The sequence below is a fragment of the Castanea sativa genome, chromosome 8 (genome assembly GCF_040712315.1).
Source record: "Castanea sativa cultivar Marrone di Chiusa Pesio chromosome 8, ASM4071231v1".
Taxonomy (NCBI): Eukaryota; Viridiplantae; Streptophyta; class Magnoliopsida; order Fagales; family Fagaceae; genus Castanea; species Castanea sativa.
This window is the reverse complement of record NC_134020.1, coordinates 23,869,885-23,937,059: the sequence shown is the minus strand read 5'-3', so window position 1 is coordinate 23,937,059 and position 67,175 is coordinate 23,869,885. Positions and strand designations below refer to the sequence as shown.

The 67,175-nt window shown below is 36.3% G+C and overlaps 2 protein-coding genes and 1 pseudogene across 2 annotated transcripts; 2 read left to right on the top strand and 1 right to left on the bottom strand.

Annotated features, from left to right (window-relative positions):
* Nucleotides 1-26,918: 26,918 nt before the first annotated feature.
* On the top strand, nt 26,919-39,120 carry LOC142606049 (uncharacterized; annotated as a pseudogene).
* Nucleotides 27,368-27,830, top strand: LOC142606050 (protein GAMETOPHYTE DEFECTIVE 1-like). The gene is made up of 2 exons (XM_075777458.1): nt 27,368-27,631; nt 27,690-27,830. The coding sequence occupies exons 1-2, from the start codon at nt 27,368-27,370 to the stop codon at nt 27,828-27,830; spliced, it is 405 nt and encodes a 134-aa protein (XP_075633573.1).
* Nucleotides 39,121-53,492: 14,372 nt separating the features above from the next.
* LOC142608188 (uncharacterized) lies at nt 53,493-56,421 on the bottom strand. Its single transcript, XM_075779904.1, has 3 exons — nt 55,895-56,421; nt 55,215-55,388; nt 53,493-53,890 (listed from the first exon to the last, which is right to left on the bottom strand). Exons 1-3 carry the CDS (start codon nt 56,321-56,323, stop codon nt 53,699-53,701), a joined length of 795 nt encoding a protein of 264 aa, XP_075636019.1. The 5' UTR covers nt 56,324-56,421; the 3' UTR covers nt 53,493-53,698.
* Nucleotides 56,422-67,175: the final 10,754 nt, after the last annotated feature.

Genomic DNA, 67,175 nt, shown 5'->3' with positions numbered 1-67,175 from the left:
GGCCTAAATGTGAGGGAGGAATGGGATTTAGAGAACTAGGGAAGTTTGATGATTCGCTTTTGGCTAAGCAAATTTGGAGCCTAGCTAATAATGAAGAAAGTCTATTCCATAAAGTTTTCAAGGCAAAGTTTTTCCCAAATTGTTCTATCATGGAGTGTGAGAACTTGAATAAAGGGTCTTATGCATGGAGGAGTATCATAAAAGCTAAACATGTTATCGAATAAGGAAGGTTTTGGAGAGTTGGAAATGGCGAATCTATCCAGATTCGAGGTGACAGGTGGCTGCCCCAAGTTTCAAGTGCTAGAGTCCTATCTCTAGTCATTGGTCTGGCCTTGGATACAAGGGTTTGTGATATTATGGATCAGGAATCACATACATGGAGAATTGGTTTGATTGACCAAAATTTTCTGCCTCATGAAGCTAAGTTGATAAAAAGCATTCCCTTGAGTTGGCAGAGTTTGTTGGACAAGCAAGTGTGGTTGCCTTCAAGTCATGGGGAATTTACAACACGATCAGCTTACCATTTACTTGTAGGGTAGGAGAGGAATTTGTTGTCAAGTAGTTCATCAGGTGGAGGTAATAAACAAATCTGGAAGGGCATATGGAACCTACAGGTACCACATAAGGTTAAGCACTTGATGTGGAGGGTGGCAAATGAAGCCTTACCTACCCTGCATAACCTGTGGCATAGAAAAGTGGTGACATCAACCTACTGTCCATATTGTAAGTCTAATGGTGGAGACACGATCCATGCTTTGTGGAGTTGTAGACGGTTGTTTGTGATTTGGGAAGCTGATGTGGAGCTGATGAAGTGCATTGAGTAGAAGTTTCTTCTCTTTGCTGATCTTTTGGCAATTTTGTCCATGAGAAAGGATAGGTTGGATATTGATTTATTGGCTGTGATCATGTGGTTAATTTGGGGCAGAAGAAATGCAGCACATATGGGTGAATCTGTTGTTGAGTACCACCAAATTTGAGCCAAAGCTGAATTGTATTTGCTGGATTTTAAAACCGCACAGAAGGGCGATAGACAACTTACAACAGCTGTTATTAGAGCTCCCCGATGGATTCCTCCCATTCCCAATCATTTCAAAATCAATTTTGATGGCGCTTTCTTTGAGATGGATGCAACGGGTTTAGGTGTGGTAATTCGTGATTCCTATGGAAGGGTGGTTCGTGCTTTAGTTGAGCAGATTCCAATTCCAACTTCAGCAGCAATAGTTGAAGCTCTAGCATGCAAAAGGGCTTTGATCTTTGCAAAGGAGCTGAATTTACTAGATACTATGTTCGAAGGAGATGCAGAGCAAATTATCAAAGCTCTGCTGGCTAGAGAGGTGCATCAACCCGAGTATGGACATGTTTTACAAGGCTCTCTTGTTTTAGCTTATGAATTTCGGGCCTGTATGTTTACCCATGTTAAGCGTGTAAGCAACTCAGTTGCTCATTTTCTTGCTAGACGTTCTAAGTCAGGCAAAGAGCTACAAGTTTGGCTAGGTTCTATCCCTGACAATCTAGACCCACTTGTTATGAGGGATGTGTTAGGACATATGTGATTTGATGTTAGGAACATATGTCAACATTTTTTGTATTGGCTAATCCTTTGACAAAATGCACTTTACTTGTAATTAAGTAGATCTAGGATATGTTTAATACTTCAAGAAATAAGGTTTCAAGTTTAAATGTTAAAGCCATGCAAGTATGTCCAAGAATCAAGTGAAGAAGTGATGTTCATTAAAGCTTGACAGCTAGTATCAATCGAGGTTTAAAAGAGCTGTTCAACCTGAGGCTCGACAACTGCTCAACAGCTAGGGTATCTGTCAAGGTTTATGAAACTTAGTTTTTCAGAGCTGTTTTTCATCCAATCCGTGAGTATGTGTTTGGGCTTTCTTTTCTCACAACCCTAAACATATATAAGGATTATTTTAAGGGTCATCATAAGTTGCACAGCCAAGAGCATAATTCCACAAGTGTGGCCGGAAACCTAATTGCCCTAGTTCATCTTGAAGCAGCTGCTGTGTTTGTACACCATAGGGTTTTGTGACCAAGCAACTTCGTGATCTTCATCGTGTGATGAACTGAAGACCTTGCAGCCAATATCCTTCTCAAGTTGATGATCAAGTCACGTATTGGGATCCACTCATCTATTGGTTAGTCACGTATTGGGATCCACTCATTTATTGGTTAGTCACGTATTGGGAGTTGTGCAATACAATGAGAGATTGCCACTACAGAACAAATCTAATTGGGTATTGGGGTAAGGGTTCAACTGTAGGTTGGTATAAGGTATTGAGATTAATTTACGTGTAACCCCTTGTTTTGATAATAATGGATTCTCGGGAGTGGTGACCTTAAAATCACCCGGTGGGGTTTTTGCCGTATAGGTTTTCCCCATTTGTAAACAAATCACCGTGTTATTTAATTTTCGCTACATATTTAGTTATTTTGTGATTTTTTTGTGCTACCATGCTCATTGCATGTAATTGAACCTAATTAATTCACTTGGCTAATTAATTGGTTAATTCATCACAAGGGGTCAAAACATTTTTGGTCTATCACGATGCTTTGTAATTTCTTCTTTTTGAAATTGTCTGGGGCAAAAGGATCCTGGTGGGAATGTGGGCCTTTTGGGCCTTGTTAAAGAAGGCCGACCTGACCCTGGGGTTAGAGATTGTTGGTGCTATGGGTCGGCCTATACGCCGAGGATCCTAGGATCCAGCCGAGGATGGTTTTCCCCTCGGACTGACATCAAAGAACCTGAGACTTCATGGTAAAGATTAGGGAATGATACGGTCAAGACCAACGGTTAAAGGGAGAGAACCCTTGAATGTCCTAGAAGCGCCGATGTTGGAAGAATATCAAAGGTAAAGGCTGCTACCTCCACATTAAAGACCCTGCACCTACCACCCTGGCCGCATTAATGAGGAAGTGACACTTAAACAGTGGAAGGGAAACTTCTAGTTACTGTTCAAAGGCACTAAGAAAAGAAATATCTAGGCTAAGGGAGGAATTGGGGGGCAACACGTGGATAAAGTACTAAAAAGAGGAGTATTTAAGGAGGGACCGGGAACAGAAACAAGACGGAACTTTTTGTAACCTAAAAAGAAGAAGGAAAAAGAGAGAGATATAATATAAGAACAGCTTTCGGCTTACGTCCGAGGAGGTCTATTTACATTACTCCTTTTTGTCTCTAAGTACTTGGAATCTTTAGTTTGTCATTTCATCCTCATACACTTCTAACCTGGGTTTCAAGCCCACACTCTACAAATTCTTATTGTTTAAGGCTCATTGGGTCTGAGCCCATAACTATTCTTGGGTCCAGGTGCAATTGTGCACTTACAATTGGCGCCGTCTGTGGGGATCTAGTCTAGAAGTAGTAGGGATATTATGGCAGGCTTAGGCTCTCATCATGCAGAGTCACAAGGGTCACAACCTGAAGATCATTTCGAACGTCTTGAACAACGTAGGGATCGTGAGGGAAGCGTCCATACAGAATATCCAGGGGCTAGCCATACTCATGGAGGGGGTAGCACTACCCACGATGAGGGCTCTAAATCCATGCAGAAGGAAATCAATCGTTTGAAGAGGAAGTTACGCCGTGCTAAACGTAAGGTTTCCCCGTCCTCATCTAGTTCTTCCTCAGAGAAGGATGGGGGACATGGCTACGGTTCAAGGTCATATTCCCCCACCAGTGCAACATCCTCTGGTGAGGAGAACGACCAGCCAATCCGCAGACGTAAGAAGCTTCGTCCTAGGGGTTTAGGCAACGATACCATGAGTAGGGCGTTGCACCAACTCTCTAAATCTCCGTTTTCACGAAGGATTGAGAGGGGGAGGCTCCCCAGGAGGTTCACCCAGCCCCACGTTTACCATCTATAATGGCCGGATCGATCCGTGGAGCACGTGAGTCACTTCAACCAAAGGATGGCGTGCACTCTCATAACGAGACTTTGATGTGTAAAGTCTTCCCCTCCACTTGGGACCTCGTGGCTATGAGATGGTTCAACGGTCTCAAGTCGGGGTCTGTAGGCTCGTTTGGGGAACTAACTAGGGCGTTTGCTTCTCGGTTCATTACTTGTAGCAGAGTCCCTCGGCCACTGGACTCATTGCTATCCATGGTCATGAAGGAAGGGGAGACACTGAAAGCATACTCCGACAGATATTGGGAGATGTTTAATGAAATAGACGGCGACTTTGATGAGGTGGCGCTAAATACCTTTAAGGTAGGCCTCCCTGCCGATCACGACCTAGAAAGTCTTTGACGAAAAAGCCCGTCCGCGCGTACGTCGTCTTATGGATCGTATTGATGAATATAAAAGGGTAGAGGAAGACCAACGAGGGGAAAAGGAAAGGAGAAGGTTATCCCGCCGGGAGAGAAGGGATTTCGGGTCGGACGAATATCACAACAACAAGCCGAGGAGGGATTACTTCGGACAATCCGGCTCGGCGGCACCAGCCGTAAATGCGTGTTCCGAGAACCAAAGTGCATCGCTTATTAGAAAAAGTTCGTAAAGAGCCCTTCTTCGGGTGGCCGGCAAATGGGGTGACCTGCGAGAAGAAATCAAAACCTTTTACGTCGGTACCATCGGGATGTGGGCCACACTGCGAGAACCGTCGAACCCCGTGGAACCATCTAGAGCGGCTCGTCGAGTGAGGGAAAGTTAAAGCGGCACTTGTGTCGGCCCGGGCAAGTCGGTCGCCAAGTTGGTTCAAACAACCGGCGGAATAGTTTATCTCGGCCGGCATTGGGGACGATTAATGTTATCTTCGCCGCACAGTGGGAAGGCTCGGGTCCTACTAGGGTTATGGCGGTTTCCCATTCGCGAGGCAGTCGAGGATGTGGGTAGCGGGCCGAAGAGATTAAAGAGCACTTTACTGTCTTGGGTTTCTCCGAGGAGGATAAAGTAGGGACTATCCGGCCCATGACGATGCTCTTGTGGTTACCCGAATAGGTAATTATGATGTGAAGAGGGTAATGATAGATCGGGCAGCGGTGCGGATATCATGTACCCACGATCTATTTAAGGGGTTAAGGTTGGAGTTGGAAGATTTAACTCCTTATGACTCACCTCTTATTAGCTTTGAAGGGAGAGCGCGTTGTGCCAAAAGGACAGATCCGTTTACCCGTTCAATCCGGCACGAAACGGTTGAAGTAGATTTCATTGTGGTTGACGCGTACTCTCCATATACAGCCATCCTCGCGGGCCATGGCCGCACGCCACAGGGAGCCGTTTCCTCTACCTTGCACGTTAAGGTTAAATTCCCCTCGGGAACATGTTGAGGAAATCCTCGGCGGTCGGGTAGTGGCCGGTGCAATGCATCTCCGTTGCAAGATTCGTCGGGCCGAAGTCGAGTTATCAACCTTGCCCATCCGGAGTCATAGCAATTAAACACGGAGGCACCCGGAGCGATGACAAGATGAGGGTTTGCGAGGAGTTAGAGAAGTTTGTAATAACCGACGATCCGAGAGAGGTTCTTTCAAGTTGGCATACGATTGCCACACCAAGAAAAGATGGAGTTGTTGAAATTTACGAAGGATAATCTAGATGTCTTTGCATGGGACCCCATGAGGCTCTGAGTGTGGATCCGAACTTTATTTGTCATCATCTAAACGTCAATCCGGCCATTGTTCGAGGAGGCGGCCACCTCGGCGATCTTCCCGAGAACATTCGAGGCCGTGAAGGAAGAGGTTCTTAAACTCAAAGGGCGGGGCTATCAAAGAAGTTTTCTACACGAATGGTTGGCTCATACTTGTTGTCGTTAAGAAGAAGAACGGCAAGTGGAGAGTATGTGTAGACTTTCTTGATTCGAACAAGGCTGTCCTAAAGATTCATTCCCAATGCCACGGATTGATCAACCTGGTAGATGCTACTCGTCGGACATCCTCGGATGAGTTTCTGGACGCCTTTGGTGTTACCACCAAATCCCTTGGCATTAGAGGATCGGTGAAAAGTTTGCTTTCATTACTCCAACGGGGGAACTATCATTATAAAGTCATGCCATTTGGGTTAAAAAATGCCGGGGCTACTTATCAAAGAATGATGACCCGAATGTTTGAACAGCAATGGGGGAAAACCATAGAAGTATACGTGGATGACATGGTGGTAAAGAGTAAGACGGTACCTTCGCACATCACGATTTGGCCGACACCTTCCAAATGCCGAGGAAGTATAAGTTGCGCCTTAACGCCTCCAAAGTGTTCTTTGGAGTGGGATCCGGAAAGTTCTTAGGATATATGATCACTCATAGGGGCATAGAGGTGAACCCGGTGCGGAGTTAGGGCTATTCAAAATTTGCGGCCGCCTCGGAACCCAAAGGAGATTCGAAATTGACCGGAATGATTCTTTGCGTTGAACAGATTTATTTCTCGGTCGCCGACCGGTGCCGTCCTTTCTTTCGGTTGTTGAACAAGTGGAAAGGGTTTCGCGGGACCGAGGATTGTGAGTCAGCTTTCCAACAGCTTAAGCAATATCTATCTCGGCCACCCATTTTATCTCGCCCTGAGGTGGACGAGGTTTTATTCGCTTATCTTGCCGTGGCTATTCATGCGGTGAGTCTAGTCCTTATAAGGAATGAAGATGGAGTGCAGAGGCCGATCTACTATGTTAGTAAGTCCTTGAATGAAGCCGAGTTGCCGCTCAAGGCTGTGTTGCGTAGTGCTGATTATTCTGGCAGAGTGGCAAAATGGGGAACCATTTTGGGAGCCTTTGATGTTAAGTACAAGCCTCGCACCTCGGTGAAAGGTCAGGTCCTCGCTGATTTGGTGGCAGAGTTTGCTGAGCCATTGTTAGAAGAAACTTCAAAGGTAGCGCACATGGGTGAAAAATCAGTTGGTGTGATCACAGCCGTATCGCCCTCGGCTTGGAAAGTTTATGTGGATGGGGCTGCTAATCATAAAGGAGTCCGGCGTTGGACTTGTTCTAATGTCCCCGAAGGAATTGTCTTTGAAAAATCTTTGAGATTGGCTTTCTCGGCTACTAATAATGAGGCCGAGTATGAAGCGATCTTGGTAGGCATGCGAATGGTACATAAGATGGGTGGCAAGGAAATCCATGTGTTCTCGGACTCTCAATTAGTGGTCGGCCAAGTCATGGGGACCATGGAGGCTGAGATTCGAATGCGGGAATATTTGGCCCGGGTCAAGCGTCGCCAGGCCGAATTCGACTCCTTTGCCTTAGTTCATGTCTCTAGGAGTGGAAATACTCATGCGGATTCTTTGGCTACGTTGGCAACATCCTCGGCTCAAGGTCTACCAAGGGTTATTCTCGTTGAGGATTTGGTAGAACCTTCTCTTATAGCCGCTAACGCACCTCGCGTCCATCTAATAAGGCTGGTCCTAGTTGGATGGATTCGATCATATCTTTTCTCAAAAATGACATCCTTCCCGAAGACAAAGTTGAAGCGAGAAAGGTACGTCGAAAGGCGCCGCGTTTACGGTTGTCCGAGGACCGTAAGCTATACATACGATCCTTTTCAGACCGTATTTGTTGTGTGTACACCCTGAATCAACAGAATCATTACTGGAGGAATTGCATGAAGGAATTTGTGGGAGTCACACTGGGGGAAGGTCCTTAGCTCATAGAGCCCTTACTCAGGGTTATTGGTGGCCCAATATGCAGAGGGAGGCTCAGGACTATGCCAGAAAGTGTGATCAATGTCAGAGGTTCGCTCCTAATATCCACCAACCTGGAGGGGTTCTTAACCCTCTGTCTAGCCCTTGGCCTTTCGCACAATGGGGCCTGGACATTGTCGGGCCATTTCCGAGAGCTGCTGGCAACAAAAGATGGTTGCTCGTGGGAACAGACTATTTCACTAAGTGGGTTGAAGCTGAGCCATTAGCCAATATCCGAGATGTTGATTCCAAGAAATTTATATGGAAAAACATTGTTACTAGATTTGGTATACCGCACACTCTTGTCTCAGACAACGGCGTTCAATTTGACAGCAACGCCTTTAGGCAATATTGTGGTGACATGGGTATCATAAATAGATATTCTACCCCAGCTTATCCTCGAGGGAATGGGCAGGCCGAGGCCGTTAACAAAGTCATAGTCAATGGGCTCAAGAAGAGGTTGGATGATGCGAAAGGCAGATGGGTAGAAGAGCTCCCTCATGTTCTGTGGACATATCGGACCACACCACGCAGGTCCACTGGAGAGACACCATTTTCTATGACTTATGGAGCCGAGGCGGTGATACCACTAGAATCTGGTTTTCCTACTCTAAAGACAAGTTCTTTTAGCCCCGAGAATAACCAGGGACTTTTGGAGAAAGATCTTGATTTACTTGAGGAACGGCGTGAGGCAGCTATGGTCCAATTGGCTTATTATCAGCAAAAGCTAAAACGAGGATATGATGCCCACGTGAAGCTAAGGCCACTTGCACCTGGTGATCTTGTATTAAGGAAAGTTGTAGGCACTTCTAAGAACCCAGCATGGGGTAAACTAGGACCTAACTGGGAAGGCCCCTATCGCATTGTTTCAATAGCAGGCATAGGGTCGTATAGGCTAGCTGACCTAGATGAACGAGTTGTACCACGTCCATGGAATGTAAATAACCTTAGAAGGTATTATTATTAATCAAATAAGCTTTTGTCAATTAATATTTTAAAGTTATGGCTAGCTCTTATATTTGGAGTTACAATTATTGAGAATCAAACAGAAACTTGGTTAAGTGTAGTCCTCGGACCACAAACCTTGTGGAAATTGATGTCTTGTCATTTGTTAAACAGAACCTTAGTTATGCCGGGTCTTCGGACCTCCTACTTTGGGAAAATTAACATTTGAAGTTACAATTTTTGAGAATCAAACAGAAACTTGGTTAAGTGTAGTCCTCGGACCACAAACCTTGTGGAAATTGATGTCTTGTCATTTGTTAAACAGAACCTTAGTTATGCCGGGTCTTCGGACCTCCTACTTTGGGAAAATTAACATTTGAAGTTACAATTTTTGAGAATCAAACAGAAACTTGGTTAAGTGTAGTCCTCGGACCACAAACCTTGTGGAAATTGATGTCTTGTCATTTGTTAAACAGAACCTTAGTTATGCCGGGTCTTCGGACCTCCTACTTTGGGAAAATTAACATTTGAAGTTACAATTTTTGAGAATCAAACAGAAACTTGGTTAAGTGTAGTCCTCGGACCACAAACCTTGTGGAAATTGATGTCTTGTCATTTGTTAAACAGAACCTTAGTTATGCCGGGTCTTCGGACCTCCTACTTTGGGAAAATTAACATTTGAAGTTACAATTTTTGAGAATCAAACCGAAAATTGGTTAAGTGTAGTCCTCGGACCACAAACCTTGTGGAAATTGATGTCTTGTCATTTGTTAAACAGAACCTTAGTTATGCCGGGTCTTCGGACCTCCTACTTTGGGAAAATTAACATTTGAAGTTACAATTTTTGAGAATCAATCTGAAACTTGGTTAAGTGTAGTCCTCGGACCACAAACCTTGTGGAAATTGATGTCTTGTCATTTGTTAAACAGAACCTTAGTTATGCCGGGTCTTCGGACCTCCTACTTTGGGAAAATTAACATTTGAAGTTACAATTTTTGAGAATCAAACAGAAACTTGGTTAAGTGTAGTCCTCGGACCACAAACCTTGTGGAAATTGATGTCTTGTCATTTGTTAAACAGAACCTTAGTTATGCCGGGTCTTCGGACCTCCTACTTTGGGAAAATTAACATTTGAAGTTACAATTTTTGAGAATCAAACAGAAACTTGGTTAAGTGTAGTCCTCGGACCACAAACCTTGAGGAAATTGATGTCTTACCATTTACAGTTACAATTTTGAAGAATTAAACGAAAGATTGCTTAAGATTTATCTTCGGACTATGACTTTGATTATACTTAACTTCGATTATGCCTGGATGTTAATACCTTACTGTTTATTAACTCGGATCTTACAACCTACTAAAAACAGTGTTATGCATTATAAGGGCTTAATTGTTATATGAAGTCCTCTTTCCTTTTTTAATCGAGGTATTATTCAAAGGAATTAACCATGTCACCTTGTATTAAATCTTTAATAATATACGCATGATTATGTGAAAGTTATGACTATGCAATCCTTGGAGTTAGATTTTTATGCTACGAGAAACTTCGATATGACTTAATGGGAAAACTTTTGTAATAAGTACATAAAGAATAAAGAAAAAGCAGACACAATCCAAGTGAAAAGCAAACGAAATTGTTCTTCATTAATCAAGGTGAATATACATTACAATATATAATTCAAAAACAAAAAAAAAATGGAAAAAAAGAAGCCCTAAGCTAAGTCCTAAGCTGTTGGAGGAGGATCTTGCTGAGAAGTACTAGTGCCCTCGGTCTTTCTCAACTCCAGCTCAAAAGGAGTCATAACCTGCTTTCCTTTATCCGCTGTCTTTGGTGGAAGGACGTTGGGTTCCACTATCTGGTTCAAGTCCCTCTGCATCCACCCCTCCTTCCTTTTCTTTATTGGAACCGAAGGTTCGTAGGATCAGAATTTCTTTGTGGGACCATCGGAGGTAGGACGGAAGAGTTGTCTCGGGGGTAGGAGTAGAGGAGCCTCTTCAATCTCGTATTTCTAGGGGAAGCCAAACGATCTCGGACTTCCTCAAATCCGAAGACTGGGGAACTCCTGCTACGTTTAAAGCTTCCCCCCATACTTTTTGACAGTATTCGCGGCATAAAGCCGCGAACTCCTCTGTCAGCTGCTCCTCGGTAGTGGCTACCCCTTCATCAAAACTTGCCTGCTTCGCAGCTTGAAGAGAGAGTTGGAAGGAACTGGCTTCTTCTTTCATCAGCGCCAACTGCTTCTTCAGATCCGAGCACTCCTTTTGAGCTTGGGAGAGCTCTTCATCTCTTGCATGAAGGAGCTTGCGCTGTCCTTCTATCTGGGTCTTCATTGTCTTCAAGTTTGACTCGACCCCATTCTTCTCTCTCCTCAGCTCTGCTACCTCCGAGGTCAGCTTTTCGTTCTCAGCAAGGGCTGTACCCAAGGACTTCTCGGTCTCCACCCTAATTTCGAGCTCAGCCCTGGCTACTTTCCGAGCGTCTTCAATAAACTTTTCAGCTACAAAGACCTCCTGAATAGCCTGTAAAAAAGCATGATGGAGTTAGGAATAACAAAAACTAATTTACTTATAAATATTGTTAAAAGGAGAAACACTTACCAGTGCTAAGTCTCTTTTTAGAGAGAGGAATAGTTGTGGTTGGCCCATCTTTTCCAAGGTCTCCATGTCCTTGGGCGGCGAAGAGGGCGTTCTAGGACCTCGGCCAGGTGGTGGGCGTGGCCTTGTTGAACCGCCCTTATACCGGACCGACGGGAGATAGGAGCGCCGTCCGGCCTTAGATCGGGGGACCAAGTGGCCGGTGCTCGGTGCACTACGGCCTCATCACGATTTCCCCAAGTTCGCGAACGGGCTCTACCCTTGCCTTTGTCCGGCTTCTCGCCGGGCCGGTGGGAGTTGTTGGCGTGGTTTCTTGGGGTCTTTAGTAATCGTCCCCTCATTATCTCCCTTCCTCTTCTTCTTGGGATCCTCGGTGGTAGTTTTGGCTCGGCTAGAGGAGGAGGAGGAGGTAAGGCTGGGGGAACTTGGGACGTCCCCGTTTTCTTCTTCTGCAACTTTGGCAGCCCTATTAGTGAGAAGACCCTCCATTCGTCCCATGCCTTCTACGGATTCGTCCTCGGGAAGGGCAACTACAAACCCCGCGATTCCGGAGGCCTCGGTGGCTTCTTCCTCCTCGTCGGAAAGTACCACGAACGGTTTCCGCGAGGTCTCTCGGTGTCTTCAAGATGGAATTGGTCTATCTCGTCGTCAAGAGTGTGTGAAGAAGACACCTCCTCTTCGGAACGACAGTTGTTTGTGAGTGTATGGCGAGGGGACCGCTGCTATCGGCCGGTTGTACAAAATAGTGTCGGGAGCGTCCGGGAGGTCACGGTCGTCCAAAAAATGGGGCCGAGCTACGTTTATCCTCTTCCGTCTTCGGTCGCCGGCAATAATGGCGTCCTCTATCTCCCGAAAGTCTTTGGAAAGGGGGTGTATCCTAGAATGAGATGAGCAGCCCGGAGTTGTAGGTCCGCACTAACGAATACCTCGGAGCGAAGTACTCGGTTTAGATCGGCAACGTTACGGTGACTTAGACGAGGACGCACGTGTTGCTTATCTGCAAAAAAGACATCAAACAAACAAACCTGGTCGATTCACACAAATATTTAACGAATTTAAGTAAATACAAATACGCATTTCGTGTGTGTGTTAGGAGAAGTTGTGTTGTGGGGAGATTAATCCTATGGTGTCGCACTGGATCCCCCCACCGAACCGGGGCGATGGAGGCCGTCGTGCCGGTTCCGGACACGATCAGGTAGTCGTCCTTCATGCCTTTGTTTGATTTGGGCGGACGGAGATTAGCCTAACGGTGCTAGACCGAGATTTCATATAATAGCCTACCTTAGAGAGTTTGTGGGACTCATATAGGAACACGACATCGTGCCATGTGAGGTTTAAACTCATCGCTCGTTTAGAGCATCTACACTACCTAAAACTCTAAAAACATTTGGAAGGCATTGGTCGGGGCACAACCGGTGGTTGCGAAGATACTCCCTCATTACGGGTTTCATTGGTAGGGTCATCCCACCCTCTATGAAGGCTATCATAGGAATGATAACCTCTCCCTCTTTCCTAGAACCAGCCACGGCATTGCGGCGGTATTCTAACCCTACGTCGCCGGGAATATGGTATTTGGCTCTAAAGCCTTCCATCCCGGCGGCGGTATCAACTAGACACTTGAATCTTCCCATTACGGAGAGACGATAGACTAAACTTTAAAAGGGAGAGTGATTGTATTGGTAGCCGAGGACCGTATCCGAGGAGAAAAGGTCAAGACTAGAGAGAGCAAGAACTTACAAGGTTGAAGGTACGGGTTCCCACGTTTTTCCGCCGGTGAAGAATGATTGTTGTTGTTTTGATGGGATTGATCCACGATGACTTAAATGAAGGCGCAGGTTCCCGAAGCGTCACGACGTGCGAAAAGGCGGCCTCGAAAATTATGTCCGTCCCGCCTAAAATTTCGTGGAGTGAGGAGAACCGTTGGATGCCCATCTCACCGTTGAGCGTGGGAGACAAAGAGTAACTTACGGTAATAAATGCGCGCGTTTTCGAAAATGAAACCGCCAAGTGTCATCTTCGGGACGCGAAACGATTTCCACACGTGTAGTCACTTATAAAGTGTGTAGATCAGGTTCTCGTCGGATCAAAACCCTATTTTTCTGCTCGGATGTCGTAAATTAGAGTGTTTCGTGGCTATTGTGTGGGGCAAATGGATCGTGTTGGGAATGTGGGCGTTTTGGGCCTTGTTAAAGAAGGCCGACCTGACCACAGGGGTTAGAGATTGTTGGTGCTATGGGTCGGCCTATACGCCGAGGATCCTAGGATCCGGCGAGGATGGTTTTCCCCTGGACCGACATCAAAGAACCTGAGACTTCATGGTAAAGATTAGGGAATGATACGGTCAAGACCAACGGTTAAAGGGAGAGAACCCTTGAATGTCCTAGAAGCGCCGATGTTGGAAGAATATCAAAGGTAAAGGCTGCTACCTCCACATTAAAGACCCTGCACCTACCACCCTGGCCGCATTAATGAGGAAGTGACACTTAAACAGTGGAAGGGAAACTTCTAGTTACTGTTCAAAGGCACTAAGAAAAGAAATATCTAGGCTAAGGGAGGAATTGGGGGGCAACACGTGGATAAAGTACTAAAAAGAGGAGTATTTAAGGAGGGACCGGGAACAGAAACAAGACGGAACTTTTTGTAACCTAAAAAGAAGAAGGAAAAAGAGAGAGATATAATATAAGAACAGCTTTCGGCTTACGTCCGAGGAGGTCTATTTACATTACTCCTTTTTGTCTCTAAGTACTTGGAATCTTTAGTTTGTCATTTCATCCTCATACACTTCTAACCTGGGTTTCAAGCCCACACTCTACAAATTCTTATTGTTTAAGGCTCATTGGGTCTGAGCCCATAACTATTCTTGGGTCCAGGTGCAATTGTGCACTTACAGAAATAATACTTGGCCCCTGGGTCTAGATTCTTAAAAAAAAAAAAAAAACTATTCTTTAAAATGAGGAATAACTATTCATCTTTAAAATGGTTGTAATAACTATTCCTTAATAAGTGTATTAATTTCTAAAATTAATATATTTTCAAATAAACAAACTTTCCATCTGCACATAACAATTATGAAAATAAAAATCATAAAAAAAATGACTAATCTCTCTTTCAAATTTAAAAAAAAAATTATTTTTTAGGAAATATAATTATATGAATAAGATATTTTCTAAAATATATCTTAAATTTGATTTAAAATTCTTTCATTCCATTGTCTTCAAGGTTATATAATTGTGTTGTCAGCAAATAGATGAAAATGTAACTTGGAGAAAAATAAATAATTCATATTTTGAAATGTCGATTAGGGTTCATTTGGTTGAAGGGGTGGAAAAGTGGAAACATAGAAAAAATGTAGTTTTCCCTCATGTGTGTTTGGTTGGATGAATGGAAAAGTGAAGAAATAGAAAACTATTTTGTTTGATTGAGTAGAAAAAATGGGAGGATAGAAAACAGAGTATGTGTAAATTAACTCTCATACCCCTATTAGACAAAAAAATTACACATTATATTTGTTTTAAAAAAAATGTATATAGATGGACACCTTTTAAAAAAGAAAAAAGATGAGCACAAGAACCCAAAACAAATGAGGAAAAAAATTATTAAAAAAAAAAACCGAATGTGAAAGGGGAAAAAAAAACCCTGAAAAAACTGAAGAAGTAATAGAGGAAAAAAAAAGTACTTTTAGTTGAAGAAAAAATTGAAGAATTGAAGAAGTGCATGTTTGGTAGACTGTAACGGTAATTACATAGGAGTAGGTATTATAGGGAATACAAGATACTGTAATGTAACACATTTTGCTATTCATTTATTTGGTGACAACACAATAATAAAACTTTGAAAAGAATAGAATGAAAGCATTTTAAATTTTAATCAAACTTACCACTGTGCACCATTGGTGCGATGGTCACTCTGTAAGTATAAGTGCTTTATGGGATGTAGGGGGTAAGGGAAATGGTTCAAGTCTCTAGGAGAGAGTTTCACACACATATACACTTGGATTAGGTTATAATAGAATTTATATCTTGTAAAAAAATAAAAACAAACTTAAGATATATTTTATGAAATATCTTATTCATATAATTATATTTCCTTTTTTTTTAATTTGAAAGAAAGATTGGTTGTTTTTTTATAATTTTTTATTTTCATAATTGTTATATGCATATTGAAAGTTTGTTCATTCGTTATTTCCGTGAAATAAACTTAGGGGGACCTATGAGAATTTAGAAATCCACCTCCTAGTATGAAGAATTGTACATCCCTCATTGTCTAGCTATGTTTGCAAGTTGCAGAGTCCAAAAGCAAGATCAGAGCCTGAGCCCCTATTTCAAAATATCTCTTTGTATAGCAAAAGATATCTCAAGTTAAAAAATACGGGAAAATAGCTTGTAGGACTAACTGGACCATAAGGTTCAGTTTCTCATTTCAAACCAGCAAATCCTAGTCCCTTAACGAAACCAACATGAATTGTAAGATTACACGTATAATTATCATGTTGCAGTTAGCTAGCTTGTCAGAAGCTTTCTGATGATGTTTTTGCAAAGATTAACTTCCCTTTGGGAAAATTATAGCAGTTGAGCTCCAGTAAGATGACATCTAATGATGGAATAGAATTCGATATTGTCGATACTCTATTTTGTTCGGCTTTAAATTTTGATAAAAACCTGAGCTTTAAATTAAGGGATATTGTCAATTTGATGGTTAAACTAAGGTTCATAAAATTCCCTTCAAATTGACTGTTTTTTAACATGAATCATGCTTGAATTGAGCGAGTGTTTTGGGAATATGGAAATTGTTTTATTGAATTTTTTAGGGAAATGTGCATTACTTCATTAAAACTTGCGTTATTTTTCCCTTAAATTGCACTTTATTTGATTTGGATACATGCTTGAAAGTCATATTTTAATTTTCAAAACCCAACAAAACTGGTGTTGGGTGTCCTCTTTGTGCTTGTATTTCTTACAGCTCGTGAAGAATGGGGCTGTAAAATTGGTATTTTTTTTGAAGTAGAGAATTAGGGATGATGGAACAGCCCACTTCAACGGCCCATAATATTCTGCACAAAGCTTCAAATGATGCAAGGCTAGAACCATTGGAAAAGTTGTGAGAGCTTTCTAAAAACATAAGAGCAACTGCATCAGTTTATGCAAAATCTTGCAAAATACAAAAAGTAATCCATTTTACACATTTTGAGCAAAAAAACACTCACATCAATGGGTGTAAAATTGTGCATAAATGCACGAGTGCTATAGTAACCGTGTATATATGCACGGTTATTGTAGCTCGTGCATTTAATATTTTAATATTTTTTGGTAGTGTTGGGTATGTGAGAGAGAGGGGTAGTGAGTGAGGAAATAATAAAAAATTGTAAAAGAATGAATATTTTATTGAATAGATGTGTAGAATAGATAGACTGATGTGAGTGTTTTGTAAAAATGAGTGTGTAAAATAGAAAAAGTCGTTTTTTGTGCAAAATAGACAGAAAGTTTGCATGAGCTAATGCGGTTGCTTTAAACAACACTAATAACATAGTTCGTTAAGGCCTCCAAAAGAGTGCACAAAGTTGGTACCCTGAGATTGAAAAAATTGGACCAAATTTTGGGTAGGAAAGTGCTAGAAGATGCTGAAAAGTGGAAATAACAAAATTTGCCCAAACTAAGATTGTGCCTAGGACCTTTTGCTTGGACTAAGGATGGGGTATAATATGCTGGAAAGAGTGGGCATATCATATTCACTCGAACTAAGTACGGGCGAAATAGCTGGACGCACCTCTTATATTCAGCCATTGCACATTGTGAGCGACCACGACCCTAGCCTGCCAATTTTTTCTTAAATTGAGCCTAACCCGCGCAAACAGGTAGGATCGTGATGCTCAAAATGTCGAATTCATTGTAAAATGTACTCCTCCCTAGATTGAGGGTTGTACATGGAGTCGCTACTTATTTAATTTAAATGGAAAAATAAGAAAACCTTCTTTATAAAAAAATTCTTTTGTTGTATTAATATATATATGACAATTTACATCAATTTTGTAACAAAATTTACAATGCTTTTTTGGTCCTAGATACAATCTAATAAAGTAAATTACATTGCTTTGTTTCCTAATTACATTCTAAAAAAATGCAAAATTGCATATACAAGAGCCTAGTCTAGAACCCTTAATCTTGATTCGGAGGCTAATTTTACAAGATGGGAAGGGATTAAACACCCATCTCGCCTAGTAAAACTGCCGGTCTCCTAGGTTAAGGTGGCCAATATCATGTCATGTCAAACAAATGCAAATAATATATCATATAAACATGTTAATTTGTAATAATTGTAAACAAACATTTGATGGGGAATTTAATGTAAAGAGAAACAAAAAAGTGAAACTTGTTAGGTAACAATGTAAATGTAAAGAAAGCATGAAAGTAATGACATGTTCATCCAAGAAGTTAATGTAAAACAAAGAATTCCTAGTTTAGACATGTTCATCCAAGCATGTTTAGTAGATCAGACAATTAGATATGTTCATCCAATTATGTTATAAAAAGTAAATAATAACTTAGAAGTGTTCATCCGCGCATGTGAAGGAAAACAAAAAATTGTCATGTTATTTGTTATCCACACATTGCAAAGAAAAAAAATACATTTAAGCATATTGATCATCCAAGCAATTATTAATAATATATAAAAAAAAAAAAAAGCAAAGAAAAATCACTTAGACATGTTCATCTAAGTATTATAGAGAAAATCATAATATTTAGACATGTTTTCCTAAGCATTTTAAAAAAAGAGTAAAACAACTATCTAGACATGTTCATCTAAGCATTTAAGTGAAAGTTGCGTTTTAGCCTAGAAGTGTTCACCTAAGCATGTAAAAGGAACATCAAGGAGATATTTAGACATGTTCATCCAAAAGTATATCACCGAAATTTTAGAAAATTTGAATGTCATGTGTCATAGGATTAGGGAATGTTATTACATTAATTTCATGTGAAAACGTATTGTATTACAAGAAACCAATTCATTGTGTACATTTGTTGAAAATAGCATATGTTATGAGAATAATTTCAACATATAGAGGAAAGATCAAGAATTGGCATACAAAAGGAATTCGAGTATTTAGCATGTGAAGAAGAACTAACATCTGAGCACGTTGGAGGAAAATAGGAAATCAAGCATGTGACAGAAAACAAAACTTTAAACATTTTAGAAGGAAATGAAAATCAAGCATGTGATAGCAAACAAAAGTTTAAGCATGTTGGCTGAAAATGAAACTCAGCCATAGGATAACAAACCAATAGTTTAAGCAAACTTAACATTTAAGAATGAATATCAAACTAAAAGCCGAATAAAAAAATAATGAGATCATAAACTCAAGCCAATGCAGTACATATAGTTTATCGTATATGATACATATAGTTTATTAATATGACAGTTCATATAGTTTATATACATGTGACAGTACATATAGTTTATTAATATGATACATTATATAAACAAGATTGAAAAGAAAGAAACCAATTAATAAAAAGAAAGCTTAATCAAAATCTACATATATTTTATGAGAATATAAAGGAAAGCAATTCAGCAATTTGAGATAAATTATAATGAATCTTAATATTTTCTAAAAGAGAGAGAGAGAGAGAGAGAGAGAGAGAGAGAGAGCAAGAAATATAAGGAATAATAAACTAGTGCAGAAATTTAACACATGAAAGATAAAGAAGACAGCATGAACAAGTGCAAAAATAGAACAAATAAGGAATAATAAACTAGTGCATAAATATAAACAACATAATTAATTACTTACCAACGTAGAGAATAAATTAAAGGGGGGGGGGGGGGGAGTGATCACTTAAAGGGCTAGGGAGAAAGTAAGGAAGTACTAAACTATAACCAAAGTAAGAACAATGGTTGCACAACAGTTTTTCTTTTCTGCATTCTCACTAGTTCTCCAGAGGGAATTGGGGTGTTGAAAATGGAAGACGTCTTCTCTATTTATAGGGGAAGGGATGACTTAGCTTTAAATCTAAGTTGTTAGCTTTCTTTTGAAACTAAGTTGTTAGCTTTCTTCTGAAACTAAGGGAGGAGATAAGCCTATTAGATAAGCTGGAACAAATTTGGTGTTGATCCCATTTGAAATTTGAAAGGAACTAGAAGATGATGCTGAACTTGTGTTATCTTCTGCACCTGCTTGCTGTTTTGACAATACTTTTTGCTCAAAATTCCAATTGATTCGGGATTGGTGTCTTTAGAGCTTCTTAATACCAACCATCATTCTCTTTTGTGTGTTGGGTAATAGAACTAATGTTCTTTCTGAAAGCTTTGGTGGCTGGTCCCTTACCCTTTTTATTCTTGTTTCATTTTTCTAGGTTTTGAAAATCTAAAGCTCCCTTGTTGACTTCCTCTTATGGGAGATCCATTTTGAGTAAGTCCAAATGCTTCTCCAATATCAAGATTTCTTATTCTTTCCCCAAGGCCTTAAAAAGGACATCTCAAAGCTCTGAGGCTTTGATGTTGACATATCAAGACTTGTTTCTTTTCTCAAAACAGGGCGGATCCCTTCTTGATGATAGTGTAGCCGGAAAGGTTCCTAACCACCTTTCTTCTTGGCTCGCCTTCTCTTATTTGCTTAAGGTCCTAGGTTTCTTCATCAGTTCTAGTCCCTAAATCACCAATTGTCCCCATCATTCTTTCCTTGGTTGTGGGCATCTAATTTTGAAGGGACACCCTTCGTTTTCTACGCCCACCTTTTATCATGAGCATGCCATTCTAAGTTGTCCACGTCTGGGATCCCTTATACTAGTCTTTCTTCGGGGATCCTTCTCTAGAGCTGGCAGATCTTGTGCCACTCTAGCCCAGCTCCTGTCAGCTTCCTTTATGGGCTTTCTTGGATGTCACCTCTTGCTCAAGTCTCTGACCCATGCTTCCTTTCTTTTTAAGGCCCGAAACTTATTCTTTTCTCTCTATGGGCTGGGCTCCTCCTTTTTTCATTTCTAAGGACCAAGCCTTTCTTCCTTTTTCCCTATCTTCATGAGCTGGGCCTCTCCCATTTTTTAAAGGCCTGACTTCTTATTACATTTTGAATCTCAACAATGTGCAAATCGGAATGTTTACCGTGTATATGCTTGAAGGATTGTTGGAGTCTTTGTTTAGCATTTTCTTGCTTTGTTTGGTTGTTTAAATCAATGATGAGATCCCATGATAAATTAATGAGTATATATGCTTTGCTTAGCTTTTTGTGAATACAAGTATACGCATGATTTTCCTTTTATGAATAATGATGTATGGTTTTGTCCATTGATTTACATGTTTTTTCCTTTGATATTATGAATCTTGTTTATATACTATTGTGAATATGGGTACATTACTTAATTACGTGGAAGGAACTCACATCAATTATATATTATGGGTTTTAGTGCCCTTGAGACATTTGTTAATAAATTATTTTATAAAAGTTTTGATATAATTTTCATATAAAATATAAAAATATGAGTTTTAATTAATTTAATTGGTGAAATCTCTTGTAGTTGAATAAGTTATATAATGTTTGATCTCTGCTTGCACAAAAAAACCAATTGGTGTTGCATAAATAGAAAGAAGAAGGTTGCCCGTTGGAGAAGTTTTTCTCTCTAGAAACCTTTTCCAAGCCGTGGTATTGAGGTCCCTTCCTAGGAAGGAGAGTCTATCCCTTGCAATAATAGTGTTATTGCAAGGCTAGTGGGGGTTTTTTTCCTGGGGCCGGGGAAACGCGGTGTTGGTGAACGAATTGGTCTTTTACCTAAGGCATGGAGGACCTAACAAAACACTGGAGTTCTCTGTCTCTGTCGAAGAGAGAGGGACTCGGTCTATGCCTGAAAAGCGAGCAAGTTGTTAATGAATTTACTATCGTGGCTAGATTCCTTACAAAACGCCCATTAAACCTAGAAACCATTGCCACCACCTTCATTCCTCTGTGGAGATCCAAGGCGGGTTTCAAAGTCAAGAATATAGGGGATCATGTTTCCCTTTTTTCTTTTGACAACAATACAGACGTGGACCGCATCCTCTAATCGGAGCCATGGAGCTTTGACAAACATATCATGGTCCTATCCCGCTATGACAAGGAAAACTCAATTAGTGCATCAGACCTTACTCAGGTAGCCTTCTGGGTCCAGGTATATGACATCCCGATTCGGTTTAGGAGAAAAGAGATTGCAGAGCAAATCTGTGAGTCGATAGGTACGATCCTTCAACCTTGCGAAGCTACTGATTGTGATGGTGGTAGCTTCTTAAGGGTCAGAGTGCAGGTCGACATATCTAAGCCGCTATGTTGAGGTAGACGCATAACTCTGGAGGATGGGAAGGCACATTGGGTCTCCTTCAAGTACGAACGCCTCCCCAACCTCTGTTACTGGTGCATATCATGGTCCTATCCCGCTATGACAAGGAAAACTCAATTAGTGCATCAGACCTTACTCAGGTAGCCTTCTGGGTTCAGGTATATGACATCCCGATTCGGTTTAGGAGAAAAGAGATTGCAGAGCAAATCTGTGAGTCGATAGGTACGATCCTTCAACCTTGCGAAGCTACTGATTGTGATGGTGGTAGCTTCTTAAGGGTCAGAGTGCAGGTCGACATATCTAAGCCGCTATGTTGAGGTAGACGCATAACTCTGGAGGATGGGAAGGCACATTGGGTCTCCTTCAAGTACGAACGCCTCCCCAACCTCTGTTATTGGTGCGGGTGTCTCATGCACGATGATAGAGATTGCGAAATTTGGATTGATAGTGAAGGAAGCCTCAAGCCGGAAGACCAACAATTTGGGTCTTGGCTCCGAGCACCCCCTTTATCTCCTCAAGGAAAAAAACTATCTCGGTGCCAGGTTTCATTGCAAAGAAGAAGCAGGGCTTTTCCCCCCATTTTAACAAACCATAACATCCCACCCCACTTGCGAGGGAGCACTAGCCCTCCCCTGAAACGACGACCCATCCCCTGAGGACAGCCAAAGAGAGTACTGGAAAGCAGGGGACTGAAGTCGCCAAGGAAGTGGTTTCTGCTCCCCAAGAAAATTTTGTGAGGTCCAAGGAGGATTCCCCACTGAAATATCCGAACCTATGTGACTTTGAAAGAGTTATCCAAGACATTGACAGCCAAATTCACTGTTTCGATAGGATGGAGTCAGCTCCCTTGGGCCCCAAAATCTCCCTGCCCGTGACAGAGCAGACCAACTTACCACTCCCAGCTCACCCACTCGGCCCAACTTGTGAACTTCCCACTTCTCAGCCCACAAAGCCCACTCCTCTTCGCAATCTCACGAATTTGGACCTGGACCTCAGTAATACCAAAACTCCACTTGAAGGCAAATGGGTGAGACTACAGAGGCCCGCCTATCTTATGGATAACCTTAACTCAGAAACATCCCTAGGCAAACGCTCCCCCCTTGATCAATTAGATTCCTCCATTCCTCCAAAGCGCAGCGCTCGTGTTGGCGCTCCTCAAAATGAGAACTCCCTACTAGCAGCGGAGGCTAATCTTCAGCCCCGCCGAAAGAGATGAGTTGGCTTGTCTAGAATGTGCGCGGGCTTGGGAACCTGCGCACAACCCGAGAGCTCAAGGTAGTCACTCGAGCAAAAGATCCCTTTGCCCTATTTTTGGCCGAGACTTGGGCAGGAAAAGCTAGGCTGTGACGGTTGTGTGATGAGCTGAAATTCGACCATTGTTGGATTTGTCCTAGTGCTAGTAAAACAAGTTCTTTGACTCTGTTTTGGAAGAAGTCAATTAAGGTAAAAGTGGTGTCCTCATCTCCCAACTATATTGATGCCACCGTGGGTGAAGTTCCAAACTCACAATGAAGGTTCACGGGTATCTATGGTTTTGCTGACAAGTCCAGAAAACATGAGACTTGGTCTCTTCTACGCAATCTCCTTCGTCGCTCCCCTCTACCGTGGATGTGCGCCGGGGATTTTAATTAAAATCTCTGGTCCCATGAGAAGCTTGGTCTCGGTCCTAGACTTAAGGGGATGATGAAGGAGTTCAGAGATGCTCTAGACGAATGCGGGCTTATGGACCTCGGTTATGTGGGAGAAAAATTCACCTGGAAAGGCAAACAAGCTGGCGGTTTGGTCCTCAAGAGGTTAGACAGGGTGGTGGCTGATAATGCATGGTTCTCCCTTTACCCCGGCACCAAGGTACAACATCTCCGCACTCACTCCTCGGACCACAAAGCCATATTGATTAAACTAGAAGGTATTATTCCTCGTCCTGACCGCCCCTTTAAATTTGAGCAAATGTGGCTGCGTGAGGAAGGTTGTAGGATCACTGTCAGTAACGTTTGGGGTCCAACATTAAGGTCTGCTACTATGGTCCAGATTGCCACCAAAATTAGAGTCTGTGGAGAAAAATCTTGGATTGGAGCCACCAATCCTTTGGTAGTATTAAAAAACAACTTGAATCTAAAGGCAAACTGCTCTCCAAGGCTGAGGTAAATGCCGCTAAAGGAAAAGTTGATTACGAGGTGGTTAAAGTCTTAAGGGCGGAGCTTAATGATCTCCTTGATAAAGAGAGCCTGATGTGGCAACAATGGTCCAGGGCTCTTTTCCTTAAGTATGGCTATTGAAACACAAGCTTCTTCCATAGTAAGGCATCCCATAGATCTTGAAGAAATAGAATCTCGGGTCTTAGAGACTCTGCCAACTCTTGGTGTACGGAGGACAGCTTGATCAAAGACATAGCTAGGGATTATTATTGCTCTTTGTTCACTTCTTCCCAACCCTCACAATTTTCTGAAATCATGGAGGTAGTGCAGCCTTCTGTCACAGAGGAGATAAACGCCCAACTCCTCAGGCCTTTTCTCAAGGAAGAAGTGGAAGCTGCTGTTAAAGAGACGAAACCCATCATAGCCCTGTGCCCCGACGGTATGCCTCCTTTATTTTATTAGTCTTTTTGGTCTTTGATTGGTGAAGATATCTGCTCTGCAATTCTTGAGTGTCTGAATAATTGTAAAATTCCTAGCGAAATTAATTGTACCAATATCACCTTGATCCCTAAGGCTAAATCGCCAGAACTTATTTCTGATTTTAGGCCGATCAGCCTATGTAATGTTGTATACAAAATTGTCTCAAAAGTCCTAGCTAATAGACTGAAACCTATTCTTCCTTTTGTGATATCTGAGAATCAGAGTGCTTTCCAAGCTGGTAGGGTTATAATAGACAACATACTCATGGCCTTTGAAACTCTGCATTACATGAAACACCACCAAAAGGGTAAGTCAGGATTCATGGCACTGAAATTGGACATGAGCAAGGCCTACGACTAGGTAAAGTGGGTATACCTTGAGAATATCATGAAGAAAATGGGTTTTAATACCAAGTGGGTCAATCTAATCATGGAATGCATTTCATCTGTCACTTATTCAGTCCTTATTAATGGCGAGCCCACTCAAACGATCCATCCCTCTAGAGGCTTACGTCAAGGGGACCCTTTGTCGCCTTACTTATTTCTCCTATGCCCTGAGGGTCTCCACTTTCTGTTACAGAGGGCAGCAGAGTCTAGGCAAATCCGGGGAGTCTCAATATGCAAAAGTGGCCCTAGGTTGACTCACCTCTTCTTCACGGATGATAGTCTGGTCTTCTGCAGAGCCTCCCTTCGTGAATGCCAGAAAATTCAGGAACTTCTGGACTGCTATGAGAAGGCCTCCGGTCAGCAGCTGAATCGAAGTAAGACTGACCTTTTCTTCAACAAATCTACACCTCCCAACATCTTGGATCAAATTAAAACATCTCTAGGAGTGCAAGAGATTAAGCAATACGAAAGATACCTTGGCCTCCCATCCCTAGTAGGGAGAAAGAAGAAGGGAAGCTTGCTATATATCAAGGAAAGAGTAGCGGCAAAGCTTCAAGGTTGGAAAGAACAACTTCTCTCTCAAGCAGGGCGGGAAGTTCTTCTCAAAGTAGTGATCCAGGCGATACCTACCTTTGCCATGAGTTGCTTCAAGCTCCCACTCATTCTTTGCTATGAAATTGAGGCCTTGATAAGGAATATTTGGTGGGGTCAAAGGGGTAATCAGAGAAAAATCCACTGGACTAAGTGGAAATCCTTATGCCAGCCAAAAAGCTTAGGTGGAATGGGGTTCAAAGAGCTTTGGAAATTCAACGACGCCATGCTTGCAAAACAGGTCTTGCGGCTTGTAGACAATCAGTCCTCTCTTTTTCACAGATTCTTCAAGGAAAAATTCTTCCCACATGGCTCCAATTTTGATGCTAAGGAGGGTAATGGCTCTTTTGCCTGGAAGAGCATATTAAAAGGGAGAGACGTGATCAGCAAAGGGGTGCAATGGAGGGTGGGTAATGACGCCTTGATTCGGATCTATCATGACTCTTGGCTCCCGGATCCATTCAACAAGAAAGTGGTGTCGCCAAGAGATTTTCTAGGCGACGATGCTCAAGTTTCTGTCCTTATCGATAAAGATCATTGCTGTTGGCTACAGGAAGCAATTGACAATACCTTCCTTCCCCACGAGGCTACTGCTATTAAGTCCATCCCTCTTAGCCTTAGAGAGTGTGAGGATAAGATGTTCTGGCCCCTCTCCCACGATGGCAATTACTTTGTCAGATCGGCTTACAGACTTCTTATGGAGGCAGAGCTGAAAGAATCTCCTTCTCCTTCTGACTTATCACCCAACAAGAGAATTTGGGAGGGCATTTGGGGCCTTTGGGTTCCCAATAGAGTCAAAACCCTGTTATGGAGAGCTGGGACAGGTTCTCTCCCTTCAAAAGCCAACCTGTTGAAGCAAAGAGTGCTTAATGATGACCTCTATCTTGGGTGTAAATGCATGAGCGAAACCTCCTTTCATGCCTTATGGTCTTGCAGTGTCTTAGAACTAGTTTGAGACTCTAAATTTGCTTGGTTGATTAAACTCTCCAAAAATTGCAATACACTTGTGGAAGTCATCCAGATATGCCAGTCGCACAGCAACCTCGTCGAGTTGTTTGCCATGACTGTATTGCTCATTTGGGCTTGCAAAAATCATCTTAGAGTGGGGGATAGCTCAGCCCCACTGTGGAAGATAAATTCCATGGTAGTAGACAACCTGTTGGAATTCTAGAGAGCATCGTCATCGCTTCCGCCTATCCCAAAAGCTCCTTCCTTCGTCAGATGGTCTCCTCCACCAGCAAGCTGGGTGAAAGTCAACTTCGATGGGGCAACATTTAAGGAAAGAAACTTAGCGGGTTTGGGTTGCATCATTCGAAACGACAAAGGTCTTGTAATGGCTGCCTTACACAATTTATTCCACTACCTACATCAGTAGAGACGGTGGAAGTGTTGGCAGCGCACAGTGCCATTGGTTTTGCACAAGAACTAAGTCTAGATTAGTTAATTTTGGAAGGAGACTCAAAATCCATCTTCAGAGCACTCGCCAGTGGCAGTAGGGAGTCTTCAAGCTTCGGGCACATCATCATAGATATCAAAGCCATCTCTTCCGCTTTCAAGTGTATTTCCTTTTCTCATACACGTAGAATGTGTTTGGATTCAACTGAAAAGGGGGCTGCGTTTTGCGTTTTGCGTTTTGCGTTTCAAGCCTTTTTTTTTTTTCCAGCCGCAGATGTTGACCAAGTCTTCCGTGAACAGTGCATTCGTGCACTGTTCACGGACCCACAAATTTCACTTTTCAGCCACTTTTTCATTAAAAATGGGTCCCGCGGTACTATTCACACATTTTAAAATTATTTTGCTACAGTATTTTCAGTTTTCAATTTTTAATTTTTAACGATAAGTTCTATCCAAACAGAACCGTAGACATGGGAATAAAGTAGCTCATAGGCTAGCTAGATTAGCACGTAAGTTCTCCCATTTTCATGTATGGATGAAGGAAGTCCCTCTGATGTTGAGTCTCTGTACTTTTCTGATTTACAGTAATGAAAATTTCCCTCCCCCCTCTTCTTGGGGTGGCTTCTCAAAAAAAAATTCTTTGCTGCAATTGCTTCGATCCACCCCAGTGAAAAACCGTAATACACCCCGGAATTCCTACCTGTAGACTCAAAGTGAATTGTGCATTTTTTCACTGTTTATTTCATAATTCAAAAATAAATGATAATAAAATTCTGTCATAACAAATACCTCATAAACCCCTAGACCCCTTTCCATCTCTGTGGCCTTTCCGTAGCCATGGTTTCTTCGACCTGAACATATCATACCTTGAATCCTCACCTTCCGATAAGACGCCAGTGAAAACAACTCGCATCAAGGACGTGATAAAAAGCCATGGAGCTAGGCTACATCGGCATCGCCTACAACGGTCCGATCAAAGGCGTGATGTCCGATAACGACCGTTGCTCCATCTCCCTCCTCCTCTGTCAATCTCCACCGCGACCTCCTCAATGTTCCACGCGTCTCACTGTCTGCGTCGAAAACCACTCTCAAGCTCTCGCACTCAACTCTGGCAACCCTATCTTGAAAACCTACGACTTGGTCGCCGTCAAGCCTTTGGACCAGAACGCGTTAGACGATGCCTGTGACAAATCCGAGGTTCGTGGTTTTTTTTTTTTTGAGGTTTTAACATTGATATTGTTGATGAACGACGTAGATAGATATAATTGCGATTGATTTCTCAGAGAGGTTGCCTTTTCGATTGAAGCAGACTAAGGTTAAAGCTGCTATTGAGGTTTGTTTCTTCAATGGTTTTCATTTTATTGGCTTTGTTGATAAGAAATTTTTGGAATGTTGATGGATATATGTGGCTTTTCGATTTGCAGCGTGGAGTTTATTTTGAGATTATGTATTCAGATCTTATCGCCGATGTCCAAACATGGAGGCAAATGATATCCAATGCTAAGGTCAGAATTGCAAAATTTTAAATTTCTCTATAGATAATTTGATGGTATATTTTGCATATCTCATCTGCGCGTGTGTTTTTTTTTTTTTTTGATACGTAAAAAGATTTCAATCAAATACTGTTACTTGCTCCATTCCATATGCTTTCTTCACTTCGAGTGTGGCGCAAATTAATCGATCAGGAGTTCCAATCTTAGAAATAGGTAAACTAAGAACTAATCAGAAAAAAAATAAAGAAATGGTTAAACTAAGAAATAAGAATTTAAGTAGCCCCCTGATCTGAGGTGCATAGTCTCCTCACCAAAGTTGAATTTCACTTGGCCACATTTTGGTCTATCAGATCATTTTTCTTTTTTGGATGAATAAGATGGTTTCATTATCAAAGAAAAATTAAAGATATATATACAGTATAGCACATATAGCCCAGAACAAGCAGCTAAAGATGGAACCAGGGAAACAAGAAAAACTCAAACTTGCTCTTGAAATATTGGTAGGGCCATATTTAGAAACTTGAGGCTTAAGGTTTGGTCAATAATCATGGTTACTTGGAAGTTGGAATGGAGTTCCCACATCAAATTTGCCATGTAGCATTTTGTGCCAAGCTTATAGTAAGCAGAGGGGTAGGATTTTGAACCACGGGCCATATGTAGTAGCTTGAGGCTTTATCTTGCCTGTTATATGTGGTTGAGACATGTCTGGATTTTGATAGACTTTTAATTTTTGTAGCAAATATTGCAAGTCTCAAAAGACAATGCTCTGTAAATTAATCATGTTAGGGAATTCTTCATAATTTATAGGTGCTAAGTCTTGTGGGTGAATTTTTATGATCTAAATGTATTAATAAACATTGTGTTGAGTTATTGTTGTATCTAAGTTATTGATGAATCTGCAAATTATTTTAAAAAATCTCATTTTCTAAAGTGCTGCCCCTTCGGCGAAGGAAGCATGGGTGTGGCTCCAGGGCCGCTGCACCTACACACATGGACGCGCTGTGCGGCGGTTGACGCCGCTGCATGCGCATCCGTGGCATGTCTTTTTGTGTGTGTGTGTGTGTGTGTGTGTGTGTGTGTGTGGATTCGCACCAAACCAGGTTGATTCGCGCCGATTTGGGCCAAATCAGACTGTATTGGCTGAAACGGGCTGAATAAGGCTGAAACTGGCTTTGAATCCGGCCGAAATTCTAGTAAAAAAAAAAAATTATGCAAAACTCACCGTTTTGAAGAAACTTTAAACAAAAAAACCCTAATCCCTCTCAAACGATAGAGCTCTCTGCCTCTCTCGTTCTCTCATTCTCCATTTCCCCTCTCTCACTCTCTAACCCACAACCACTCACTCAAATCTCTCATTTGCCTCATTGCCCAAGCTCACTCTTCATCTCTTGGTCTCAATCTCTCTATCTTTCAATCTCAATCTCAATCTCAGTCTCAAGCTCACTGACCCAAGTCCCAAGCTTACTCAAGTATTTTGCTTTCATTCTCACCCTTTATTATACTCTCACTTGCTCTATTGCTCATTCTATATTTGTCCCTCAATCTATATCTATTATCTGATTTTTATAATTTTTTAATAATTTTTTATATAAGCTGTAATATTGAGACTTGAGTTGATTACTTGATTTCTTATTTAGTTATTATATATTTGTAAAATTATTTGTAGGTTAACAACTTAAATTGAAATGATTTAATTTTCAATGGATGAAGCTACTAGCACAGAACCTTCATCAGATGAAGGTCCTCTCTAGAAGTATGTAACTAAATTGGAAAAACCTGTTGGTTCTACTTCTAAATTAGGTGGAAACACACATTTTAAGTATTGTGATGGAACTTTTGTGGGATCCTATTTTAGGGTTAAGGCTCATTTATTAAAAATTAGTTGTAAAGGTATTAGGGCATGTATGAAAGTGACACTAGGCCATAGATTGGAAATGTAGAGAGTGCATGATCAGGTTGAGAATGATAAGTTAGAGCGAGAACGCAGAAGTAGAATTCCCTTACCCCCACCTCTTCATGGGCCTATTCCTTCATTCCAGGGACAGGAAGGGAGTGGTAGTACAGATGCAATGGCTGATGGTAAGAGGAGGAAGATGATTGCGAATTCTCCTTTGGAGAGAGCATTCCAGAATAGTGCTAGAGCTGAATTGGATGGTAGAATTGTTAGGATGTTTTATATCGGTGGGCTTTTGTTTCACTTTGCAAGGAACCCAAATTATCGTAATTCCTACGCATATGTTGCTACCCATAACATTCCGGGTTATGTTCCTCCTAGATACAATGTCTTGAGGACAACACTTTTGCAAAAAGAAAGAGCTAATGTTGAAAGACTTTTAAAACCAATTAAAGACTCTTGGCTTGCAAATGGTGTAAGTATAGTTTCTGATGGATGGTTAGATCCACAAATGAGGCCTCTTATTAATATTATGGCTGCATTAGATAGGGGTCCAGTGTTTATAAAGGCAATTGATAGGTCAAGTGAGTGTAAAGACAAACATTTTATTGCTGGGTTGTTAAAAGATACTATAAAAGAGGTTGGATATGAAAAAGTTGTCCAAGTCATCACTAATAATGCTAATGTGATGAAAGCTGCTGAAGCTCTTATTGAAGGTGAGTATCCCAGAATATTTTGGACTTCATGTGTTGTCCATACTTTCAATCTAGCTTTGAAGAATATTTGTGTAGCAGAAAACACTGAAAAAAATGAAGTCACATATGAGGAATTTAGTTGGATTACACGTATTGCTGATGATGCATCATTTATACGTTTTTTTATTATGAACCATTCAATGAGGTTGGCAATGTTTAATGAATTTTGTCCATTAAAATTGCTCCAAGTTGCTGATAATAGATTTGCTTCGGTTATTGTTATGCTCAAAAGGTTGAAGTTGATAAAAAGATGCTTTCGAGCCATAGCTATTAGTGACCAATGGGCTTCTTATAGGGATTGGTGGGATGTTATTGATTATATCATTGAATTCACAGCACCTATTTATGATATTACGAGAAGTTGACATAGATAAACTTTGTCTTCATCTTGTGTATGAAATGTGGGATTCAATAATAGAGAATGTAAATGCAGTAATATATCGGCATGAAGGCTTGGAAACAGATGAGTACAACTCATTTTTTAATGTGGTGTATGATATACTCATTGGTCGATGGATTGAAAATTGTACACCGCTACATTGCTTGACTCATTTCTTAAATCCTAAGTAAGTACTTTCATTTTCTATTTTCCTTAGTTCCCTCTTCTAGTAAAACACACATTTCATTATCTGTTTTTTATTTTTTTATTATTATAAATTTTTTTGATAGGTAATAAGAGTATTATTAAACAAACTGTAAAACTAAAGAAAGCAAATACAAGGTGTTCATGATGGTGAACACAAGGAAATGCAACACACAAACAATCAGTATCAACCTACAAGGAAAAACTTAAAGTGTAATACTAAGAGAAGAAGTAATGACGCAGGACAACCAGGACAAAAATTGAAACAACAAAAAATAAATGGATATGACCTAAGAGTCAGCACTTAGGCCTTGCTTGGAGTCAGCACCAAACGTGAAAACCACTAGGAGTCAGCACCTAGGGTAGACCTGGAGTCAGCACCAGATCAAAGAAAGACTAAACGGCCGTTGTTTTTATTTATCAAAATATCAACTAACTCCTCAAGGAGTACAATAAGTTGCTTATAAAGGATTGCTAAACCCTAGTTCTAATTGGCTAGGAAACCATAATTGCCTTATTACAGAAATAACCCTGCTTCCAAATTAAAATACTAATAGCCCAATAAACTAATAGAACCTAAAACATAAAAATACAAATGACTTGCAAACATAAATAATATTAAATAATAATTTTCTTGCATCTCCTGCATCATTCTCCTCTGGTTGGAGAAAACTCGACCTCGAGTTCTAAAGCATTGAAGGATTAGGATGCTGACAAGTAACACTTGCTTCCAGTCTGGCAATTCGAGAAGCAAGATAAACTCCAAGATAGTAGAACAATTCGAGAAGCCCCAACACCTAGACCAATCAAATAAAGTCTTTTGGCATAGAGCTTGTAATTGAACCAAGGATTTCTCAGTATCCTCAAAAGAGCGCCGATTTCTTTCCGTCCAAACAATCCACATCAAACAGTCAGGAACCATATTCCATATGTTTGAATTAAATTTTCCCAGCCAATAGGTCCAACAATACACCAAGCTTACCAGAGAGCCTGGCATGACCCATTGGATCGCAAAGATCTGAAACATATATACCCACAGTGAGTGAACTACAGGACAATGGAGGAGGAGATGATCCACAATTTTTTTTTGTTATTATTTTGTTATTTTTTATTATTATTATTTTTTTATAAATTTGTAACTAAGTATTATTCTATTGAATGGCTTTCGGAGAATTCAAATTGCCTCCCTCCACATTAGGATCATGAAATTTTTGTAGAAAGGAGCAAGAGTTTGGAGCGATACTTTGAAGATGAGAATGAATTAAGGATGGTGAAAGTTGAGTTTGCTACATTTTCAAGAGGGAGGTTTCCTTCACCAGATGCCTTGACAGATAGGTGGCTCTTACAATCTTTGGTTTGGTGGCAATACCATGGCTTTTCATTACCAACGCTTCAAACTCTTGCCTTTAAACTTCTTGGACAATTTTGTTCATCCTTATGCTGAGAGGAATTAGAGCACATACAAATTCATTCATTCCTTAAAAAGAAACAAAATGGCTTCTGCACGTATTGAAGATTCGGAATATATGTATTCTAATCTTCAACTCTTGTCAAGGCGCCCAGAGGAGTACGTAAATGCAGCAACAAAGATGTGGGATATTGCAGGAGACTTTTGGAATGAGAGTGACATACATGGAGGAGCTGAAATTCTTGAGAATGCTACCCTTACACTTGATGAGCTAGAGTTGGAGGCCATGGTTATTGGGAATGCTAGCACTAGTGTTACTACTAGTGAAAGTGGAGTTCAAGTGAAGCTATTGATCTTGAAAATGATGATGACGGTTGTATTTGATTGTCTTGAACACTTATCTTTTATTTTGTTTTAGTTTCAAGCTTGTGGGTTGTATTCTAATTTCTGAACATCATGAAATGTTTTAGTTTCGAATTTGTGGGTTGTATTCTAATTTATGAACATCATGTTTTAATTATTATCTACTGTTGTTCTTAAATTGGTATATATTTACAATTACATGAAAAAGTATGCTTAGCAATATATAGAAAATATAAATAAAAATATTTTTAATAATTTTTAATAAACTTATCTCGCTGCACCCGTACCTTATTTTTTCAAAAATTACCGAGTCACTGCACCGCACCCACACCTGAACCTGAATTCGTACCTGTCCTTTAGTAAATGAATTGGACGGTAGAATTGCTAGGATGTTTTATACCAGTGGGCTTTTGCATTCCACATTCCAGAATCCGCACCTGAACCTGATTTGGATTCTTCGAAAGCCATTCAATGGAGTAATACCTAGTTAAAATAAAAAAAACAAATACGGATGATGAAACGTGTGTTATACTAGATGGGGGAACTAAGGAAAGTAGAAAATAAAAGTACTAACTTAGGATTTAAGGAACGAGCCAAGCAATGTAGTGGTGTACAATTTTTAGTTCATTGATCAATGAGTATATCATACACAACATTAAAAAATGAGTTATACTCATCTGTTTCCAAGCCTTCATGCCGATATATTACTGCCTTCACCTTCTCTATCATTAAATCCCATATTTCATACACAAGATGAAGACAAGGTTTATCTGTGTCAGCTTCTCGTAATATCATAAATAGGTGTTGTAAATTCAATGATATAATCAACATCTCACCAATAATGATCCTCCCTATAAGAAGCTAATTGGTCACTAATAGCCATGGCTTGAATGCATCTTTTTACTAACTTCAACCTTTTGAGCAAAATAATAACCGAAGCTAATCTAGTATTAGCAAATTGGAGTAATTTTAACGGACAAATTCATTAAACATTGCCAACCTCATTGAATGGTTCATGATAAAAAATGTATGAAGGATGTATCATCAACAATACATGTAATCCAACAAAATTCCTCATATGTAACTTCATTCTTTTCAGTGTTTTCTGCTACACAAATATTTTTCAAAGCTAGATTGAAAGTGTGGACAACACATGGTGTCCAAAATATTTTGGGATACTCACCTTCAATAAGAGTTCCAGCAGTCTTTATCACATTAGCATTATTAGTGATGACTTTGACAACTTTTTTATATCCAATCTCTTTTATAGCATCCTTCAACAACTCAGCATTAAAATGTTTGTCTTTGTACTCACTTGACCCATCAATTGCCTTTATAAACACTGGACCCCTATCTCATGCAGCCATAATATTAAAAAGAAGCCTCCTTTGTGGATCTGACCATCCATCAGAAACTATACTTAACACCATTTGCAAGCCAAGAGTCTTTATTTGGTTTTAAGTTTTTCAACATTAGCTCTTTCTTTTTGCAAAAGTGTTGTTCTCAAGACATTGTATCTAGGAGGAACATAACCCGAAATGTTATGGGTAGCGACATATGCATAGGAATTATGATAATTTGGGTCCTTGCAAAGTGAAACGGAAGCCCACCAATATAAAACATCCTAACAATTCTACCATCCAATTAAGCTCTAGCACTATTTTGGAATGCTCTCTCCAAAGGAGAATTTGCAATCACCTTCCTCCTCTTACCATCACCCACTGCATTTGTACTATCACTCCCTGTCCCTGGAATGAAGGAATAGGCCCATGGAGAGGTGGGGGTAAAGGAATTCGACTTCTGCGTTCACGCTCTAACTTATCATTCTCAATCTGATCATGCACTCTCTGCATTTCCAATCTATGACCCAATGTCACTTTCATACATGCCCTAATACCATTACAATTAATTTTTAATAAATGAGCCTTAACCCTAGAATAGGATCCCACAAAAGTTCCATCACAATAGTTGCACTTAAAATGTGTGTTTCCACCTGATTTAGAAGTAGAACCAGCAGGTTCTTCCAATTTAGTTACATACTTTCAGAGAGGACCTTCATTTGATGAAGGTTTCGTGCTAGTGGTTTCATCCATTGAAAATTCAATAATTTCAATTTGAGTTGTTAACCTACAAATAATTTTACAAATATATTATAACTAAATAAGAAATCAAGTCTTAACATTACAGCTTATATAAAAAATTATAAAATCAGATGATAGATACAGATTGAGGGACAGATATAGAATGAGCAATAGAGCAAGTGAGTGTATAATGGAGGGTGAGAATGAAAGCAAAATACCTGCATGAGCTTGAGACTTGGGTTAGTGAGCTTGAGACTGAGAGATGGAGAGATTGGGGCCGAGAGATGAAGAGTGAGCTTGGGCAGTGAGGCAAAGGAGAGATTCTGAGTGAGTGGTTGTGGGTTAGAGAGTGAAAGAGGGGACGGAGAGTGAGAGAACAAGAGAGGCAGAGAGCTCTGTTGTTTGAAAGGGATTAGGGTTTTTATTTATTTATTTTTATATTTTACGTTAATTATTTTAATAATTTTTATATAAAGTTGCTTCAAAATGGTGAGTTTTGCATAAAGTTTTTATTTTTATTTTTATTTTTTTACTAGAATTTCGGTTTGATTCAAAGCTGGTTAAGGCCTGATTTGGCCCAAATCGGTGCGAATCCTCAAACAGAAAAAAAGGACATGCCAAGGATGTGCGTGCAATGGCATCAACCACTACACGACACATTCGTGCGTGTCGGGTGCGGGTGTGGCAGCCTTGGAGCTGCACCTATGCTTCCTAGCTGCTCATGTAATCAAGAATGAAAGCATGAAATTAACAGCCACTAAAATTGGTGGCAATGCAATTGAATTTGAACTAGATGATTCTTTTTTTGGTGGTTGTGGTGGGATAAATGATGGGTGCCATAATCGAGCTGATCATAATATTTATAAGGACTTGGGTGTGAGTTGAAATCTTAAAGGTTGTGAAGATATGAAATTGCTCTCAAGAAACTCTCTTTATCCTCAATAATAGCTTCTGGGGAATGTGATTAGTTGGATCCATTTATTGCATTATTTGTAGTTTGTGAACAATCGTCTCCTTACCCACATGAGTTGCATGTGTGGTCATTTGTTTGGAAGTTTTATGGTTTGTGACTTGGAATTTTATAGAAAGAAAGGCCACGACATAAAGATTTCTTGGTGCTTATTTGTTGATCTAGTTAATGATGGGATCTACTTGCTCAAGTTATGGGCTGTGACATGGTGCTTGGAAGTAGTTGGTGTGTTCAATGTTCATGATGCTTTCGAGTATTGGGTTAGTGGCCGGTTTTCCCTCATGAAGGTGTCATTTCACAACAACACCTTGTGGGGAAAATGTTAGGAATATAAAATAGTTGTTGTAATCCCTTTAGTTAGGTAGTTAGTTGAGATTATGATGAGCTAGTTAGGATTTGAGCACACGTAGCTTATTGAACACATGGTTTAATTTATAAAGCACATGTTGAATTAACTAGCCAATTATCTTGAGCTATGTGAACCAATGAGATTAGAATTAGTCTCCTATAATTACATAATTGTAATTCAACATTAGATATCAATGAAGAATAAACTAGTTCATTGCTTAGTGCATTTTCTCTTTCTCTCTCTCTCTTAATATTTCTTTATGGAGGGTGATTACTTCGAATTAAGTCAATTTCTCTACAATTCCCTTCAATTTCCCTATAATTCTTATCCATCTCCGTTAGGAACCACCAGATTCCTAACAGTATGCACACTTTTTGAAACCTCACAGCATTTAGAGATGCTAAGCTGATGTTTATATATGTCGGAAAATCTTTTGCTCACTGTTTGCACTTTGCAGGACTCTTATAGCCAATTCTTTGAGGAAAAAACAATTTTACAAGGATGCAATCAGAGTTGAAGCAATACCATCAGGTGCCCAATTAGATTCCAACAAACCTTTGGCTGGTGACTGGTTTAAATGGGATCCCATCTCTAGTGGCAAAGGTGATTTGCTATTAGATGACATGGTGAAGTCCTTTTCTGCCTCCAGAATGTATCAAAAACCGTGAAAACCATTGATTTTGCTTCGGTTATTGATAGCATGACATCACATGGTTTTCAAGTCAAGGCTTTGATATCTTAAACTGAGGCTCTGCTCCAACGTCCAGATAATGGAAAAATCTCTTTATCTGCTGCTGAATTTGCTGAGGTACCTGCTGCAGCTAGTGGACTCCCTGAACAGTGTGACAGTTTTGATCTTCCAAAATCAGATCAAACTTTTGTCTTTGATACTCCATTGATACATCAAGCCTCTGGCTGTGAAAATTCTCAGAACTTATACTCACCAAATGATACTGCAAGAGCTTTGACTAACTTTGAGGAAATTATAACTCCTACAACCACCTCCAAAGTAGAAAAGGAGAATCCAAATGGGTCTCTGATTCTTGCCTTGAATGTAGCAGAAAAGCATGATTTGCCAAATGAAAATGTAATTTTTCAGGCATCAACTCGGGACTTGGAGTTAGATGTTGCTTGCGATACTAATGCTAAAAGAGAACTTTTGACACTGTCTAAGGATATTGGTCTTCCTGCTCCTCCAAATGAAGAATCTGAGAGTATGAAAAGTTCTGATGAAGTACTAGGTATTGCAATGGTTGGAGTTTCAATGGAGGTAGATATGACAAATGAACAAAATACATGTTTGGCCTTGAATGATCTACCTTTACCAGAGCATTTTTCAAAGAGAGAAAAATTTAGGGATGCTGGCAATGATGCAGCTATACTTGCTGATTGCCTTCCAACTCCAGACTCTCATATTGAGATGACTATTATAGATGATTTTTCAGTTGCAAATCGTTAGTCAACAGAGCTCACAATGGAGCAAAGGGATGGAGAGGCTGATACTAGGGTTCATAATCCAACCTGCAGTCAATCTATATCAGGTAACACCTCTAATTAGTGTTTAGTATTGGTTTCATACCACCCATATTTATACTTAGTTTTGCATTGTGATAATTTTGTGTATTCCAAACATTTTTAAGCATGGCTGTTCTTAGATTTAGTCCATCCTGATCTTCCTAGTTTTAGTCACAAAACATATTTAAACATACCAAACAAAACTTTAGAAGCTTAAATGTAGGTTGTTTTAGTTACACATGCATCTAGTATTTGGGAGATTTACTAATCTGCTAGAATAGCTTTTGACTCTGATGATTTTGTGAGCCAGTTTCGTGTAGGCTGTCCTAATCCTTCTTTGGTGTTTCACTTGGTTTTCTTTTGTGAAAATTTCTTGTATATTGTGACAACTGTGAAAGAATTTTATTGAAGATAGGCCATCATTGCTGCTCTTACAATCACAATTTCTGAAGCTTAGATTAGGCTTATTAAGTCATAGGTAGATCTAATTTCTTCTGAATGACAGACCTGTTTGCACAGCTTCCAGTTTTTTTTTTTGGGCATGAAATTGTGATTTTATTGTCAGCTGTCTTGGTCTTGTTTCTATAGGATTTAGGTTTCTTTAAACTTGTTTGCTCCGAGTTTTGTAGTCTGTCATGGTCCTTGGTTGTTTGATTGATACTTATTATCAGGATTTTTTTATGATTGTATTTTAAATGCTCAGTCTAGCCCTCTCTCTCTCTCTCTCTCTCTTTGTGAACTGAAAAATGTTTATCTACAAACTAGTTTAGAGAGAAATTTTTCAAACTCGGCCGATATATTTTTATTGGATATGAATTTTGAAAATCTAATTGTTGGATTATATATTCTTATCATATCCTCCATACTTGCAAATTTTCAAGAAGATTAAATATCAGTAACTATGTCATCAATCAAATGTTTAAAATTCAAGTTTTTATGATATAAAACTACACATTAAAAATAAGTTGATTGATCGAATAGTAAATAATATTTGATTTGGACAAAATTTGACATATGTGTTAAAAATATAAAAAACATGAAATTCAACAGTTAAATTTTTAAAATTCAAATCCAATCAAAAGATATAAGAGGAGTTTGAAAGATAGTTTGGTTGCAAATTTAGCCATACCAATGATTTACTCATGAACCATACTTAATGCAGGGAAATCAAGACTAAAAAGGACATCTCATCGAACTTTTTTTTTTTTTTTCAAGCGTTTGTTGAATCGTGTAACTTTCAAGAAAAGAACTAAGAAAAATAAAAAGTGGGGTTAAGATGCTGTAACTGTGAACTGATTTTCTTTCCCTCTAATGATCGCCATATGTAAAATAGTTGTGTTGTTTGGTGCCAACGTTTTCTAGCCACATTGCTAACCATTCTTGCTGAACGTTGGCAACTTTTGCCAACAATCTTTTACTGATCCAAAATTTGACACGAGAATATATTTTGCGAATGATTAGAAAGCAGATGAAAGTCCTGAAGTTTCTCCTAAATATGCCATTTTTTTGGATGTGGTCAAAGTTGGTCTGGGTAAGGATTAATTCTCCTGAAAAAGGAGAAAGTTTTACAATGATTTATGCTTTTTTTTTTTTTTAATTACAATTGGTGGAGGGGGATTCAAATCTAATTTCTCTCCATGGGGGATATTGGGCGTTCCCTTGAGACACAAGGCACTTGACAATAATTTATATATAATTTATGTGGCATTTGTACTACAACAATAACAAACAATGCGGTTGTCTGTTCTACCTCCATGTTCATTAAAAAAAAATCAAATTTATTAACTTGCTAAAGGGTTTGTTTGTGATAGGCTTATTTTGCTGAAATTAAATTTTTTGTTGTTGAAAGTACTGTAGATAAATGTAAAAGTTAGCTGAAATAGTACACTGAGACTTAGGAATAGTATCAAAAAGTGCAGTGAGCTCATGAATAGTAGTAAAAATAAGCTGAATAGTAAAATAAAATTTTACTTTTAGCAAAAAATAAGCTAACTTTTATTTTTATCTACAGTATTTTCAGCAAAAAATTTTTAATTTTAGCAAAATAAGCGGATCCCAAACAGACCCTTTGTCAATTCATGCATTTTTTTTTTGTGTGTGTGTGTGTGTGCACGCTCGCGCGCTGAAATAAGTCAATTCATGTACTTGCAGTCACAACAATCAAATGCAACATATTTTTAGCATCCCATCTCCCCTCCTTTTCCCATGCTTAAAAAGATCGGGCTAAAATCAACAGTACTATAATTTTACTAGTGGATACTTTTTAGGGTATGTTTGGTTGACTGTAATATAATAATTATTTTTATAATTTAGATATTCAGCAATTTGATTATGTTTTTATTATCATGAATATCTATTTCGTATGAATAAATATTATTCAAAATGAAAAATTATTCATCTTTAAAAGGGTTGTAATAACTATTTTTTAGTAAATGTAATAATTTCTAAAATTAGTATATTTTCAAATAAATAAACTTCTCATATGTACATAGTAATTATGAAAATAAAAAATCATCAAAAAATAATTCATCACTTTCTCAAATTTAAAAAAAATTACTTTTTTGGGAAATATAATTGCATAGGTAAGATATTTTCTTAAATATATCTCAAATTTTATTCTAATGTTACAATTCACAACAAAACTTATGAATGGATTTAGTTATTCTTTTACAACACATTTTATTCCAGTAATAAAAATTACTATTTCTATTGTAATCTTCATTTAGTGTACCAAACGTACTTTTAGTGTTTGCAACAATACATTCAAAACTTCAAATCCTCCCTTCTTGAACTCTTGAATTATAAAAAATGAGAATGGGCCAAAGGCCATTAGTTATACAGATACAGAAGTGGGCATTATTAATCGTTGAATCCAAAAGACATCTTGGAACTGAGGCTCCTTTAGACCATCCGGCAAATGAGAATGCGTCTGTAGGCCCAGATGATTTAAGAAATACTGACTTTGCCAGTGAATTGGCGCAATAATTCCGTTGCCTGTAATTGTAATTGACTTGTACTATACATGGTTCTTGAGGAGGCATGGCTACATGGGGAAAGAAATGAATAAACTTTAGAGCATAGTTCTTCCTTTTCTTTTTAGGGTAAAATGTATGAAGGAAAGTGTTAATGGATGTTTTAAGGGCATTGGTTTAAGAAAAAATTTAAAAATTTTTAATGGGAAAAGAGAAAAACAATTAATTTTTTTGACCTTATTTATATATCTCATAAAAATGGTTTATTAAAATGATTTATTAACAATTTGCTCTAAGGGTACCCCGTTAACATGACATCTCTCTATCTCTAGGACTTTGACCTTTGCCTAATTGTATCCCTTCAATTTTCAATTATTTTAGTCACACCACCTATGTTTAATAATTGGTTTAATCACACTTCTTTCATCCATTATACCGTTTTGAGTTGTAAATAAATGAATACATGACCCTTGACTTGAGAAAGAAAAAGAAAATACTTCATTGTTTTATTGGTCTTGAATAATTTAGAGATTTTTTTCTACTGTATTTTACTATTTTATGCTTTAAAAAAAAAAATACTTAAGAAATAAAATTATTATAAAGATAATGGTAGAAGTGTGTGTTGTACAATTTGTCATGTGCCCATCGACTAGTAAGCCATATGAATGACGTGAATATCGTGATGTGACACTTTTATTACCAATTTGATAAAGACATGGATAAAAAGGGTGCGATTAAATCAAACCTATAGCATAGGAGGTTGAACTAACAATTGAAAACTCAGGCAATGTAATTAAAAAATGATCAAAATTGGAGAAGTCCTTCTAGAATCCTTCTCTTTACAATTTTGCTCTTGTTTTGTATTTTTCATTATCTCCAAAGTTTAGGCTATTTTTGTATTATATGAAAATTTCCTCCATTTGTTTTTGATAGATATGATTTTATTATGGCATTCTTTCTATGATAATTGTACCTTTATATAATTTTTTAGGTGAGATTGGAACCTAGGTTTCTTAATTAACGACAATGGATTTTTACATTGAACGAATTGGAACCCATCTCTTTTGAAACTTAAAAAGCAATTATTTTTGTCTTGATGTCAAATGGTATCTCTTTCTCTACCCTAAAATTTGTTGTCAAGTTAGGGGCCCATTTGGCCTATGGGCTATGTTGCTATACAATTAGAGGTCAAGAGAGAAAATGAACTTTACCATATTTAATATTATATATTAATAGCTCTAGAACTTCTAAACTCTTCCTTATATGGACACCTTCACAGATGGCGCATCTGTACTTCACAATTAGAACCTTCAATTGACTCCAAGAATCTCTTGAAGATTTACTCCACAACAATGTTGGAATGATGGCTTTGTGGCTTCAATATTTGATCTCTCCAACAAGAAACAACCTGAAAAGAAAATCCCCTTTTAAATTCACGGGTACACATGATGGAGACTAAGATTTTTTCTCCAAATCGCTTAGAGTTTTCTACTTTTCCAACCTAAAGGAAGTTGAACATAATATTCCTTTATATAGAAGACTTCAATAAGGTTAAAAAAAAACCCATGACTTCATTTAAAATACATCAACAAATCTAACTCCATGATTTTTGATTGATTGAACCTCAGTCAAACAACAATCAAAATGACATATTTTCTTTCTTTAGAGTTAATTCTTGTACACATGATCTTGAACTTAAATAATGAATTATGAACTCATATGGCACTTACATTGTCATGGATTTCTCCAACTAAAACTAAACACAATTTATGCTCACTCGATTGAAACAAGATTCTCGACACTTTCATAACAATGGCTCTCCGATTGGTATACGGTAATCTTAAATCTGACATGTATTAAACAAGTTGGCTATTGACTTGAAAGTCGTGCACTATGTGCAAACATATAAAATGGATTATTAAGGATGCCTTATTCAAATGTTTACAGAGATTTGCTGTGCATATCAAATAAAGAAAACCTAAACCTAGTTTTCACTAACAACTGAGTTCAAAAGATCAATCTTAATCTGGTATTGCTATTTGGTAATCAAGAAGGTTGAAGCCACATGGCCTATTCCCAATAGCTCGTGGATTTGAAATCTTCAAGTTAGTTTTTGGAATTGGTGAGTTGAATTGATCGTGAAGGATATTTAAAATAGAAGATTCCATAGGTGCTGGAGATGATTTTGGGGTTAGGTCAATAAATCATCTACCGAGTAGAGTCTAGGGATAAGTGTTTATCTTAGATTGTTACTTCAATTATATTAGTCAATTCCAACCTGGGGTGAGGGTATCCTATAACGTTTTGTTTTTGGAGTACTTTATTGGTTTTTGACCTCGTTACTATATATTGTGTCCTTTGTTTCATTGTTATTTGTAATCGCTTCTCTTATAGTGATATACATATGTGTGAAAATTTATTTATGGCCATATTGAATGCATAATTGGTTAATTGACTTAAATAATTTAATCCTCCCTTAATATATTAAGGGGTCAAAACTAGTATTTTTTAACGCCCAACTAAGAGAAGGGACGAAGAAAAAAAGAAAAAGGAAGGGGGGTGGGGGGAGATGTGTTAGGGAAACCCTGGCAATATTCGTTACGCAACCTTTCTTTTGCTCCCTTTCCTCTATTCTATTGGAAGCTAAAATGGTATAAAGGAGCTAAAAGGGAATCTAGTACCAGGATCTAGGACTCACTTTTCTATCGCAGTTTTATATATGATATTATATAATTTCTTAAGAAGATATTGCTCCTCATGTGCTTCTGCATTTCTTTGTCTAATCTAAAGTGAACACTGTGTATAATGGTGTTGTAAAGGTATCATGCGGCTTATCTTGTCTTTTTTGCTTGATCAACCACCTACATCATTATTATTAAGCATGCCGACTCCAAATTAATAGGGATTGCATAGGATTAGGATGTGGCTTATGTTATGGTGTTCAATTTTGCGCGAGGTTGTATTTTATTTTATTTATTTAATAATTGGAGTGAGGGATATGAATCTTAAATATCTCAGTTGGTGATATGAGGTGTCAACAGTTGAATAATATGGCTCTTGACAATGTTGCCTTGTTTTATTAAGTTAGAAATATAAATACAGCTAACCTAGAAGTGCATAAAATTGCGATTTGCCAGTGACTGATGATTGATGAGTTTTTGGACCACAATCTCCTTTGTATTTAATTTTTTTTTAATTGATTGGAGAATTTAAGATATAATATATAACCATTTCTCAATGATTAATGATTGATGAGTTTTGAGAACCACAATTCCCTGGTATTTAATTTTTTTTGATTAATTGGAGAATTTAAGATATAATATATAAGAAATTGTACCTAAATTTTATTCGATATCAACATTACATAGTTATTTTTTAAAAATGAAATGAAGAAATTCTTTAGATACATAAAATAAGAAAGACAAAGGAAATATCGTATTAATTTCTAGATGGAATTTATAATGAAAAAAGGAAAAAGAAATTGAGTCCTGCAACTTTGGGTTTTAATTTAATCTTTGTTTATCATATCTCAAAATTAATGAAAGGTCATCTATGAATTTAGTGGGTGACAGCCTTTATAGCTTAATAATGATATTTGGTCCATTTTCCAAAAAAGAAGAGATGAAGGTTTTAAACTTTTAGACGGTAGGTTAAGTAGCATTTGGACAACTTAATTGTATGAAAAGAAGAAAGAAAACCTGAGCGGTTTAACCAGCCGCAGTAAGAGCTCTTAGAATTTAGATCATCAACTTATAAGCAATGGACCCCAAAAGTTGTCCTACTGTATTTGAACATAATCATGACCGTATCTATAAGGTTAAAAGAACAGAAAACTTTTTTGAATGTTTCTATCCTACAAGAATAAGTTTACCAGCACTGAAAATTGCACCATGAATTTCATACACTCAACTGGAGTTGCCATTCACCTTACCATACAAAGATAAAAGGGAGTGTGCATAATTTTTTTATAAAATTTTTGGTGTCTATAGACTTTTTGATTCTAAAATGTTAATATGGCTATGTGGCTTGAGTTGTAGCTTGGCTTTGACAAACAACTCATGTCTTGCTGTCTTCTACCATTGTTTCGTTTCAATATACTTTTAATACAAGTATTGCTTTGAGTGATTTGTGAAAGTGAAACCAACTTTTTTTTTTTCTCCATCTTCACATTTTCTATGAAAAAGATGTTGTTGCTGGGATTAATAATTAAATTAGTATTGAGGATAATAAAAAATACATACACTTCTATGAGTGAATGTCAGTGATAAGTGAAGCCCAATTCCCTTTCACATTAGAATTATTGTGAAAAATATATTATAAGAATCGCTTAAAAGTTTAAATTGTTTGTATACATTATGTGATATAATCATTTATTTCATCTAGAGGTGATTACTGTGATTAGTGGATGAAAAAGTGATGGTTCCCACCGATCACAACATGCTTCTTTAACAAATTATAAAAGTTTTATAGAATAAATTGTGTAGATAGATTTACTCATAAAAGTAATATCTAGCTTTGAGCAAGTCATCAATGGACACTTTTGACAGGGATGACTTCGGCTCAGTTTTGTTATAATATTTGCTCATCTTGCGTTGAAAACCATCAAACAACGCGTTATCATTATTATTTTGTAATGAGAGAGAATTTTAAATAGCAAGCTATTCAAGTTAAGAGTGTTTGTTATTGTTGTTTAAACAAAAATTTTTAGTGTTTAAACAACATTACACGTATTTTCACACATTTTTTTTTACTTACACGTATTTTCACAAAATAACATTATTAAAAATCTCTTATCAAATAAGCCTTAAATATCTCATTTAACAGCGAAAAAAAGATGTAAAAATATAAAATAACACTTATATATAAGTAGATCCAGCAAAAACCACTTATATATAAATATAATTAGATCTAGTGAAAAATAGGTAGACGTTGATAAAGGGGTTATTAAGTGATTTGTGAAATATTTTTTTTTCCTTCATTTTTTTATGAGAAAAATATGTTAATGTAGTTATATTAATATGCATCTTAAAGACAAGGTATAAAGTTTGCAATTTAAACAATTTGGAGTATAATAATTAAAAAATATTCACTTTAATGAGTGAGTGTTTAGTAATCAATGAAACCCAATTTTCTTCATATATTAAAATTTTAATATGAAAAATCTACAATGGGAATAACTGAAAATTATTGTAATCATCACTAGTCACTACGATGTGATTAAGGACCTGTTTTAAGTTTTTAATAGATTCACCCTAAAAATTGAGCTCGACAATTAGGATGTTCCCCGCATTGATGTCTCAAATGGACAGTTCTCCTGGGACTGGGAGAATCTTCGTCATTTTATCATAATTGAATAGTTTTGTGTGTATTATAAAAAGTCAAGACAAAAAAAAAAAAAAAAAGTGAAAGAGAAAGTTAGGTCGTTTTCTACTTGTAATTTTTTAGAAAAAATAAAAAGAAGAAATGTTTTATTCTATAATCATGATATGGTCATATTCCAAATAACTGTTGCAATCTCTATTGGTGACACTTGTTTAATTATCAGCTTCTTCAATCATAGCCCATTTCATGTTCTCACTCCTTTGTTGCCACAACATTTTAGTGTTGTTACTTGTTATCTTAATTAAATGTAGTTTCTACTCTACTATCATCGGAAATCCCTATTATTCTTATCCATTATTTCCATATACTTGGCATTTGCATTACCTCGTGAAATTTTTTATATCTAATATTTATTTTAGCATAAAAACTTATTTTTATTTTATTTTATTGTTTTTTATATTTACTTTTGAAATCAACATATAATAGATTATCTTTTTTTTTAATATCATATTATATTAAAATATTAAAATATCTTAATTTTTTTTAAATTTTAATCTTTTTTTACACATAACTACAATCTACTCTCTTAATAAATAGTATTAGTGTAAAGTTACATACATAATTACTATAGCAATCATGTATTTTTATACAAATTTACATGTACTAAAATGTGGGTGAATTTTGAGTTTGATTGTCTAAAATATGATATTTTTATTATTATTATACAAGCATAGATGTAAGTGCTTATCAATTACCATGTACTATAAAAACCTCTCACTGACAATCTTAAAATCCATTCCTAAATTTGTAGCTTAAAAACCTATAACCATTAGCCAAGGGAGAAGTTAGACTTATATACTAATTCTCAGTATTTTATAGCTATATTGAACTAGAAACTCTTTAAAATGAGTGACCAAATTATCGGTTATAAGGAGATATTACATAATTTCCTTTTAAATTTTTTTATTTATTTTATTTATTTTTTATTTTTTTTAAGGTTGCAAAAGCCAAACTTCTTATCAAGAAGGAAAGAGGATCAATGATTTTCTAGCTCTTTGAAGTGTATTCCCCAATGCTTTTTCTTTTCATTTCATGCTAGTAATCTACCTACTAAGACCTTCTCATTATATATAGTCGAGTCTTAAAAGCAAATATAATTTTAAAAAATAAGTACTAATAGAACCAATTAATAAGTCTTTTGAATCCCATAAAAAAAAAAGAAGTCTTTTGAAACGTGAGAAGGTGACCTATTAGGCTTGGTGACTAGAATAGATCTATATTTATAATTTCCTCAACAAGAAAAATGTGCATAGTTTCTCGAATATTACTATTTCAAGGACCAGGTTATACCATGCAGTCAACTAATATGAGAAATTCAGGATTAGATCCCAAATTGAATTACAACTCTACAAGCATTACCATTTTAGATCCCAAAATTAATCATAGTTCAAACATATAATTGATTTGATTCATCGATCCCTTCTCAAAATTGCATGATCCTCAATGCAGCCACTTGTTAGGCACATTTTATGGAAACCTCAATTCTCAAAGGCCTTCTTTGAATTTTATTTTCCTAAAGATTAATAGTCCCATCACAAATCCTGTCCATGTTATCATGGCAGACTATTGCAACTCTCATAGATAGAGCAAAAACTTGGGATAATGGCATTTTATCACTTTAAACTATACCCTAAATTACACTTTGCCTCATAAAATTTCAGAATGCATGGTTAGCACACTAAACTATAACCCATCTTACAATTTGTACCTGTTGTTAATTTTGTTGTTATCTTGGATGGAAAACCAAAGTTTAAGGAGAAAATTATAATTGAAAGTATAGTTTAGGATAGTAAAATATAATTTCTCTTTTATTTTAAGAGATTGAGAAGAGGAGCAATTGAGCTTTTTACGTGATGCTATCCAAGATAACGTCAAAATTGATGGCAATGTGCAAAGTATAGTATGAGTTATAATTTAGGGAGCGAATTGTGCTTTCTGAAAATTTATGGTGCAAAGTATAATTTAGAATATAATTTAAGGTGGTAAAATATAGTTTCTTCAAAAAAGTTCTCAAGGTCATACTTGCGTACCGTATCAATATGAGCGATCATTATTCATTAATGACCTTATGTTCAACTCTACATTGCTTATACCATGCTCTAAATGTCGGCACAATAGATATTTTAATTTTAAAAATATCAAAGTTATATCAAATCTATTATAATTTAAAAAAATTGACTAAGCAATGAATATGGTTGGTGTTGTAACAATAACATTGTAAGTTGTAACCCCTTCAAAAAAAAAAAAAAAACATTGTAAGTTGTAACTAAAGCTTTTGTGTACTTTTTTGTTTTGTGTTTCTACTTTCTAAGTTGACAAGTAGATCGTAATGCTTATGCATTTAAATTAATATTCTTACCATTACTTTCGACAATAATATAACAAACCCAGACATGCAGACGTGCGGAAAAAGAAAGATAAAGAAAGCTCTTGATCATGATTCATGAGAGCCTATCAATCAATAGCTTTTTCAAAAATGGATAATTCCAAATGGGAGATTTACAAATTATAAAAGTGAAAAAGAAGAAGAAAGCTCCCTAATGTGATGGAGGAGGTAGCCTTTAGATTCTTATATATATAATTTTTTGGGTGAAAAAGAGACTATTATATAGCTAGCATTTTCTGAAATAAAAAAGGTCATCTCTTTAAACTTAGTGGGTAACACACCGCAGACCAACAGTAATCAACATGGCCAACATGGATTGGCCGTCTTACCCACCTTTAGGGATTCCCACCACGCGTGGCCAGTGCTGCTAGGCCATCTTAAAATTTATAACTCCGCACACCTGCGTCTTTGGATTTTCAGCAAAAGTATATATATATATATATATATATATATATATGATTTTAATAATGTGTGCCCTAAGGGCACATAATAGTAAATCAATTTTAGAAAAAGTTTATCAGAAATTGTGTTTGTGTGTGTGTTGTGGTTTATTATGAAGTGACCCAAGTGACCAAATTGTAGTGTAAAGTCCGTCTATACTTAACCTTAATTGTGCTCTATGAAGTATGGACTCGGCGTAATAAACTGCGTGTTTGTGTTGAGCATGTATTGGACATGGGACATGCCTTGGAAATAGTTGCATATGTGTCCTAAATGTGTTCCGCCAAAAAATAATAATATTTTTTTAGGAATTATTTTATTAATTTTTAACTTTAATTATTTGGTTAATATTTTTTAATTTTTTAGAGATTATAAGATTTTGTTATTAAGAAATGATGGTCCCATTAGTATTTTGATGGGTTAGACTCTTTTTATTTTATTTTATTTAAATTAACCGTAGTCTAGACATCATTTAATAGTCAATAATTTACTTTATTGTCCATTATTGCTTGTAAACAGATATATGTTTACCAATATATGAAAAAAAATTCTTGAAAACATATAATAAATAAAAAGAAAAAGAAAAAATATATTTAATAATTAATTAATATACGTTTCCTTTGTGTCATATTTTAAATTTTCAGAATTTGCTGTATTGCCTTATTGTTCCGGTACCCATACCTATATATACCCTGCTAGGGTCATATGCATTACACACTTTATTATATAGTAACAATGTAATTATCTAAAACCTTACACCGTGAACGGTAAAAAAACAGTGTCTTAACTTGACGTCTTGATGGTCACAAATAGTTTTAATAAAGGAGCGGATAACATAAGTTCATATCATATTATAAATGTAAAAAATATAAATAAAAAATAATGTCAAGAAAAGGGAGATTGACAGGACATGATTTATAAGTTCATGTATATAGGGCAAGGACTCTTCTTTGAAACCTTTGTGGCTTAGTTGGCTGTTTCATTGTAAGTTCTCTTGACACAATAAAGATCATTTATAGTAGTTAGGCCGTCAAGAACTGTGAGACTTCTTAGGGGTTACACTTCAAGGATAATTTTCACTAGATTTAGATTTTGCAATTGGTTGGCGGGAGAGAAAATTGTGGGGATGGTAAAGTGGGGATAGGAAAAATTTCTCATATGTGTTTGGTTGGGTGTTAGAAAAGTAGAAGGGTAATTTTTTTTTATTTGGTTGAAAAGAAAAATTAGAAGATAGAAAATGATGTTTATATAAATTTACTCCTATACTCCTATTACAAAAAAAAAAAAAAAAAAGTTTATAAGGAAAAAAAAAACTTAATGTTTAGTGATGTGGGATGTGGAAGGGACAAGAAACCACACATGATTCTCTCTTTGATGAAACATAAACTAAAATGTTAGATTCTGATAGCGAATCTTGAATCCACGAATATTCCTTGAATCTGCAAGGAGAGATAATCTGAAATCCATTAGAAAATAGAGAGACAAAAGTCTAAACTTTATATATTGATATATTGAATAATTCTTAAAAAATCTTTTATAAACTTAGAGACATATTTAAAGGCTTAGTGAAACTTGACAAATAAGAAAATATATTCCAAAAAAAATATAATTAATACCTAAACATAATAGGAACCAAATTTGACCTAAAAACCATTAAAAACACCTAAAAATAAAGAAATAAATACCATAAACCTATAATAACGGAAATTACATAAAAATACCAAAATTAATGAATTACAAAGATTAAATTGTAAATTTTGTCCTACATAATTTAAGAAAAAAAAACTAAATGTTGACATTGAAACAGGAAAAAAAAAAAAAGATAAAAGAAAGGGAACTAAGTGAAGGGAGGAGAAGGGTGGATGGGTAAATTCCCATTTAAGCCCCCTCTTTCTCCCCCTTTTTTCCCCCCAATTTGGGAAGAAAAAAAAAAAACACCCCAAAATGGTGGTCTAGGAGAGAAAACACTTGAGCATACCAAAATCACCCCCTCAACCAAATAAGGGCCCTATTTAGAATTCCCCCTAATTTCCTCCTCCCCTTTTCCATCTCTCCTAATCAACCAAATGGGCTTTAGTTGACGCCAAATATGAATCCTTCGTTTTTTGTTTGACTGATTGTGTCATATTTATGTATGGCTTTGTCTTTTTTTTTTTTTGGGAGAATGTATGTCTTTGTTGACAACAACTTAATGTCATTACTTTATAATTACTTGTTGTTACTGATTTTACCATAATCCTGAAATTGTATTCTAAACATACCTCATAAGGATCTTTCATTTGGTGATTTTAAAATCACTCATTAATTATTATTGGTTTCACTTTTATAATCATTAAAAAAAATATTTAGAATCTATTACCATGCGCCACAAAGACCTTTATTTATTTATTTATATTGGACCACTCTAAAAGTAATTCCTAGCCACACCCTAGGCTCAAGAATCACTGTCTTTTGCCTAAGAGAAAGTTGAATTTAAATATAAATGCCAATTTTTTTTCTATATATATATATATATATATTTTTTTTTTTTTCCCCTCACATTATTATAAGTTCCAACCCATTAGCTAGCAACTTAAGTGACGAAATGATTCTTGAAAAAGAGAAATTAAAAATTATAGTATATTTTACATAAAGAATTTGCATATCCAACAAAAAGATTTTAAAAAAGCTTCAAAAAGGGGAGGGAAGAGGGTTTATTAATTGAATTGCTAGCTCGTCTTTCTTCATTCTAGTGCATACCCAGCAAATTCTGTCTGTTTACATGCTGCCAAAACAATTTCAATATGATTGGCACAAATTGACTAAATTATTTGTTTAAGATCTTCACAATTTATAATACAAGATTGTCTATATATATGTTAATAATTAAGAATAAATTCATGAAGAAATAAAAAGAGACCAAAGAAAAGAAAGAAAATTTAAAAGGCAAAAAAAGGATTGAAGTGCAAGGCCATATACTTCGCGAGAAGGAAAACGAGATTGACGGGAAGTGGTTCGATATGGGTGACTTTTCCTTGAAACTTTGCCAATCAGTTGAATGTTTCATTAGCACTCAACACAAAAAGCCTGAAATCTTGGGTAGGCCTTGAAGAACTGTGAGACATCTTAGAGGATACACCATTTCAATGAAAACTTTAACTAGCTAGATTTTATTTTTTTTGAGAAGAAGCTAGATTTTGTTGATGTTAGATATCAATGCCTTATATATTCTCTCTTTTTCATATTTGCGCATCTTTATTGCAACCAACATATTATTTGTTTTATAATTTATTTGTTATTAATTTTATTAAAGGGAGAATCATTATATCTGTCATTACCATGCACCGTAAAGACCTTTCTTATTAATCACTATAAACTTATTTGTTGTTATATTTACAACATCAATAAAAATAATTATATCCATTATTGTCATACCTTATAGTGACATTTTTTATTGGTCCACTCTAAAAGTAATTTCTAGCTACAACTCAGTTTCAGGAATCACTATAAGAACTAAAAATAAAGTAGAATTCCAATTTTAATTTTTATGTATTTTCTCACATTAATTTAAGTTTCTACTGATTATTCATCAAATTGAATGATCAATTGTTTCTTGGATAGGAGAGGCTATAGATTTAGTAATTTTAGACTGAGAAATTGAATAGCTAAAAGAGCTATAAAAAGAGGAGGGAAGAGGGGAATAGCTAGCTCCCTTCCTAATGCATGCCCTGTATATGATGTCACTTTTGGAGGGAAAATCTCAAAGCTTTGCTCGTGATAATCAAGTTTCAATATGATAATATGTCTGCTCCTTTACAATTCATGTATTCTGAGTATAATATGACTGCTCATTTTTTCCCATTTTTATACTCCACAGTTTGGAAATGAATCCATGTATCTTAGCAATTTACTCTTGTTTTAGCACTTGAAAGGTGAAAGGTGTATCTATGTCTTTTAAAGGAATGAAAAACTGTCGTGTACTACTAAATATATGTTTGATTTGAGAGGGAATATGATTTCACGTTTTTGACTAATCCGAGTATCCCTTAGGCACACTTTACTAGGGAGGCATATATGCTAGGCCTGTGCCAGTATCAAAATTTGTGCTATTGTTAATACGCTAATTATGCTTCAATTCACATTGCCAATGCTCTGTGTGTAGGATTTAAACACAGTAGTCTATTCCATCCTATAATTAGTTGCCTTCCAGCTAGGTGAATCTTAAGGAAGAAAAATGTCAAAGCGCAAATATATACCCCACTTCAGAAACATTGCATCCATCTTACCATTGTGCTTCTTTTCTATTATTTTGTCAACGGCAACGTCTTTATCTTGATTCTTTTCAACTTATCAGTTTATTTATCTTTTATGCACTAAAATAAAGCATGTGCAAATTTTATCTAAAACCCCAAATCAACTTCCACATATATTGAGATGATTGACTAAAATATATTCTAGAAGATTCAAAACTGCCTGCGTTCTAAATATTTCAGGCAGTTGGAGATTGACTGTCCATTAAGCCTTGAAAGTTGAAACCATATTGAAGAATAATAATAATAATGCAATCAAACTATATCTACATCACCTATTGAAGCTAAATAACACTTCAAATGCATCATACTAGCAAACGACCATACATAAAATGCACACTAGGACACAAACACGTCCAACATATAGAAATTCTCATGATTAGTTAAGGAACCATGTTTGCTGCTGAGAATGTGTCAATAAAATTGATCCAATTATCTTCATCGTCTTCATCCTCCTCGCCCTCGCCGCCTATATGGCTCCATTGAACTTGAGGATTCTTCTCAATTTCGTCGTTCCTTGCAAACCTTCCTCTGATGCGTGGCCGACTGTCTGCCAAGGTCTTCCTACAAGCATACTGTATTTAAAAAGAGTGTTAAGAATAATGCCTGTAATAATTAACCTAGTCACAATCCAGAAAGCATAGTGAAATTGAGTAGTAGTGGTAATAAAGTTTATTCATTTAAATTACAAGTACCATGTTTGATTGCAAACTGTAGGTGAATTAAAATTCTTACATAGACATGATAGTATGACAGAAAGGTCAAGATATTATGGAGGTTTCGGTAATGGATTAATTGCTTTATCAGAAGTGACTCATCACTTCATGTATTAATCTCAAAACAATTTGACCATAACTGTTATTTTACATATGCTGTCTCTCATTGTGTGACAGCCGTCACAGTCCTTAATTCCATGACCTTTACTTTAGTTTGTGTCATATGAAACAAAAAGACCCAGTGCATAGAGAAGCTAATGCACATAATTGTTCTGCAAATAGTAAGTGCCTGTCTGGTAACACATTTCAAACTGCACTTTTTCTAAAGATACTTTTTATTTTTAACGCAATTTTTTTAAAACGACCGCATTTTCCAAAAGTTAAAAAATAAATTATATCAAACAGACACTAATTAGACTGTAAAAGTTGTGTGTCAACTCTACTAGCAACCGCGAAACTATGACCCCTTAAGCTTTCCAATAATTCAAAATTTATCCTTAGATTTAGTTAAAATTTTCAGATAACATATGGATGTCCCCTCTTCAATTACTCATATTTCCCATGTAACCTTCTTAAATTGATAAATTTCTATATTTGTTAATACTTTGCCCCCCTCTAGTTATCAAAAAGAAGAAGAAGAATATTCTAAGGTTTTTTAAAGATGGAATAAAAACTTAGAGAAATGATCATTTCCTTATCCTAGAGAGATGATTAGAAATTCTACTGTTGATGGACGGCCTTATAGTGATGTCCGAACCAATATCACTATTTATGAGTTATGATACGTATAGGAACGTGTAGCAAAAGCTATATGTGACAAGACGTATCATATAATAGTGCAACCATGAGTGAAAGTGAAAAAAAATAAATCTAAATGAGCCATGATTTTGCAAGTATCATACATCAATGCTTTTTTTGCCCTCACTGCTTACTTTTACACGAGTACCGTACATTGAGTAACTTGTAATATTTTTTTCGGTCACTATTAATTAACTAATAAGAATTGAATCTACCACCCTACTTCATCTTAATATTTATGGCATTTTTCTAATAAAAAAAAATTTAAGGACATTTTTTGATTCATCGCAATAATTATTGTGTTAGGTAATTTTCTCAAATGCAATTTAAAAAAAAAAAAATGTTAAATTGTTAACCCATTAACAAATAAACATGATAATAAAACCTTAATCTTCTTGTTGAAATTTCTTTGGGTTCTCTTGCTCCTATATCTCTCAATCCTCTCCTTTTTCTCCTCAGGACTATATCTGCACGCTCTGCTCATACTTTCAATGATGATACTATTCTCATTGGACAATGGGCTCTCCGATCGATGACTATGTTGCATCATATTAATTCTCTGCAGCCACATAATTAAACAAACAAAATTAGACCAAACTAAAATAGCTCAATCACAAGCTGCATATATCAAATCACATAACCATAATAGCAAATACTACTTTATTAGTAGATGGTTATCCACGTGTATTTTAAACAGGTCATCCACGTAATTAAAAAAGTAATAATATAATCATTTTAATTATCATCTAGTACTTTGAACCAATTTTCCTTCAAAGAAATTTAAAAAATAGGTAAAAGGAAAAAAAATCAAACGGATTGTTTTAATGGTACAATAATTTTGCATGTAGCTCGGTAGAGGTGTTTGGTACGGTCGGGTAAACAATATTTCACATATTTTTATATATTTTTTTACCATTTGCATAAAACAACAACGTAAATCTCTTACTAAACGAGCCTTGGGTCTCTGATTGAAGAACATTCTCTTACTACAGAGGCCTGGGGTCCCTGATTGAAGAACATGTCATTACGTGAAAAACAAAGTGGGCATTTTAGTAATACATGTACCTGCAAATCCCCAGTACTGAAGACCCTTCTGACCGGACCAGACTCCGAGTCGACAAACTCGTGAGTCGAAGACGAAACGAGTTGGCGAAACCCGCTCTTCTGGAACGAGTTGCTGCTCACGCTTCGCTGAAAAAAGGTGGGCCTCTGAGTCTGGTGACTCGCGAGCGAGTTCGTCGAGCCGTAGCTACTGCAGCCACTGCAGTTACTGCTATTATTATTTCCAATTTCGGGCGAGTTCACAACCGAGTCGAACTCGGAGGTTGGGGAGGTGAGTTGGTCGAGTAAATTGGGTGGAAGCAACGGTAACGGTAACGGTAACGGTAGAGTTAACGTTGAGAGGTCGAGTGGTGTGAGGTTGTCGGGTGACGTGGCGGGATGGCCGAGAAAATCGGCAGCGCGTGTGAATGCGGTGTTTGGGTGAGTGTACATGGCGCGTGGAGTGAGAGAAAATGGAGGGAGGTTTTTTTTTTTTTAAGGGGTTTTGGAATTTGATGGAGTATTTTTTTTTTGGAAGAAGCTTGATGAGTGAAGAGACTTAAGTTGAGGAGTGCGAGTACTTATTCCATTTTTTTAGAGAGAGAGAGGAGCTGGAGTCTGACGTGGAAGATGACGTCAATAGCTTGAGAGTTTGAGAATGCGTTGACCTGAGATCATCCCTCAACTCAGAATAGACGTTGGCCTAACCACGAGCCACATGTTCAGTTCAACTGGCCTTTTTTTTTTTTTTTTAATGAATTTTTATTGTTGTTGTTGTTTTTTGTTTTTTTTTTTTTTTTTTAATTAGAATTTAAGACTGTCACACTACTCTCTCTATTGTTGCATCTTCTAGAAAATAGAGGTGAAACCTGGATTAAATTTAGTTAAAATTTTAAACAAATAATTTTTTTTTTTTTGTAAATTTTATTAATCCAATCCTCATCGCACACTGGTCTTTGATTTAAGCGTTGTTATCTATACTACTATTTAAGAGGTTTTCCTTGTTTGGACTGAATTTTTTTTTGTTCCAAAATAACCTTATTTTTCTAGATTTAAGTAAAGACAAAACTAAAGGACAATAAAGTAAAAATACATCTTTATTTTTAACTCACACTAAAACATTGCCTATAAAATAAGACCAGTTTCCCACTAACCTATTTATTCAGAAGCAAAGTTAACTTTTAAACTTTTCTTTTTCTTTATTTTTTTAATTGGCCAAAAATATTTCTTTTTTTTTGACACCCACATTAAAAAGTTAAAACCCTACATTCATTCCCTTACTTTTTTTTTTTAGAAATATTATATTTACAACATTTTCATAACATCGCCTATAAAAGAAGTTAAAATAAAAAAAGAAAATTTGAAGAAAGGGATATGAGAGTGCACAACATATTCACATTATACTCACAACACCCTTAGGTTTTTTTTTTTTTTTTTGTGATTAAAAAATATAGTAATTTCAAATTAGATTAAAAGCTCTAAATTAATCCTTACTTAAAAAATAGAAGAGCCTCTGGGCACGTGCGTGAACGCGTGCTCAGAGGCTAGTTATTTACTACTCATTTTTTCACAACAATTTTATGAGGCAAACTGTAATAGGTTGGCTGGTACTTTTATATTGATTTACTATTTACAATCTACAACATTAAAATTATGGCACAAAAAGATGTGGTTTTAGATTTTTTTTTCTTGCATTATATTGTTTGTTTTCTCTATGCATGCAATTAAAATATTTTTTAATAATTGCTCAAAATAACTCAATTGACACATTTTAATGTTTTCAATAATGTCATTCAAGGTTTAGATCTTTCATCCCCAATTATCGAATTGTATAAAAAAAATTAATTTTTTTTAAAGAAAAGAAGAAAAGTTTTTCTACATATATGCTATGGTGATTTGCAAAAAAAATTAAATAATATTCGAGAGCCGAATATAAGACTTTTAAAAAAAAAAAAAATCTTGATTATGGCGTTATTATTTGGTTAAAAAAGTGTTTTGAAGAGACAGATGCTAATGCTGCAAGATAGATTTGTTTTATTTTATTATAATTTTGGTTATATTTTCTCAAAGGGCATCTTAGAGAGTGATTATGTAATGTATGTAACCATTCTCTCACATGTAGACCTCACATTCTACAAAATACACATGCATTATAAGATGGAATAATATATTTTTTCGGGGTATTATGATTGCGTATCTCGTGGAGAGTTTATAATGTTCATAATCTCTTAGATCTCACATGTGAAGTCCACATGTTGTGAAGGTTGAATGCTTAAGATAATTTTTCAATATTTTGCAAGTTATGAAAGGAGGGTTTAACATTTTTTTAATAAAAAAAAGACATTTGATCATGATTGATACAATTCAAAAGTTTTTATTTAAGAATTGACTTCAATTTAAACTTTTTAGTTCAGATTTTATATGATATATTTATGAAAACTTGCATCTTAATGATGATAGAGATGATTGAGTACCTATCTCCTTGCTTTTGTTTAATAGATTGAAGTTTCATTAATAGAAAATGATTTTTTTTTAATTATGGAAAATAAAGAATAGAAACGCTTTCAACATGATAGCTTTGAAAGTTTATGAGCAAAATGATTTGTCAAATTAGCAAAATTAGATTTTTGATAGATAATCTTTCTAGACTTCTATTAGTAATACATATTCCTATCATGTCTCGAGTCAAAAGCGCTTTTAACATTTCCATACACCGCATGTTATGTACACCAAATATTCTAGTCAAGATGTATAATTTACTTGGTAGTAGTTTACAGTTGACCTCACCCAAATCTTGTTTCCTATTCATATATATTTTTCTACTCTTATTTAGAAACTTCTTTTATTTATTTAATTTATTTATTATTTATTTTTTAAATTTACTGCATAACTATATTAATTAAGAAGACAAAAGTCTAAGGGGTTTACCAACCCATCTCTTTCCTTTTCAAGGAAGACCTAAGAAGTGATAGATGAGATAAAGATAATTCCTAGAGCAATATTAGAAGCAGCTCAAACTTAAGATTATGGCCTGAAACTTTTATTTTATTTTTTATGATTTGATAATTGGGAGAAGAGAAATTTGAACACTAAACATATTGATTGAAAATACAATAAAGTTTCAGATCAGTTGAGCTTAACCTCAAGATTATGGACTAATACATGTGACGTTTTGATCATTGTGAGTAGATCTCATTTTCACATATACTAAAATATCGAACATCCCTCCCTTTATAAAAATTGAAAAAAAAAGAAGTATAATGACATTCTTAAATATGGAATGAATGTTAATTTAACTGTTAATTTTTGCACTTGCAATTGATTAAACTTTAAATAAGCATAAATAAGGCAGCTTAAGCATCAACCAGAATCAACCTTGCTGAGCAGTGCCAATCGAATAAAGACAGCTTCCAATGAAGTTAACAGCAGTGGTCGGCATAAAAATTTTCAAAACCAATGAAGTTAGCTGAGGGTTTCGAACAACCCCTAAAAAGGTGTAGACACTCATTTAACCTCAATTGCATTGTACCATGCATTCCATTGTGTATCACATCACAAAGAAGAATTGTAATTCTGACTACATGATTTCTAATTGCATTATGTGATTTAAGAGCACTCACAGCAGTGGTGGTATATTGGTATTTTTTAGCTCCTCAAACACCAAAAAGCATGTTCCAGCAGTGGAGCTAAATCTATTTTTTTTAGCTCTAATGAACAGTGCACATTTATAGATAGATGTGCACTGTTCATGAGAGCTAAACAAAAAATATATTATTTTACTCCCGGCCCGATTAAAAAAATAAAAATGGTTCTATGATCTCTCTCTCTTAGTCACTCCGTGCCTCTCTCTCTCTCTCAGTCACTCTCACCTCTCTATCTCAAAGTCTTCGACCCACGCCTTTGCCGGCCTCAATGTCACCGGCCCAAGCTGACCCAAGCCCCAAGTCGCCGATCCATTGCTTTGGTTTTCCGCCGATCAGGCCAATCCGCTGATCAGACCCACGCCTCTGCCCAGTCCTCCATCTCAACGCTCACCCAACGCCGATCAGACCATTGCTTTGGTTTTCCGCCGATCAGACCCACGCCTCCGCCCAGTTCTCCATCTCAACGCTCACCCAATGCTGATTAGACCATTGCTTTGGTTTTCCGCTGACCAGACCCATCCGCCTCAAACCCATTTCTCTTCCGCCGATCAGACCCATGCCGACATTGTCCTCCTCACCGAAGCCCAGCTCTATGATTGGTGATTTTTTATTTTGTTTGTGATTGGTGATTTTGTTTGGTCTGGGTTGAGGAAAAAGATTGGAGATTTCGATTGGTGGTTTTTTTTTTTTTTTTTTTCCTGTTGTGGACTGGTGGTGGTGGTAATAGTGGTGGTGGTTATGGGTGTGGTTGTGGCTGTGGCTAATGGTAGAGGTCGTTGTGGTTGGTGCTGTGAATGTTTTTTGAGTTGTGAGATATATTATTTTATTGTAATTTTTATATTATTTTATTGTGTTGAAAGCTAAAATAGATCCACTACTGCAACATGTATGTAGATATGTATAGGTAAAATAGATAAAGTAACTTTTGGTGGAGCTAAAAAGCTAAATTTTTAACTCCACTGTTGTGGATGCTCTAAATCCTGAAGTCATAACAATCAAAAAGATAGTTCATGAGTCTTAATTGGACAACCATATTGAAAGATATCAAAGAAACAAGTATTAATGGTAAAGTGCACTTGCATGATTTAGATCATTACCATACCTGATTATGAACTCCTAATTCTAATTGGCCTCTTTTAATCCAACTTAAATTAAATGATGTGTCATAATGCTATTGGTTGAGAATGTATTTTATGGTAAGGTTGCACGTGCTCGATTCAATTTGGAGACAAAACATTTAATGATTCTATGAAAAAATGGTAATAATTGTTTAATTTTATATATTTGGAATTAATTTGTTGAGCTAAAGGACCAAGAAAATCATAAAAAAGTCAAAATTCAGAGGAAATCAGATCACAATTGAAATTAGAAGGAAGCGAACCAAAAAGGAAACAATTTGGGAAGGATTTGGACCAAGTGCAGATCGGCACTTGGATTAGAACCTTCTAGATTCTTCCTTTTATCAGCCCATCTTATTCCCCACTCAGTCTAACCTTGTACCTCACATTTTTTCTTTAGAAAATCTGAATTTTCCTGAGTCCCACATTGCCCAAAAACTCATACCCCTCTCCAATATTAGTTTAAATAATCAAAATAACCATGCTATCAGGGGGCATTTGGTTCACCGTGATGTTAATCACATTAATCTCATATTTCTATAATGTGAACAGTACGATGTTTGATTCTTTTTTTTAATTGCACAAAAATATGGTTATCTAAGATTTCAAAATATTTCACATTACCCCCAAATTATGGTAAATTTATTACCTTCTTAAATTGTGGTAATCTTACATTATGTGTTTATGGGAATGATATAATTTATTCAATTGACAAAATTGACGCGTCCAATACATTTTAATTACAAAATTGTCCTGAATATATTATCAAACCTTAGACCTTCTTTCTCTCAATAGATTCAAAGTTCAAACCCTAGCCCTCTCTCTCTCTCTCTCTCTCTCTCTCTCTCTCTCTCTCTCTCTCTCTCTCTCTCTCTCTCTCTCTCTCTCTCTCTCTCTCTCTCTCCATATCAGATTCCATGGCTTTAGATTAGAAATCATGTCCGAAATTCCTTATGCTATCAGCATCATTCGCTGCCCTACATAGCTAGCCATCGCCATTAAGGCGGTGGCCTTAATACCAACCCTTCCTTCTTTCTCTCATATCCGATTCAAACCCTAATATATCTATCTCTCTCTTTGCTAACCTATTCTCTCTATCTAGATCAGAACCTAAGATGAAAATATTCAGAGATATCTAAAACAGAAAAGTGCAGGAAAGTTGCTCGGTCCGATTAGAATCCACTAGAGATTAAGCAGCCATTGAGGCCTTCGATGTTGTCTCTTCAATCTGTATCTTTCTTGCACATTATAATTTGGTTGGTAAGAAAATGCAAGAAAGTGAGAAACTATGGCTATTTTTGTAAATGTAAGTATTTGGTTGGTGAGAAAGTGCAGGAAAGTGAGAATTTTTCTTAGTTGTTTTGTGGATCTCATTACATTCTTGTAATGTGATAAGAATGTAACTAATGAACCAAATATTGTAATGTTACAATCCTTTAATGAGATTCCATAAATGTAACATTACAATGTGATATAATATTAAGCGAACCAAATGCACCCCTTAAGGTGGGGACGAAGCTAGAACTTTGAGTTAGGAGGGGTAGCTTTACTGTTGGTTGTGTGCCGTGGTTTTAACCTCTGAATTTGCTACTACTTAACCGCTAAGGTTTTTATTTTTAATTTTTTTTTTTGTGTAAGAACAAAATTAATTTTGTTTAGAATTTTTTTAAAGGGTAGAGTTGTTTATTTTGGATAAAATTGGTGATGGAGCTTTTTTTTTTTTTTTTTTTTTTTAGTTTTACCATTGGTAATTTTTGTTGTTGAGCCAATTTTTTTTAGGTTTGTATATTTTGTTTCAGATTGTAGATCTATAATTTTTTTTATGGTCACTAAAAATGAGGAAAATGCTAGAGTTACAAACTTTTTTTAATAAATTACTGATGTAATAAGTGGTTATTGTTAAGTAAAAAAATGATATAAGTGGTGGGTCCATATACAAACCAATAAGAATTTTCTATAAAAATAGTTTATAAAAATATTATAATAAAGTTTGTGAGTATAACATTACTTTTAAAAGAATCAATTTAAGGGAAGAAAAATGTAATTTTATAAAATAAAATAACTAAAATTAGTACATATATATAATATTAATAATATATATTTTTAAAAAAATTAGAGGGGCCATTTCCCCACTTAGTTTAACAGTGGCTCCGTCCCTGCCCTAAGGATTTAGGTCAACCATGTTTGCACAGTGGTATTATATAAATATGAGTTTGGCGATATGTAATAGGTTAGGGACGATTAGGGTTAGGGTCTAATGATCAATAAACATAATTATAATCATAATAATGATCTTTAGAATAAATAAAACCCCCCATTATTTGAGAAGATTACAGTTAAGGTCTTATGACAAAAATGTCATCATCATTACAATGAAATGATAATTAGTTGCTAATTCGGATGTCTAAAACATTGAAATAAGACTTTTTGAACCACTATACAGTAATTTATAATGAATTTATGTCCAAAAAGCGTAGCGTTTTTTCTAGAGACAAACTTCTTGTCGCTTTCAAAGCTTCCATAATGAAGCATAATCCCTCACAGAATCGGAATTTCTTATTGTTTGGACTTCGATTCGTGAGTTGTGAGTTGTGACTCATGAGCCTAGGTACAACCCATTTGACTAGGGAAATTTGTTTCAGTCTCAGCTCTGGTTCTTGGCTTTAGTGGTTTAATAATAAAATAAGGCCAGGAAATTATTCAAAAAAAGAAAAAGAAAAAGAGAGAGTACCAGTTTTTTCATCGAAAAAAAGAAAGTTAGTAATTTTGTTCCATGTACTGTAGTTTGAAGTTTTAACAAAAATCTTGAAACAGTGTTCCAAATTTCAAATGGAATACTTCTTACTTGTCAAAGCCTAAAAAAACATTGCTATTTTAGTCTTTTGCTACTGACTAATTCTTAATTTGCATGCAAGAACACGAATATCCCATCAGGGAAAACATTTTCCATCTAGGTTAACTCTAATTATAGACCCTCTTATTCTTTATTCTATTAACAACACGTAGAGAGTTGTAGAGCCTAGAACCCCCTTTTTTTTTTGCCATAGTAGGTCAGACTTTGAGTTTGCAAAAATGCCAATCGAAATTATGGTGAAAATCTAAGTGATTGATGCTTGACTCAAATCTTTCACGCTGCAGTATCCCAAAAAAGAAAAAGAAAAAAAAACGATGATAGAAGCTTTGAAAATGGTCTGAAACTTGATAACTTGTATGAATCGCCATGGAAGAGGGGACCTAAATAGCATCTTCTTTTAGTAGGCCCAGAGGAATCAACTATATCACTTCAAAAAGGGGTATCTATATTTGAAAAACCTCATTCATCCAATCGATTGCTCTGAAGACTTTTATGCATACATATTGGTGCACAAAGTAACTAACTGGGTGTACTAGACGTTTCGTTCTTCGGTTGGTCAATAACTAGGTCGTAGCCAATATGAACCAATAGGGAACAAAATTTTGTACCTGTATTTCAAGAACAATGATTTCCACAAACTCAATCACTCATTGACGCACTTGTTCAATTTTGTTTCTGCCAGTACTATCAATGCAATGTTACAGTGCGGATCTACCAACTTGATGTATTCTGTTGCAGTGGCACACTTGACGTGCCTTATGCTATAATAATTACTTCTTACATATGGTACGTGTAATAATCGAATTGTATTCATAATGCTACTTTTAAATGGTGTATAGAAAATAGATACGTGTTTGAGGCAATCCTTGAGAGAAAGAAAATGTAGAAACTTGAGAGAAATAGAAGAGCTGAAAAATGGGAGGGAGTAGGTAAATAAAAAAAAAAAAATAATATAGATGTTATCTCCTTACACCTGAGGATGGAGCCAGGATTTTAAGTTAAGGGGGCGACTCTGACCTCTAGTTCGGTGGCTTCTTAGCCGCAAAGATTTTTTTATTTTATTTTTTTTAATGTGTGCATTTGCTAGGTAAAGACAAAATTATTCTGTTTGAAACTTTTTAAAGGGCTAGTTGTTTGTTTGAGTAAAATTGGTTAATTAGACTAATTTTTTTTAGTTTTGCTATTGGTGATTTTTGTTGTTGTACAAATGTTTTTGGGCTAGTATATGTTGTTTTAGATTTTAGATCTATAATTTTTTTTTTAATGACCTTTAAAATGAGGAAAGTGTTAGAGGTATATTGCTGATATAGTGAGTGATTATTGGTAAATAAAAAAGTGATGTAAGTAATAGACCCAGATGCGAACTAATAAGAATTTATACCTCAACAGTTTATAAAAATATTGTAGATAAATTTGTAACTGTAACGTTACTCTAAAAAGAATCAATGATATTGTTAAAGGGACAAAATGTAATTTTATAGAACAAAATTGTTAAAATTAATGCATATATATATATATATACTTATATATTAAAAAAAAAAAATTAGGGGGGCCATTGCCCCCGGTCAATTAATGTCTCCATCCTTGCTTACACCACAGTGGATAATAATTTACAAATTTTCTGATTCCTGATAATTTTTTTTTTTTAATTTTATTTTATCCAAGGGCTTACATAGGCATGTATTATAAGGATAGCATAGAACAATTATATGGGTGTGTATTTTTTTTTTCAAGTTATTTTTATCCATTTATTTTCCATGTACTCTCAAATTTCCATCCAAAGTAGACCCCAAAAACCTTGACGACCTGACAAAAAACAGAACTTCATCCTATTTACTAGTTCAAACCCGAAAGAAACAAAGGGGTACGTAAAAATAATTTTAATTTTTTTATTATAACAATATAATTATGCAGAATATAGATCGGGTTAACTCGATGAACCATGAAGAACTTTAGAACTTTCCATAATTTTTCTCGAAGAAAAACATAAATCTTGAACGATTTTGTATTTCTACTCCCTCCGATTTCACTTAATTCCCAAGCTCTCACGCCATCCTTTCCTTCACCATGTCATGATTTCAACTGTTATTCTTCCCAATTCACCTAATTTCCGTGCCATTGATCTTCCTTTAGCTCCCTCAACTTGCTCAATTTCTTCCTTTTTTTATTGTGAATTTGAGCGTTTTATAATTCTAATTGTAATTAATTAAAGTTGTTATATATTAAAATTTTTGTTTTTAATAAGTTCCAAGTATATTATTATTTTGAGTTATTTTTTTTTTTGGTTGAGAATCCAGAGTTATTTTCTTATTATTGTGCATGTTTTAGGCTTTATTTATGGAAAAAAGATTATTATTGTCAGGAGTCAAATGACTTGTTTAAATAATACACAAGAATTGTCTTATAGATTACTACGTAATGGATTAAAAAAATAGCTCCAAATAATTTTGAAACCAAAATTTATCCTTATGTTAAAAACAATCATTTTGATTATATAAAGGTAAACTTAAGTGTTCTTAGGATATTGGATACTTAATATTTTCTATTTTAATAATCAATAATATTGAGAGAGAGAGAGAGAGAGAGAGAGAGAGAGAGAGAGAGAGAGAGAGTTTATATTGGGTTACGGGTTGACTCGAACTCGTGAATGGTAGGGTATAAAGGTGGCAAAATTGGATACGATCTGCGAATTCGACATGACACGATATGAAATTAGCAAGTTATGAGTTAAGGCTTAATGAAATCGTACCATATTCGGATTGACATGACTAACTCATTTAATAAACGAATTTGGTTAGTATTCAACTTATGGGACCCATTTGACTCATTTAATTAAATGCCATTTTACTAATATACCCTTCAAGCCCTAGGTATATAAACTTATTAGTTACTGTGGTTTACTTTCTTTGATATAATGTGTGATTATTTGTAATATTGAGATATGCTTTAATTTTAAATGATTATTTGTGATGCAGTTATTCGTTAGTTTTGAATTTTATATTAAATATATTTTTATTTGTTTGTTTTTTCATAATTTTTTTTCATTTTAATAAAATCTAATAAATAGACGACTGATCATTTTAATAAATAGATTGTGTTAGGATTGAGAAATCTTGATTTGTTCAATAAACATGTTAGGTTAGTGTTGACACATATAATCAGATACTTATAAGTTGACATGATACAAATTTGACAAGTGAACACAAATTACCATATAGTAGGATATAAGTTTTAAAAATATGAACCTATTTAAATTTATGCTGTTTTTGGCTGAAAATATTTAGACCGACCTGAATCCTACCCAACCCACCCGGTTGAGTGGTTATTGAGAACCCACTCGTTTAAAACCGGAGTTCCCACTTGTTTAATCAGCTCTAGCTAACTACCTTTTAGTTTTCCTGTTTCTTTTTCCTTTGTATTTCTATAGAAAAGAAAGGCATCTTGAGTATGCAACTTATCTTAGGCTACGAGTAATAATGCATGCCTATATATCCTCTAGGCAATGATGCCCTCTTTCTTGTGGAACATGGAAAAGATGAAGGTGGGGTTTCTTCTAGTTGAAAAAGTGAACTTGTGCCAATATATAAAACAAAAGATCGGCTGTGACCAAACAGCCTATATAGGCTTGTGGATTTGTCAAATGGGGTCAACAAGCAAAACAGTTGCCCAACTAGAATGATTGATTCTCT

Coding starts and splice junctions, on each gene's coding strand:
- LOC142606050 (XM_075777458.1), top strand. CDS start 27,368: ATGGAGCTAGGCTACATCGGCATCGCCTACAACGGTCCGATCAAAGGC. Junction 27,632..27,689: donor ATGCCTGTGACAAATCCGAG/GTTCGTGGTTTT, acceptor TGAACGACGTAG/ATAGATATAATTGCGATTGA.
- LOC142608188 (XM_075779904.1), bottom strand. CDS start 56,323: ATGTACACTCACCCAAACACCGCATTCACACGCGCTGCCGATTTTCTC. Junction 55,389..55,894: donor TCAGTACTGGGGATTTGCAG/GTACATGTATTA, acceptor ATGTGGCTGCAG/AGAATTAATATGATGCAACA. Junction 53,891..55,214: donor ATTTCAACAAGAAGATTAAG/GTTTTATTATCA, acceptor TTTTAAATACAG/TATGCTTGTAGGAAGACCTT.